Genomic DNA, 72,089 nt, shown 5'->3' with positions numbered 1-72,089 from the left:
TTCAGTAAAAAAGTAAACAAAACAAGTTTACAAAATGTATATCACTTTCCAGTTGTCTGTGATTAGTGCTGCTTTATGGGGCTTAAGGCATTACATGGCAAGGTACCAATGTGTTAATTGGTTTGCGCTAACACTATGTGTATAACTAATTGCTTCGATTATGTCCTTTTAAAAATTTGTCTTGCAAAAATATTCTGGCAACGACCCTGCAAGGTTTTAAACGGAGGTTTAGGAACGAGTCACTACTCTTTTATTCCCATTCATAAATGCCCTTTTGTTAAAAACTAAACAAAAATACAATTACAGACAATTTGAAAATAGGTATGAAATATTTTTTTCAAAAACTTTGTGAAGAGTCTGTTTCGCATGGGTTGTGCGACGCGCGCGCGCTTAAAAATAGATTACGCGCGTGCGCTTAGAAGTAGATTACGCGCTGTTACTAATAGCTATAAATTGCGTTCCGCAGGATAATCTTGCGCGCCCGACACGCGGAAGCCAGCCGGTTATAAACACTGGTCATTATCAACCGTTCAAACACCCCCACGTGACGCGCTCTCCACCAATAGGAGTAGAGAAACTGTCTGGGGTATTTATAAATACTGCTTTAACAGCAGAATGTACCTTGTTTTTCCCGAATACATCTACATTACTACATCTACATATTTGGCTCTTTTTGGGGGATGGGGGGGGGGTTCAGTTAACTCCTGTTTACCCCTTTTTGTGTTTTCCTTCCAACACATATATTACAATACTGTCAACATCTCTTCATTACAAAATTTTCATCACATGACTGATGTAATAATAATAAAAACAATAAAAAGCATTTAATGATAGCTACAAAAGATGCTCAAGGGACTTTCGAGATAAAAGACACCTTACAGATAAAAAGAATAAACAAGTAGCCAATAAAAAAAACGAATATATGAAACAACTGTAAGATACACAGGAATTCCATGACCCCCCCCCCCCCCCCACAAAAAAACCCCAAAGAAACTACAAAATAATACTTATAAATATAAATGATTTGTGCAAGTGATGCACAATCAATGCAAAGGGTTCAATTAATCGAGCCTGGAGAAGCCACCACATTTTCTACCATTTGAAAAAAGGGATCATGTCCGAGTGAGTGGCTGGGGGGCTTGGGCATCAAAGACCTTTTCACAAATACTGGGGCGTGCGCGTAAAGCTTGGAATTAGGTGCATTGTGGTCTAGCTGGTGATCAAATTTGATCCATATCTATACCAATATGCACCTTTGTGAATGAGCGTTGTCAAATAGAGCGCCCTCTGCAATAGTCGCAGCTTCAAATCGGGACATGGTTCAGAGGCCTGGAGTTTCACCATTGAAAGGGCAAGGCCATTTTTATTTTGCAAAGGGCACTTCCTTTGGAAAATCTTAAAGTCAATTGGAAACTTTTGAAGGGGCACTGCGTGTAATTCCATGCCTAGGCTCGGGTACCTAAATTGAGGCTTTGAAGAGATAGTCTGGCTTCCGCTATGTGGGACGAGAGTCAGCGCTCTTTAATGCTTGTGAATACAGGGAACATGATCGGGACAGAATCATGATAAATGTCCATTACAAAAGTAGGGGCTCGGGGCGGGAGGGGGCCACTGTATCCGCCATCCAGTGCTAGCTGTGAGCCCGTAAGTTCTTTGTGAACCCATCGATGGAAACAGGAGCAAGGGCAGGAAGAGACTAACATTCGTAGATCAGCTGAAGAAGGACGCAACAAAAGGAGCTTCGGAAGCTGATGCTGGACCGGGATGCATGGAAGACGACCATCAGAGGTTCCCGAGATGGCGTCGGTTGAAGACAACCTCTCTGACTCAACTACTACTACTGGCAGGAGTAACCTCACAACCATCTAGGTTAAAAGTGGAGAGATTTGTCATTCCACTCATCACCTCTTTCAAATACTCACCGAAGCTTTACCAATCGCTTTTGCTGATTAACAGACTTGTTACTTTCTTGAATTTGGTATTTCGTCTGCCTTGCTTTTTGTCATCAGCATTCACACGTTTCAGATAGTAGAATAACGCCCGCAGACCATCATTGCTGTAACCTTCAATCATCATGTCCTCCGAGACCAAATCCACTGAAGGTAGGTCCGCAAACTGGCCTTCAAAGTAACACTTGAGCGACAACTCCTCCTCGAACGTTGATCTTTGGCATTTCTGTATAAGGCTTAACACCTTGTTTGTGCAGAACTGATTGTCACCACAACAAAAACGCAGAAAGTACTCCAAACTTTGGGAACCATTTCTCATGACGTTTCCAACCCGGTCAAGATTTGTGTTAAACTGACCTTTATCAGTTTGAAGTAAGCGTTGGAAGAAGATGGCCGCACAGTACTCCTGGAAGGTTCGGTGGTTGAAACATACGCTGTGTCGAGTGTCAAGTCCTCTGACGACCCTTTGGCTGGTGAGAACACCTGCTTTCAATGCAGACCTTAGCGCCCCGTCTTCAAAGTCGCCTTCTTTAAATGAAAGAAACTGATGCGGTGACAGCAGATCATCCAAAGCATTCTTTCCGACTTTTGTCACAACTTGTGAGGCCTCATCTGGTGGAAGTCGGTTTCTCTTGAACATGTACCCCAAGGCATCTTTGTAAAGACGAAACATTGTGTCTGGAATTGTCGACTGCTCTCTCCATACTAAACACATTAAGAGCAAGAGCAGAGGACTAGTCGCCAAATCAAACAGGTCATCTGAGGATTTAATTGTACGGATGAGTCCCTCTGCTCGATCATGTTCCCGAGAGAAAAATTCGCCAATGTACTGCTTAATATCCTGTTCAGTAAATCCAAGTACTTGTACTTTAACAAAAGGTTTCCCGATCAGTGATTTGCCCACAAGTTTATGGAAGTGAGAGTGACGAGTTGTTACCACAACACAACTTCCTCCGAGTACCTTACGATTTAGGATTTGATAGATGTTACCAGACGACGATGATGCCTCTGAAACGTTGGTGGTCTTAAACTCATCAAAACCATCGAAGAGAATCAGCACCTTTGCAGGGTTGCCAGTAATATATGACCACAGATCGTCTTTATTTATATCTTGGTCTTCATCTATGAGCTGGTGAAAGATGGCATCAATTAGCTCGTTGGAGTCTTCTAAAGCGAACATCTTCAAGATGAGCACGAGCTTGTACTCCTGGAGTTTTTGATTACCGTTTGCCCAATCGAAAGCCATCTTGTCAACAAGAGCCGACTTCCCGATACCAGCTCTTCCTTTCAGAACGATTCTTCGTATTGAATCCCCTTCCTTGGTCTTCTCCAAGAAGATGTCCTCGTATGACTTCAGTGGTTTTCCTCTGTATTCGGTATATTGTAGCTTCAGCTTCGTGTAGATGTCGCTGATGGGTTTCGTATCATCCCCAACCAACGGAATTATCTGCACAAAGCTACCAGTGGCCATATATCGTTTTCTCAAACTCCCCTCGAACTTATCAGCAGCCTGACTGGGTCCATCTGTAGTTCTAGAAGTTTCTCCTGTAAACAAAAGTAAAGAAATAAAAGTGTCGCCAGAATTTTCTCTTGAACAAACATGCTTACATTTACATGTAGTTTTTTCAAAAACAAATATCTCTTGTCATTTACTATTCATTGTAAGATCGCGTTTGAATAAATACATTGACTGCTTGCAAACAGGAAAATATTCTTAAAAATGCTTAAAATACAAAATAAAAGCTCATACAATTTTACTTTTTATTTGGGTAATTTTGACTCTCAAACGAGTCCAGATTTTTTTAAATGGGGGGGGGGGGGGGACAGTTCTGCTGAAGTGGGTCTAATGCAAAGGCATAGCTATAAGGGGGGGGTGCAAAGACATCAAATTTGGGACATGCATTTATATAATAGAATTCTAAAGGTAGAGATACAGAGTCTGAAATTGAGGACCTTCCAAACATGATGAGGGATAAACACCTCTGGCATGACGTTGTGAATGGAATCTCGGTTGCGACCGCTAAATGATGATGATGATGAAAGGTGTTTAGAGCTGGTTAGACTTTCGAGCAGTGGACAAACTATAATAATAATATAATAACAATCATTTTGGAGGCTAATAATCTTTTCTTGCAGCTGAGAGCTGAATTGCGAAGGACGCGGCTACAACGTGTTCGAGAAGCAGGCATACAAGGGCGCCTTTGGCAGCCAGCCACATCAAACCGTTATGCAACGCCAAAGATCAAAAAGTGTTCGATGTTTCCCGAGGGAGGAAAACCCGATGGTCTGGAAAACCCTTGTGTCACAGCAGTGTACGAAGGCACAACTCAACTCACATATGGCCCTGGCCGGGAATCGAACCGGGGTCACCTAGGTGAGAGGGAAGCGCCGTTACGCACTAGCCAGCCATGCCCCCACTGTCGTGATTGCCACAGGCGACATTGGACACTACAAGTGAATTTGCTATAGTTTTTAAACTAGTGCTCATGTTATTAAACTAGAAAGCCAATGCACAAAACTTGTTAAAAAACTTACCTCTGGAGTTATCTCGAGGCTGATGTTGTTGTGAAACCCTCTTGGTTTTCATCCGAGTTTTACCACTGGAGTTTTTTGGAGGTTCTTGTGGTTGTGAAACGCTCATGGTTGTCAACTGAGTGTTACCACTGGAGTTATCTGTGGGTTCTTGTGATTGTGAAACGCTTGTGGTTGTCATCTGAGTATTACCACTGGAGTTATCTGTGGGTTCTTGTGATTGTGAAACGCTTGTGGTTGTCATCTGAGTATTACCACTGGAGTTATCTGTGGGTTCTTGTGATTGTGAAACGCTCGTGGTTGTCATCTGAGTATTACCATTGGAGTTATCTGTGGGTTCTTGTGATTGTGAAACAATCGTGGTTGTCATCTGAGTATTACCACTGGAGTTACCTCGAGGTTCTTGTGGTTGTGAAATACTCATAGATGTCATCTGAGTATTACCACTGGAGTTACCTCGAGGCTGATGTGGTTGTGAAACGCTCATAGATGTCTTTTGAGTATTACCACTGGAGTTACCTCGAGGCTGATGTGGTTGTGAAACGCTCATAGATGTCTTTTGAGTATTACCACTGGAGTTACCTCGAGGCTGATGTGGTTGTGAAACGCTCATAGATGTCTTTTGAGTATTACCACTGGAGTAACCTCGAGGCTGATGTGGTTGTGAAACCCTCGTGGTTGTCATCTGAGTATTTGAAACTGCCGATGCAATATCATTACCTGGTTAAAAAGTAAATGATTTATTTATGTTTATTTATTTTGCACAGAACTCGGGAAAATACTGATACAGTGCTAAAACACTTCTGTGTATATGGGTAAACCAAAATGAATGTTCTATACCCGATGCAAATTTAACATCTATGAAATGATTTAGTTTAGAAATTGGACAAATGTAATTGGATCTTATGTAATTGGATCTTGTTTATATTCCAATCAGTAATTTCTTAAAAAAATACTGTTGAGCACAAAATACTGCTGATCAAACAGGTATCTTAGTAAGTACAGCACCAGCTACAAGTAATTCCAAGCCCCCGAGGGTAACCCGCGAGGGGCAACGAGTACGTGGCAGGGACCCCCCGCAAAATACCCGCGGGGGTGAGGGGGCCCACGAGAAAATTAACGGGGACCACGCAAGAGATTTGCGGGGCCTCGCAAATGGCCCCCCGCAACGGTACATGTAATAGCACTACTTTCTTATCGGTTTGTCTGGTTGCTTGTTCAAACAAGAGCACTGGTTTTGTTCAACTAAACGTATGTCTCAAAGGTATAACTAATTTTTTATAAAAATAAAACAAACAAATCAACATTAACTTCTTTCACTTCGTGATTCATTTTGTATTGTGAATGATTCAATAACTTACTGGGCGATTCAAAAGCAGCTTGCTGATGAGCGGCAGCTTTCAGTAACCTAGGACGTAATTCGTCCAACTCAGGTGTGTTTGTGATCGCCAGCTCTTCAAGTTGTCCAATTGCTAAAGAGATCCCTGCAAAATATAAATAACCGTTGTCAATTTCATGTAAATGTGTCATGGGTCTGTGTTCGTTGTTTTGGGGGAAGTATTTGCAAGTAACTCCTACTGATACAAACAGCCTACGCCATTCTTTAGATTTGCTCAATGCAAATGATACTTTTTCAAACCTACTTTTTCACAACAAGGCAAAAATTTCATGCTAAGCAAATTTTTGTGCTAAGCAGCTCGATGAAATTACGCCCAGGTCAGTATAACCGAGCCAGAAAATCCAGTGACCTTTCACCGGCGTAGATCACGCGTGTGAAAGTGACATCTTTTGTACAATTCTACTGGCGTCAATTAAATCTAAGTGCAGACGGTGGGAAGATTTACCCATCAGAATAATAGGCCGTGTCCGAATTGGCGACTTCGGCTACAGCTACGACTAGGGCGCGCGCGTCTGCCTATTCTACAACACTGACAGACGTGCTGATCTAGCCGTAGCTGTAGCCAAAGTCGCCAATTCGGACACGGCCTTACCCGGCGTTGGAAGCAGTGACAGCACCATCAGTCAAGGTTTTCCAGGCAGTGGCCCTTCCGGCAGTGACAGACATAAGTCCCACCACGACCCATCAACAGCTTTAAGATGATGAGGATGTTTTTACTCGCACCTTGTAAAATACTGCACCTTCACGACCACACCACACCCCTATAGACCTTTATCTCCCTGTCACCATCTTGGTCATGTTCCCCGTTTCCAATAACAGTAATGAATGCTAACATTCATTGCGCATGGCACCAGACCATTATTTCGTCCAGCCTCAGTTTGGTTACAGTGAGTTTGAATGGAGTAAAATCAAGATGGCCACACCGTGATAAAGGTCTATACCACACCTTGGACAAGCAGTTAGCTTTCTAGGTGTGTTTACTCATCAAGCGTCATGGTAAAGTTACCCAAAACGTTTACCCAGTGCGAACATGGCTTAAGCTGTTTTAACAACCAGAGCCGATGTAAAAAAAAAACTTACCACTGGAGTTATCTTGAAGCCGATGTGTTTGTGCAACCCTCGTAGATGTCGTCTGAGTATTGGAAGCTGCCGATACAATAGCATAACCTGGTTGGAAAGTAAACGACTTAGTTTCAAAATCAGTCAAATTTATTCCGGTCCCTTTTTAAAGGCAGTAGACACTGGTAATTACTCAACATAATTATTAGCATAAAACATTACTTGGTAATGAGTAATGGGGAGCTGTTGATAGTATAAAACATTGTGAGAAACGGCTCCCTCTGAAGTAACGTACTTTTCGGGAAAGAAGTAATTTTCCACAAATTTGATTTTGAGACCTCAGAATCAGATTCCGAGGTCTCAAAATCAAGCATCTGAAAACACACAACTTCGCGTGACAAGGGTGTTTTTACTTTCATTCGGGGGATTATCTCGCAACTTCGACGACCAGTTGAGCTAAATCTTTGCAAGGTTTGATATTTGATGCATATGTTGAGATACACCAAGTGAGAAGACTGGTCTTTGACATTTACCAAAGGTCCCAGTGTCTTTGAATTGAATCTTCTCCGTAATACCATTCGGCAATTTCATTTAAAAAAAGCTGTAAATATCAAAATACTTTTGAGCACATAAAAATCTGCATAACTTATTCCAGAAAAAGGAACCAGGTCTGTGTTAGCCAAGGTAGATTGCTGGGACTACAGCGTATTTCACCAAACGCTAAGATTATTCCTTAGGAGTTAGGACGGGTAAAGGACGAGTTAATGGTCCTAACTGAGGATGGGTTCAATGCGCCCTATTGCTATGGCTACCGAACTTAAAGGAACACGTTGCCTTGGATCGGTCGAATTGGTCTTTGAAAAGCGTTTGTAACCGTTTGTTATAAAATGCATAAGGTTAGAAAGATAATTTAAAAGTAGAATATAATGATCCACACAAGTATCACTCGAAATTGCATGGTTTTCCTTTTACCTCGACGACCAACACGGTCGGCCATTTATGGGAGTCAAAAATTTGACTCCCATAAATGAACGACCGTGTTAGTTCGCAAAGTAAAAGGAAAACCATGCAATTTCGAGGCAAATTTCGGGGCGGGGGGCAAATGTTTTGAATGTGAATGGGAATGGGAAGTGCACAGGGAACTGATGTATCAGGAAAGGGTGGCCCAAGCATTTTGGCCAGGATTGTAGCATGAGGTCGCAAGCCAACCATATCCTCTACTCCTATATCACCCAATAATGATAACAATAATAACAAATCCTTATATAGCGCATTTCACAATAACCGTCTCAATGCGCTTTACATTAGTGCCCTGGTGATGGGGCCAATAACATTTCCCTAAAGGCCCGGTCACACAGGCCCCGTCACACAGGCCCCGATAGTTGAACGAAAATGAGAACTATAAAAATACACGCCCTCGATTTGTTGAATGAGCGTGGGCGTATTCTGTGTGGAGCAATTCAACCAATAGAATGTGTTTTCTTTGCAACGTTATTGTTATCGTTTACTTTATCGCTGCTGTGTGACTTGGCATTAAAGACAGTGGACACTGTTGGTAATTGTCAAAGACTAGTCTTCTCACTACGTGTATCTCAAAATATGCATTTAAAATAACAAACCTGTGAAAATTTGAGCTCAAGTGGTCGTCCAAGTTGCGAGATAATAATGAAAAAAAAAAACCATTGTCACACGAAGTTGTGTGCTTTCAGACGCTTGATTTCGAGACCTCTAATTCTAAATCTGAGGTCACAAAATCAAATTCGTGGAAAACTACTTGTTTCTCGAAAACTACATTACTTCAGAGCGAGCCATTTCTCACAATGTTTTGTACCACCAACCTCTCCCCATTACTCGTTACCAAGTAAGTTTTTATGCTCGTAACTATTTTGATTAAGTAAGTTTTTATGCTAATAACTATTTTGATTAATTACTAATAGCGTCCACTGCCTTTAATTCTTACCTTTTTCTTTCAAGTATTGTTCTGTCCGATCAATATCTGCAATAACTGCCACATAGTCAATGCTCTTCATAATTTCTCTTAGGTTTCCATAGTGGCCGACTCCTATGACTCCCTTGACCTCCAGCGCAAATAGCATGTCCCTTACATACTTTATTTTCTCAAGCTCCGCGTCTAGGAAGCCGCCAAATTCTCTTGCTCTGACTACCATCTTCATGTCCCCCAAAGCTTCATCGGTTAAAGTCCTTTTCAAAACTAGAAGTAATTCATTATGGTCTCTTGGTCTATCACCAGCCATTTTGCTTCAGGAGGGGGGGGGACCCTTTTGCAAAAGTGTAGAAAGCTGCGGACAAAAGGCCCTGTGGAGAAAATAACAAAGGAACTTATTCCATTGGTAATTACTCAAAATAATTATAAGCATAAAACCTTACTTGGTAACAAGTAATGGGGAGAGGTTGATAGTATAAAACATTGTGAGAAACGGCTCCCTCTACTAATGTAGTTTTCGAGAAAGAAATTATTTTCAGACCTCAGATTTAAAACTTGAGGTCTCAAAATCAAGCATCTGAAAGCACACAACTTCGTGTGAAAAGTGTTGTTTTTTCCTTCAATATTATCTCGCATACTCGATGACCGATTGAGCTGAAATTTTCACAGGTTTGTTATCTTATGCATATACGTTGAGATCCAGCAAGTGAGAAGACAATTTCCAATAGTGTCCAATGTCTTTAAAGGATGTGGGTACTTTTTGTAATACAAAACACAATGTCCACAGATTTACATTAAACTTACACAATTTGAAGATAATGATCGTTAGAAAGCTTGTACCTGCGGATGTGCTGTAGTTTTTGAGAAATGAGTAAATATGTCACGTAATATGTTTTACATGCTAAAATAATTTTCTTCTCCTGAGGCGATAATTAATTCACGACTTGTTTTACTAATTTCTCAAAACTACAGTATCTAATACGCTTCCAGTACAACACTTCTTAGCACCCCAGAACATGAAATGAAGTCACATCTCATTTATGTTTATGGCGAATATGTTTGTAGCCCTTTTCTGAATTTCATTACAACATTTCGTGCCATACGCCTCTCTTAATATTCATGCATGACGCCCTAATTCTTACACCAAAATGAGGCCATAGGCGCACGTCCGCCACCACATGAGTGGCTGCGCCCATAGCCTTGTTTTGGGTTAGAATTGTGACAAAACTCATGCATAAATATTAAGAGCGGCATATTGTTATTATTATTATTGTTATTACTGGTTTATTGTAAAAACATCTGCTTGTCACAGTCCAGAGACTGAATTAAAATACAGATTTACATTTTTATATAAAAATTTTAAAAAACGCAGGAAAAAATGTATACACAAGAAAAATTGAAAATTGAAAAGCGAAAGTCAAAAGAGGCGTTATGAGAAATAAAATTGGATAAAACAAAAACAAAAAATATTTCAACAAGCACACTTAACTGACAAACCCATCTGAGACCAACCAAAAAACCACAACAAACAAACATCAAACCATAGAGGAAGGACAGAGATCAAACCAAGAACGCTACATGCTTCATTGATGTACGCGTATAGACGCGCATACGGCCTGCTCTACAATATGGCCACTGTCATAGAAACTAAAGGGGTTATTCTATACAGGTTTTTTTTGTATAGTGTCACATTTCTTTTTACTCAGTGTTGTGTACTTACAGACTTAATTGATAAACCAAAGCCTGGGTTTGGGTGCGTTCTCGATGGTCGTCGTGACCATCACCAGCGATCATGTGATGCCACTCTCCTCCATCATGGTCCGCTGTTTGCCTTGTTGATGACCACGTAATAGGCTGTAATGTATAAGTAACAAAAATTGTTAAAGACACTGGACACCTTTTGGAAGTTGTCAAAGAACAGTCATCGATCTTCTCACTTGGTGCATCTCAACACATGCACAAAAAATAACAAACCTGTGAAAATGTGAACTCAATTGGTCGTCGAAGTTGCGAGATAATAATAAAAGAGAAAAACCCCCTTGTCACATGAAGTTGTGTGCTTTCAGATGCGTGATTTCGAGACCTCCAAATCTAATTCATACAATACATACAAATAATAGGCAATAAAAATATGACTACACAGAGAACAAGCCTGCGGGTAACCAAAAAGCGAAAATAATCACTATCTAAAGGCGATCCAGACAATAACAATAACAAAGGCACAAAAGTGTATGTACATGTACGTATGCATGGTGTGTATAAGCATAGAGCATAGAGGTAGGACAGCTATACCAGAAAGCCTGGTTCAATCAATCAGAGGGAATTTATAAAGCGCCAAAATCAACCAAAGTTGTTCCAAGGCGCTCAAGACAGTTGGATCAAGTTAATGCTGATACACTTGTTGGAATAGAAAACATACTTCCTGCGAATGCGATATGATGTAGACGTCAAAAATTCACAACGAATAATTTGCAGGGGTTGAGTTGTGCTCAACTCTCCTGTGAATACCGCAGCGAAAAACGGAGTTGTGACGTCAAATTCACGTCAAAATACGCATTGCATTCACAGGAAGTACGAACAAAAAAACAGAAACAAGGAAAAACTTAAACTATGCACAAAGTCCGCTACACGTTGTATCTTTTTAACTTGTTGTGAATTTTTTAAATGGTATCTTATTCATTTGAATTAATCAAAATTAAACTAAATAATTATGTGTACTACCAGCCTACAACTTGCCTAGGTTCGAGTCCTTCGTTGCAATTGCATTACAATTACAACTCCGTCTTATTTCAGAAATAATTTCATCCATGGGTTGGATATATTTGTTAGTTGGGAAGTCATCGAAAGTGTAATTAACTATACATGTACATGTGATAGGGACACCAGGAGGAAGGAAATCATTGGGACACTAAGAATATATGAACGGAGTTTCATCTTCTTAAGACAGTGGACACCTCATGGTTACTATGCCAAAGACCAGTCATCTCACTTTCCATGCACAAAATAACAAACCTGTGAAAATTTGAACTCAATTGATCATCGAAGTTGCGAGATAAAAATGGAAGAAAAAAACACCCTTGTCACACGAAGTTGTGTACGTTCACATGCTTGATTTCGGGACCTCAAAATCTAATTCTGACAATCTGAGGTCTCAAAGTCAAATTCAAATACACAAAAACACCCTTGTCACACGAAGTTATGTGCTTTCAGATGGTTGATTTCGGGACCTCAAAATCTAATTCTGAGGTCTCAAAATCAAATTCAAATATTTCAGGTGAAAATTACTTTTTTCTTGAAAACTAACTACTTCAGACTCAGACTCTGAGTCTGAGGGAGACATTTCTCACAATGTTTGTATCAGCAGCTCCGAAAGAGAGCCAATAACAGCTAAGCCTTGGTCAAGGCTGTGTAGACAATTACTCTAGCTAAAACCAATAGAGCAAGTATAAACCTAAGCCGCCCGAATGCGATATAATACAACCAGTCCCCCGACTGACTCTAAAAAGAATAGCACACCGCACTCTCTCACGCACCACACAGCGCCTGTACATTGTACATGTACGCAGCCCCCCACACACACCGCTATTCCACACACCGCTATCGCACGCAATCCTAGCCTTGACAATCTTGTAAACTGAGTGGCTTATGTGTTTCATTGTTTTTCTTCGCAAATCCGTGGAAAATGGGGGGGGGGGGGTGAGTGGATATATGCAAAGATTTATTTCATGAATAATACATCATTCCTAATAGCCAATCACACACCATTATTGTTGGTCTAGAGGAAATGGATATGAATCATTAATTTACAGCCGTCCAATCAGCTGCACAAAATTTGACCTTTATTTTGACCTTTATAACAGACCGCCCCAATGGGAATGGCGTTGTCGTCATTATATTCAAACATGACCACTTCCAATGGTCAATCAAGAGCCTTTTATTACAAGTAGAGCGCGCTCATTACAGTAACCGCAAGACCCGGAAGTGTACAAGATCGTCAATGCTGTGAGCCTGACGGCTCACGGGCTAGGATTGTGGGCGATAGCGGTGTGTGGAATAGCGGACGTGTGTGTGGGACTGTGGAAACAGAGCGGTTGCGTGCTTCCTTGGGTGAGAGCGTGGTGTGCTACCAAACACGCACGATGTTCATACAGTACATGTACATGTACATGTACATGTACATGCCTGCATGCTGCGCACTCGGTGCGGGGATCGGTGCTTACACACACAGGCGGTGAGTTTGCAAGCTGGAATGGCCGATACGCATACGACAGCCATGGCTCGTCCAGATGCGTGTTTGGTTGGGTCACGCTGATTGGTTGTTGCCAAGCAAGTGCGACGTTCAAAATCACTAGTTGGCCCCGCTATGGATTATGGATATATTCGGTCCGTCTTTTGGTAAGTTTTTGTCGTTTTTTCTGCCAAATATTTTCATGATGTTGTTTTAAGGGTTCCAGATGACGTTGTCATACAATAAAGATCAACTCCATGTGTTTAGAATGTCTGTCATGATTTTGGAAAGTGGAAAAAAAGGACGAATCTGATCACGAGTCTGGCAAAAACTGGTCAAAACTGCTAGTTACACCGATAATATCAGTCTTGTGTCGTAACCCTCCGGTCTCCGACCGTCGGGAGGATGGAGGGTTACGATTATCGCAACTAGGCACCGACCTACCCAGTTGACGGCGGATAGCGGCAAGATAATGCACTGTTCTCAAAGCCATGCACACTTGGGCTCACACTATCATTATCAATTGGTACATGATGATCCACATCGCCAGTTCAGAACTTCGACATATTTTCGGAAATAATTTCTTCCATGGATGGATATTTGTTAGCTGTAAACACGTTGAAAATATAGTGAGGGACACTATGAATATATGAACGGAATTTCAACTTCTCAAATCAGGTAAAAAATAAAGAAAATTGTAGTCAAATTTGTGTTCGCATTGTAAAGAACCTTTATACCCAGGACGTCGGTGCAGTGGCACTGACTGACGTCCTAACATAACCAGGGCTAGCCGCTAGGTGTAGCGCAACATACGCTGCTCGCTCTCGGAAACCTGACGTTTTCACTTTCGAATCAAGTAAACCAAGTACCTCAAGAAAACTGCAGTTAGCTACACAGCAGTCCGCCTGATATTTTGATTAAAAAAATGAGAGAAATCTGTTAATGTCCAAAATAATTACCTTTCTTTTCTGTGGTCAACCAAATCGTGTCTGGAGTCTATCCAGGAAGTACTAAGGCCGTGTCCGAAACGGCGACTTCGGCTACAGCTACGGCTAGATCGCGCACGTCTGCTATTCTTCAACACTAGTAGACGCGGTGATCTAGACGTAGCTGTAGCCGAAGTCGTCGTTTCGGAAGGGGGCGGACACGGCCTAACTAAGGGGAAATTCCGGAAGCGTGGAACAATGCGTAGTTACTTCATCAAGTCTCTCAACACGGTATAGCGCCCCCTGTTGTCCATAATGTATTGGAATTAATTTTGTCCCACATCGTTCTAAAACGAGTCCCATAGCAAACAGAGCAAACTGCTGTATTCAAAAATACACGAAAAAATACGAAGAAGTCTCGTGGCATTACAGTACAGGGGAAATTATTCATTGACTTTTGAACTTTCAACCCCTTCTCATAACACCAGTTTGTTTTTCAAAACGTCTCTCAACACCTCTGTGACTATAATGAGTATTATATTTCAATTTAGATCATCAAGCAGCTCTCATAATGCTTGATAATTTTCGGATGGGCGAAAAATGCCCAGGAAATTAACCAAAATATGAAAAGTTTTATTCTATTGACCTTGTATTTTGGCTGAAACAGGACCCAGTGGTCTCTCAGTCACCAAAGATTAGACTTGACTCAAATCCCAATCCCGTGTCATTCTCAGAAAACTACTGCTTTGTGTGATGCTCTGCATCCCCCTCCCGACCTATTCTCGGGACCACAACAGCAACAATTTGACGGCGGCGGGTATGCCTAGGGACCTCTCGAACGAGAACGGGACTTGAATCAAGTCTACAATTAGATAGACTACACATTCAAAATGTGAATAGCGCCCTCATAAGGCGAGGCATAAAGAAAGTGAAGGGGGCGACCATAGACTTTGGGCCTTTGCGGATAGAGACGGGCACTGATGTCTTGCAGACCGAATTCATTGGATACAATAATTTAATTGGATAAACTTGCAGTGACGTAAGCTTTCCATGTGTTATGATTGGTCCGAGGTCACGTTGGTACATGTTGTTTATGTAGCATGTGTACCTGTTTATAAGTGTGAGTTGACTGCGAATCTCTCCTCTGTGAAATGAATACCGAGGTCAACTGACAGCATCTGGTCCTCTCCTGTACTCATGTATAGCCAACCGTAGCTTATACAATAGGTACAAATAATGAGACACAAAAATTACTTTGAGAATGGGTACGTAATGACATAGGACACAAGACAATGAAGTTTCTTTCAAAATATTTACGTTTCTACAGGGGCATCGTCATTGCTTTAAAGGCAGTGGACACTATTGGTAATTGTCAAAGACTATAGCCTTCACAGTTGGTGTATCTCAACATAATATGCATAAAATAACTAACCTGTGAACATTAATTGAGCTAAATCGGTCATCGCAGTTGCGAGATAATAATGAAAAAAAAAACTCCCTTGTCACGCGAAGTTGTGTGCGTTTAGATGGTTGATTTCGAGACCTCAAGTTCTAAATCTGAGGTCTCGAAATTAAATTCGTGGAAAATTACTTCTTTCTCGAAAACTATGTCACATCAGAGGGAGCCGTTTCTCACAATGTTTTATACCATCAACCTCTCCCCATTACTCGTCACCAAGAAAGGCTTTATGCTAATAATTATTTTGAGTAATTATTAATAGTGTCCACTGCCTTTAAGATAATTACCTTCATCATCAGAATGTAGTTTTAATTAATTAAATTAATTCTAAGTAGGATTTGAAACTTTGCATGGTGGATATACGATATGGAAAGGAAAGGTTTGTGGGAAACACCATGTCACGGCTTTTTCTAAATGAGTTGGAGCCTGAGTGGTTCTGAAAAGAACCGTTGGTTTCAACTCTACGTTTCGATCAGTATGCTCTGATCGTCTTCTGGAGAAAGCTGGACTCTGATGCTGACATGCTGTGTACTGTGGATGCATTAATTAATTAATTCCTTGCAAAGAAACATACGTGTTCTGAGGTGGCTGGTTGATTCGGCGCGCGTATTCAGAGACGAACAAAGATTCAAAGTGCTTTTAAACATGCTTCGAGATTATAATAAACACTCATTACAATGTTACACAACAGCTTAGACAATTAATATTCATCACCATCCAAATTTAACACGAAACCTCGTGACAAAACAAGTCGATGTGCCAGACATTGTAAGAAATTCAACCAAACTTCTTCTTGCACCATCCATGGTCTTGGTGCAAGACGTTTCTCGTTTCCTTTCACGCAGAGTGGCACCGTGATATCCCGGAGTCGGGTCAGTGTTACGGGCGGTGCGTGAAAGAAACGAGAAACGTCTTGCACCAAGACTATAGCACCATACCAAACATCGGATTGTGTTATAGAGATGACCTTATTGTTGCAACTTAAATGCCCTTAAAGGCAGTGGACACTATTGTACTTATTGTCAAATACTAGCCTTCACAGTTGGTGTATCACAACATATGCATAAAATAACTAACCTGTGAAAATTTGAGCTCAATCGGTCATCGAAGTTGCGACATAATAATGAAAGAAAAGAAAAACCACCTGACACACGAAGTTGTGTGCGTTTAGATGGTTGATTTCGAGACCTCAAGTTCTAAATCTGAGGTCTCGAAATCACATTCGTGGAAAATTACTTCTTTCTCGAAAACTATGTCACATCAGAGGGAGCCGTTTCTCACAATGTTTTATACCATCAACCTCTCCCCACTACTCGTCACCAAGAAAGGTTTTATGCTAATAATTATTTTGAGTAATTACCGTACCAATAGTGTCCACTGCCTTTAACACGTACCGAAATCTGGTTCCCAAAACCTTGTGTTTTGTTCCGAGAGGAAGGCTATTGCCCTATGGGGCTAGATCTGATTACCAAACGGTCGAGTTGTCCTTGTTTGAAGGACTACACTAATACACAGACGATCAGTGTTCAAAGTCATTGGTGTAAAGAGAACATGATGCCGCACACAGTCGTGTACCCTGTCTGCGTTAGCGATTATGATATACCTTCTAACAATGTGGTCAGACTAGGCTCTTGCGGTTGTATGGTTGGAGCACATTATTTCATAATCATTGTGAAATGGGTGAAATCGCCCTAATGCTAAAAAAATCCAGAGCTGTTGTTCCATTGAGAAACATTGTCTCTATTGAACCAGTAAAATCTGCATTATCGTACACAAACCCCCCCAAAACATACCCCCCCCCTCCTGAAAATTTTTTTTTTTAAAAATCAAACTTTGAAAACATTCGGGTTGTATAGCTGTAGTAGTCCCAGCCAATTGTCTATACCTTCCACCCAGAAAGCAGGACTGTTCTTTTCAGAACTGAGAAGTCTCACGAATAATCCGATATGGTAAATCTATTCCGCGGTAATAGCAAGACATTTAAAGAACAAACTCTACCTGGCAAGTAGATACACACATGGTGTTACCACAAACCAATCATATTGATACCTCAACATGCAGTGCCTCGAATCACAAATTGTAAATTGCACAAAATGTATAGTTTTGAGCTCGCGATGTTTGAAAACAGGGGGAAAGTGATCTTGGTTTGACACCCTTTTCTCGTGATTTTATGTACATGATGGCTTACATAAAACGCGGATATTGGTCTTTAACAACTATTATACCACATGTTGTCATCGTGCCAAGGCAGTGGACACTATTGGTAATTGTCAAAGACCAGTCTTCTCACTTGGTGTATCTCAACATATGCATAAAATGACTAACCAGACCTGTGAACATTTGAGCTCAATCGGTCATCAAAGTTGCGAGATAATAATAACAGAAGAAAACACCCTTGTCACACGAAGTTGTGTGCGTTTAAGATGGTTGATTTCGAGACCTCAAGTTACTTAACTCTCAAAAACTATGGCACTTCAGAGGGAGCCGTTTATCACAATGTTTTGTACCATCACCCTCTCCCCATTACTCGTCACCAAGGAAGGTTTTATGCTAATTGATATTTTGAGTAATTACCAATAGTGTCCACTGCCTTTAACAGAGCATGGGTGTAACACAAATAGAGAATTTGTTGTGAATCATTTTCTTGAGAATAAAGTGAATAATTAAGGTTGACAATAATAATAATATTCACACTATTGTCTACTGTGTGTTTGGAAGACAAAGCATAATCATTATAGTCAGTCACGTCAAACTCATTTAGGATAGGGTGGGGAGGGGGAATTCCGGCCATTCAAAAGTATTACATCATGGTGAAGGGGGAAAACCCCAACTCGCTTAAAGTGAAAGTACAATTGTGTAAGTTTTTGCACTCCGTGTACTTAAAGGCACTGTATTTTGGTAATTACTGTAAATAATTGTTTGCATAGACCCTTACTTGGTAACGAGCAATGTGGAGCTGTTGGTAAATGGGGAGCTTTTGACCAGTCTTCACAGTTGGTGTATCTCAACATATTCATAAAAAATAACAAACCTGTGAAAATTTGAACTCAAACTGATCGTCGAAGTTGCGAGATAATAATGGAAGAAAAAACACACTTGTCACACGAAGTTGTGTGCTTTCAGATGCTTGATTTCAGTACCTCAAAAACAAAATTGAAAAAACGTCGAGTCCATCCATGTCACATTGTTTTACTCATTTCTCACAAACTACAGCGTTCTGCTATCATTATCTTCAAACCGTGTAAGCTTATGTAAATCTGTGGACATTGTGTTTTGTATTACAAAAAGTCCCCGACCCTTTTAAACACAATTATTGTTTTCCTCGAACCTGAACTTGAGAACGCATCGAGCAAAACAAAGAGATTATTCAAACCAAATTATGCCTGGTGGTTTTTTTTTTGTGGGTTTTTTCAAACCTGAACTTGAAAAACGCTTCATGGGATTCGCATTTCCAAAACAGGTGCCGTGACGTCAATGGACGGCCATCAAGACAGGTTGATTTATAGTTAGGATTAAAGACGTGACATTGGGCCATCAGACATACCTGCGATTATGCAAGACACCCTTGGCGTGTTCTTTACAACGCAGTGAGTTAACAGCACCTTGAAAGTTATTTGTTATTTTCAATTGAGGGACTCTAAATCCACCATGGCCACAAACAGAAATTGGCGACAGGCCAGAATGACTTCCGGCCAGCAAGGTCTCCGGACTTGAAAACAAAACCGGCCTTGATGGTGAAAGTATTGCGTGCATTGGTACGTTGCGTCTCCTTTGTCCGTAGTAATAATACAGCCACAACTGAAAAGTTATGAATGAACAGCGCGCGAAGGAAACGTGACGTAAGAATTCAAGTCATATAGAGCGTAACAATCAATAGTGTTTGCGGGTATAAAAATAGGAACCATTGAGAGAAATTCGTGAAGATGGATTTGTTCGGAATATCGGACTGACCATAAATAGGGTCATTTCTCTATGGACTTCCAGTAGGCCTACAGCTTTCAAAAGACGCGATGTGAAATTGAGCGGTTTCTGTTCCTTCATTGGAAGTACACTTACTTTATGTAAAAGAGTGAACACTTTGGTAATGGTTTATTTAACCTGAATGAAAAAAATCTTGTCTGGTGTCAGTTTCCCTCGTCAAATTGGAACGAACTTCATTCTAAACTAAATTGAAAGTACCGTCTTACACACTAAAAAGAGTGGTGTCCACTGTCCACCATAGTGGCTTTGAAAGAGTGATGGCGGACAAAAACCGAGTGGTTTTAAATTAAAGGCATGGACACTATTGGCAATTTACTAACACAAACATTGTTAGCATGGAAACTTACTTTAGTAACGAGCATTGAAGAGCTATCGATAGTTTAAGACATTGTGAGAGATGGCTCCTTCTGAAGTCACGTAGTTTTTGAGAAAGAAGTTATTTCTCACTGAAATATTTGAATTTAATTCGAGACCTCAGCTAAGGCCTCGATTTCAAGAACCTGGGTGTTTTTCTTCCATTATTCCCTCGCAACTTCGAATACCAATTGAGTTCAAATTTTCACAGGTTTGTTATTTTATGCATATGTTGAGATACACCAAATAAGAAGACTGGTATTTTGATAAAAACCAAAGGTGTCCAGTGCCTTTAACGGTTAACGTAACTTGAACGTCGCGAAACGAAAACGTAATAATATACAAAGGCCAGAGTATAGACGTTGGGGTATCCTTTTAACCTATGAGAGAATGATCACTTTGTGCTGATGCGAGCTTTAACGTTGGGACTGAATTTTACCTCCCCCAAATTATGTAAACTCACCTAAGAACGTGTTGTATAAGAGGGACACGGCTGATGGGCGTGGCTTAATGTTATTGAACAACGACCTAGACGAGGACACAGTTGCATAAATAAATTGGGACAAGTTTGTGTTAAAGGTCACCTTTGGTAAATGTCAAAGACCAGTCTTCTCGCTAGGTGTATCTCAAAACGCTTAAAATAACAAACGTGAAAAGTTAAAATCAATAATTGGTCGTCGAAGTTGCGAGAGAACAATGGACGAAAAAACACCCTTGTCGCACAAGTTGTGTGCTTTCAGATGCTTGAATTCTAGACCTCAGCCTAGTGTTTCAGTGTGAAATTACTTCTTCTTTTTTTTCTTCTTTTTCAAAAACTCCGTTGCTTCAGAGGGAGCCGTTTCTCACAGTGTTTTATATTTAGTGCTCCGTTGCTCGTTACCAAATAGGCCTAAGTTTGTATTTGCTTACAATTATTGTGAGTAATTACCAATAGTGTCCAGTGTCGTTCAGGAGAATGGACGCGAAAGTGTAGTTTCGTGGATAAAATTGTATTTTTGGAAAGACAGTCATTTTCAAGTTAAAGTATCACTTTAATCTGTACACTCAACTGTAGAGTGTAGGAACCTGCAGTGGATACGTACAAATAGTCCACACTTTCATCAATAGAGTGACGTCACAGAAATAGTTTAAAGCACTGGACACTATTGGTAATTGTCAAAGACCAGTCTTCTCACTTGGTGTATCTCAACAAATGCATAAAATAACACACCTGTGAAAATTTGACCTAAATTGGTCGTCGAAGTTGCGAGATAATAATGAAAAAAAAACACCCTTGTCACACCAAGCCATGTGTGCTTTCAGACGAGACCTCAAATTCTGAATCTGAGGTCTCGAAATCAAATTCGTTGAAAATTACTTCTTTCTCGAAATTTACATCATTTCAGGGAGCCGTTTCTCACAATGTCAACCTCCCCCATTACTTGTTACCAAGTAAGGTTTTATGCTTTTATTTTGAGTAATTACCAATAATGTCCACTGCCTTTAAAACTTATGTTACGTAATAGCTAAGCACTTAATAATTTCACAGAATACATTCTCATTGCATATCATTTCGTTGACATCTTTCGTTTTTGTATCCGCTCTTTCTTTTGTTTCACCGTATGGAAAATGCGGGGGATTCCCGGGTCCAGTAAGAATGGGAATCCCCCGGGATTTACTCCGGTGAGTTTAAAGGGAAGGAACACGTTTGGTAGTTACTCAAAACAAATATTAACTTAAAAAACTGACTTGGTAACGAGCGTTGGAGAGCTGTGGATAGTATACAACATTGTGGGAAACGGCTCCCTCTGAAGTAGCATAGAATTTTTTCAGGAAGAGGTAATTTCTCACTTAAATAATAAAAGACTTCTAGCCAGAAGTCTTTTATTCCTGTGAAAGCACACAAATTCGTCCAACAAGGGTGTTGTTTCTCTAATCATTTTCTCGCAACTTCGACGACCGATTGAGCTCAAATTTTCACAGGTTTGTTATTTTATGCTTGTGTTGGGATACACCAAGTGAGGAGACTGGTCTTTGACAAATTACCAAAGGTCTCCAGTGTCCTTGATGCAAACAGAAAAACCCAAGAGGTTTTCATCCGGTCCAAACGACCATTCATATTTTGAGATCAAAGTACATGTCGCCTGGTGAGTGTTTCATGCATTCCACTTCATTCATGGGAAGGCACTAAATACTAAACTCCACAGCGGTTCGGCCCATCGGAGAATACCCGAGCGAGAATGACCTTATGACGTCATTTTGCGTATGCTTGCATCTTTTAGACATGAAAATATTAACAACCAGGTCCCAGTGGTTAGTCCACTCTTATGTAACAACTCCCCAAACCTGCTGCGTGGGGGATCATCGCGAATCGTGCCGGAATGTTCCGAGAGCACACGAAAAGTTCCGAACCGCTGTAGAGGTTAGTTTTTAGTGCCTTCCTCATTGATGTGCGGTACAAGATAGTGTGAACTTTTGCGGATAAACACATTGTTTGCAGACATAACAACATATTTGCTTCCAAGTTCTTACAAAATCATTTCCTTGACTGAAGGTATTACTTGTTTTCCCAAGTATCCAGTGAAATAGTTTCGCCATGTGTTAATTCGTTTTAAAAGAAAATAATAATGCGATCAATTCGAAGCGATGGCCGGCCGTTTTAGGGGGCTTCGTACTTTTGGTAACGCAGCATTTTTTAACAAAGTTTAATTTCACAAGTGTTGGATCGTCTCTTCGAAATTAAACTATAACTTCATAATTCTAGCTTTTAATGACATGTAATAGGGCTGGCATTTTATATGAATATGTACAAAATATTCATGCGACGTCTGGGCCTCTGGAAAAAAGTCAGGTCCCCTGTATTACCGAACAATCAAAGTATTTTACAATTGTTCGGTGAGCCATACCACTGGCGGTATTTTAAGGGCACTAGACATTATTGGTTATTACTCAAAATAATTGTAAGCATAAAAAACTTACTTACAATGGAGAGCCGTTGATAGTTTAAAGGAACACGTTGCCTTGGATCGGACGAGTTGGTCTATAAAAAGAGTTTGTAACCGTTTGTTATAAAATGCATATGGTTGGAAAGATGTTTTAAAAGTAGAATACAATGATCCACACATATTTGCCTCGAAATTGCGTGATTTCCTTTTACTTTGCGAACTAACACGATCGACCATTTATGCATAAATGGCCGACCGTGTTTGTCGACGAGGTAAGAGGAAAACCACGCAATTTCGAGTGATACTTGGATCATTATATTCTAGTGTGGATCATTATATTCTACTTTTAAAATATCTTTCTTATGCATTTTATAACAAACGGTTACAAACGCTTTTCAAAGAACAACTCGACCGATCCAAAGGCAACGTATTTCTTTAAAACATTGTGAGAGACGGCTACCTCTAAATAAAGTAACGTAGTTTTCTTGGAAGAAGTAATTTTCCACTTAAATATTTGGATTTGATTTCGAGACCTCAGAACTAGATTTTGAGGTCTCGAGATCAAGCAACTGAAAGCACAGCAACACTGTGTGACAAGGGTGTTTTTACTCTCATTATTATCTCGCAACTCCGAAAACCGATTGAGCTCAAATTTTCCCAGGTTTCTAATTTTGTGAATATGTTGAGATACACCCCCAAGTGAGAAGACTGGTCTTTGACAATTACAAAGGAGAAGGGTTGGGGTGAGGTCATTGTTTAGACACGCCTAAATTGCGCTCGATGATTTTTACTCCCTTGACCCACTTCCAAACAAGTGCCCTCAGTCATCCAACATCATCCTCTAATATAATATCACTTCACACTATGGACTACTACTAGCCTGACACATGGACACTGTAAATATGGGGTGTTAAAGGAACATTACATAATTGGTTTTTGCTAACAAAACAGTTGCTGGCAGTGTAAACACTTTATGTAAACCACCATATATAAACTGACAAACCTGCAGATCGATCGGCCATCTTGGTCACTAGAGAATAGTGAAATACCGATTACAAATTTTGCATTGCATCGATGCCAAAATAAAAATGAATGAAACGCTCACTATGAGCGATAAACTCAAAACGTGAAATTAGATTATTTATATCTCATCAAATATGACGTTTCAGACAGAAATGTTGCAAGGGATGTTTTCAACTATCATCATCATTAGAGTGTGTAAGTTTTTATGTAAATCTGTGATCTTCACGATTTTAGTGTTTCTTACCAATTATGTAACAGAGACACCGAACACGGTATCAAAATTAACATAGGTAAGGGTGTTAAAGGTAGTGGACACTATTGGTAATTACTCAAAATATTTATTAGCATAAAACCTTTCTTGGTGACGAGTAATGGGGAGAGGTTGATGGCATAAAACATTGTGAGAAACGGCTCCCTCTGAAGTGCCATAGTTTTCGAGAAAGAAGTAATTTTCCACGAATTTGATTTCGAGACCTCAGATTTAGAACTTGAGGTCTCGAAATCAACCATCTAAACGCACACAACTTCGTGTGACAAGGGTTATTTTTCTTTCATTTTTATCTCGCAACTTTGATGACCGATTGAGCTCAAATTTTCACATGTTTGTTATTTTATGCATATGTTTAGATACACCAACTGTGAAGGCTAGTCTTTGACAAATACCAATAGTGTCCACTGTCCTTTAAAACAATACAAATTATAATTGTTGTTGCAGAAATGTGGCTTTTTTTAACACCGTTTGGTGTAAAATGATGATTCTTGTACGTGTGACACCACCGATGTTGTCAATTTACCACCCCACTTTTCAGTCAGGAAGCAATGGTGAGTACTATTCGATCCATTATTACAGGAGGATACAGCAGGATTTGGGAGGGTAGTGGGTTGTAGTAAAATGTTCACAGGTTTGATGGATCTCTACCGACGTTTACTAATTTAGAGCAGCTGAGCAGAACTGCCTCTTCCCCGAATCAACTTAATAGAGTTGTTCCAGTCTACATAAACAACTACCCGGGTTTAACTCGTGCAAAGTCATGGATGCAAAATGGAAAACACCCGGAACGACTGGTTGTTTCAAAATACTTGAATTATAATTATGAGGCAATTCGGGGAACGAATTCTTCAATCTGGTGACCTGCTTGAGTCGTCAGGAGAAGGTCCGGTTTGCATTGAACTGGTTTATCCTAAATTGCGAAATGTTCTCGTTAAAGGCACTGGATAGGCCCTACCTTTGGTAATTGTCAATGACCAGTATTCTCACTGGTGTATTCCAACATATGCATACAATAACAATGTATGGACTCAATTGGTCATCGAAGGTGCAAGAGAATAATGACAGAAAAAACAGCATTGTTGCACAAATTTGTACGCTTTTAGAAAATACCCTCTTTCTCAAAAACTACATTACTTCAAAGTGAGCCGTTTCTCACAATGTTTTAAACTATCAAACAGCTCTCCATTGCTCGCAACCAAGTAAGTTTCCACCAACAATTATTTTGAGTAATTACTAAAGTGTCCAGTGTCTTTAAAGCAACTCGTTCGACGACGTTCCGGGAGCCCGCGCGTAAAAAGAAAATCCCCGCAGCGCATCGTATGATTTCTGGACTGTTGCGATAACCTACAACACCCTCAATTAATGGTCCTTGTGTCACAGGTTATACTTATTAGCTATGAAGGCACACCTGCAACTATGTATATGTGAACTAGACTGATATTTGCTGTGGTTGGTAAAGTCAATATACAAACCCCGTACGCCCCTGACATTGATAATATTCACCGTAGTGTATACACAAGATGAGTTGAACTATTTATGGGTATTCAAACCGGAAACGTTTCCATTGATCGTAGTGGGATATAATCAGTATTACCGAAAATAGTATGTATTAGTATTATTATTCATAGTATATTAACTAAAGTAAACTATAGTTTAACTACTGAGAATATTCACCGTAGTGTATACACAGGATGAGTTGAACTATTTATGGGTATTCAAACCGGAAACGTTTCCATTGATCGTAGTGTGATATAATCAGTATTACCGAAAATAGTATGTACATGTATTAGTATTATTATTCATAGTATATTAACTAAAGTAAACTATAGTTTAACTACTGAGAATATTCACCGTAGTGTATACACAGGATGAGTTGAACTATTTATGGGTATTCAAACCGGAAACGTTTCCATTGATCGTAGTGTGATATAATCAGCATTACCGAAAATAGTATGTATTAGTATTATTATTCATAGTATATTAACTAAAGTAAACTATAGTTTAACTACTGAGAATATTCACCGTAGTGTATACACAAGATGAGTTGAACTATTTATGGGTATTCAAACCGGAAACGTTTGTAATCAGTATTACCGAAAATAGTATTCATTTGTATTATTATTAAAAGTATTATAACTATTATAGTAAACTATATAACTATAGTAAACTATATAGTTTTTATATCGCGGCCGTCGTTCTACATCTTTTGGTTTCGAATCGTCAGTTCCCATTCATATAATTGAGTGATACCATGTCCATTTGATTTGTTTCTGTTATTTGTCACGAAAAGTTTTGTGATTGGCAAAATAAATCACTTTCGGTGATACGCTTCCAGCGAGCCAAAAAACGGTTGCTCGCCACCCCCCCCCCCCCCCCCCCCACGGTGTCTGCTCTAGTAGCATAAGAAATTGATTATTTATTGTTTGGGGGCAATGTAGCGGGTTGCCTGTCTTGCACAATAATCCATGACGAAGACAGGGCAGGTCTGCATCTGTCTCTACCCCCTTAAAATGGTGAGTTTAGTCTACTCAAAAGTAGAGTAATGGAAAACCATCGCAGTTGAACTTGAAACTTGAAAGAAAAGCCCGCTCCCCATAAATAAACATAAAAGCCAATCCTTAGCATGCAATATCCACCACACACGGTCACTGACACTGAATGTATAAACTACCACCGTCTACATTTTTTTTTTTACGTGGGGCTTCAGCTGTAGACATTGACCTAATTCCAGCACACTGTTTATCTTTGCCGAAATCCAGCCTCGCTGTATGCGATGATGGCACGAGTGCATTCGGAAGTAACTCTAAAGGTAATTTAAGTGTAACTGTTAGGTGTTTTGTAACGGCTCGGCAGAAAGGAACCCCTTTGAGAGTTCTTTTCAGAACCACTCCAACTCGAGATTATCGTTACATGGTGTTACCGCAAACCTTTACTATATCGTATTTCCACCAAGCAAAGTTTCGAATCCTACTTTAATATCTCTGGGTTTTGTTGTGCTGCGCAGACGACCGAGAAGGTAGTTAACCGCATCTTCTAGAAAATTTTTTGAAAGGATGTTCTCGTGTTTTCCCGCCCATAATACGATATTCAGAGAACAATTAAACGCCTAAGGTTTCGGATTTACGTCAAAGAGCGGGAATTTCAACCTGATCGGGTACCGGTGACGACTCAAAGCAGCCTTTATCCTACTTCCCAAAAAGTACGGGATTACTCATTTCGGGTTGATGATAATTAATACGTTTTCATTCTGAAAGGCTCCATCATTTATATAAAGTTCATTACCCAGAAGTTAATTTCGTCTGAAATACCAGTGTCAAAATTGAGGACAGAATACTAGTATAACAACCTATGCTGCGACGGAAACAAAGTTTGCACAAACTCGTTGTTTCTTCAAACACCCGACCACAGAGTTGACGAAATGTTCGCCAGTTGAATGTACGGAGTAACGATTGAAAACTCGAGGATTGAAAAAAACTCACTCTTCCTTAAGGTGATGTGTGCTTTGACTCAGTTCCGAAGACCCGACTAAGTTACTAAGACCAGACTAGTGTCGAAGACCTGACTGGTTTGGAAGACCTGACTCAGTTTCGATGACCTTAAAAGTTTCGAGGACCTGACTTGAGTTCGAAGACCTGGCTCAGTTTCGAGGACAAGACTCAGTTTGGAAGACCTGACTCAATTTTAAAGACCTGGCTCAGTTTTGAAAAATCCAAAATAGTTTCGGAGACTTGACTCATTTTCGAAGACCCGACGTGTCGACGATCTGACATAGTTCAGAAGACCTGACATCGCTGTTGTCTCAAAAACCCGACCACAGAGTTGGACGAACTGTTCACCAGAGTAATGATTGTGGATTGACCAAAAGGTGTGTGATTTGACTCGGTTTCTAAAACCTTACGTGTCGAAGACCTAACATAGTTTGGAAGACCTGACTCAGTTTCGAAGACCTGACTAGTTTCGAAGACCTGCATCGTTGTTGTCTCAAAACCCCGACCACAGAATTTGACGAAATGTTCACTCATGAGTTGAATGTACGGACAATAATGATTGAACACTCGAGGATTGGAATAAATTCAACTTTGACTCAGTTTTGATGACCTGACTCAATTTCAAAGTCCTGACTTGGTTTCTAAGACCTGACGTGTCGAAGACCTGACATTCTGATCCGGGTCCATCCTGATCCGGGTTCATTCTGATCCGGGTCCATTCTGATCCGGGTCCATTCTGATCCGGGTCCATTCTGATCCGGGTCCATTCTGATCTTTGTTCATTCTGAACCGGGTCCATTCTGATCCGGGTCCATTCTGACCCGGTTCCATTCTGACCCGGAATTTTTTTGGAGCGAACAAACATAACGAGATATCAAATCTCTATTCCAATCTCGAACCAGTGTCGAAAGTCGTCAGTGTCGAAAAATCATCATCCTCATGGCAGATAACAAGCATGCAGTGATATTAAAGCAAACAACAATACACCATTTTATTATCGAATCATCTTCTTCTTCCAAGTCCACCATCTACTCTAATTTAAATGCTTGACCAGGATTTACCGCATCTCACAGCTCTCTCGATTGCTGCCGTCCGGTCTCCAAGACAGCACTGCTCCTCCGGGGTTCGGCATCGTAGAAGGTGTGGCATAGATTGGGATGCTGTGCCACACTCGCATTTGGTGTCATCATCGTCGGTGTAGGCCTACCCCCATTTCTTTGTCTTGCATCGTCCCACGTCCGTACGTAGTCTATTCAGGGACTTCCATGTTCTCCAGTCCAGGGGGGTTGTTACTGTGCTTGAGTTGGGAGGGTCATCTATTACCGAACATTAATAACACCTAATAATACATAAGGAAAGCTGATCACCGGAAAGGATAAGGAAATAATGTGATAAGCATACATTAACACCACCATGAAATATTATCAAAATGATAACAATACATGATGATAAATTGGGACACTACATTACCCTTTCAGCCTTTCACCGAATTCGTAAAGTTTATGTTTTTCATGCAAGATGCCTTGCCCAGCGTCGATGTTGAAAAGGCATGTTTACCTCTTTGCGGTCCCATTATCAGTGCATTAGATAACTGGTATTCGGTATTCCCTCCCGTAATACAGGCACGTGCTGAAGGTCGTCCAGACTTCAGTCATCCGAGCCTCAGAGAGAATAAAGGTACTGCTGCGATAAGCACACACAATACACCATTGTATTCCCCCAAAAGGTGCCGTGTCATGACGTGTACATCAAAGCCCGGGTACGCAAGCCTAAAAAGTTTTACCTTGCGCGAGAACCCGTAGGGAGATGCTTCACGGGGTAGTTTGACCAATCAGCGTGCCACGAGAATCTCGTCCGTAGAAATGAATGGGGACACTAGAGTGTGCTGTAGTACTTGCCAGTCGGTTCAGCGTGCAAACCCCACGTGTGCTTGCGACGAGTCACCATCCACACTGGGTATAAATAGCAGTTGGAGCCTACTTCTGCTGTCACTACTACTAGAAACTCGTCAACGCACCCGCTCCACACATCCCCTGCTCCTCTCTACTCTACACACAACCCACCAGAACCACGCAACGACTATTACCTGCTGCCGTATTACGACAACTCTACAAGATTACATCATCATGGCGTTACGAGAAGGCGACCCGCACATAGCAAGACTCTTCAAGTCCGTACAGAAAGAGTACCCAGAACCGGTCGAGGCAAGATTAAAAGGTAAGATTTTTCAATAAGTTGTTGTTTTGTTAAATTAGAATAATAGTTTGGGGGTAAAACGCAGGGATCTGCTAGTGGGGGTTTTGTTGGTACGATTCCAATTTTTGGCGGTAACTAGACAACACGTGTGTGGCGTTAGTTCTTGTATATATCAGACACAGCGATTGCTTCCGGTCTTCTGTTGTTAAAGCGGTTGATCGGCTCGCTGACCAAAAACCGCAAATTTGACAAAATCAACTTTGTACAAATCACCGTCTTTGTGTTTGCCAGAGGTTCGTGCCTGTGACACAATCAACTGGTTTTGTTTGTTTCTTCGAGTGTCTGCAGTTTAGTGAATGAAAAGCTTTGTGCGGTTGATTTTTGCCAAGTTGCCATTGTTTGCATTAGCATGGCCAACAATAAAGAACCCATTGAAAACTGATATCCTATATGAGTGTGAAGGTCCCCTACTGACAAAAATAGTTTAGTTGTTAAAGATGGTCTATGCTTTGTTCGGGTATCCTTTAATAACAGACAACAATCCTTTCTTATTTTAGCGCCAAAACAATATTTTCCAAAGAGAATCAGAATTGTCGTCTGCTTTCCCATTGTTTGCGGGGCAAACCTACTGGAGGTACTATTTATCTTGTCAACGGTTTATTTCTTACAAACCAAACGGCTGTCAAAACAATATTGTGCCCTCCTTTAAACTGGGAAGGGATGTTTAGGGGAAATCAACATCTTCGGCCACCCTCCCCCAATCTCCCAACCCTAACATTGAACCCATCTTTTTGGCGGAGATTGCCGGGGAAAAGTTGTCTGTAAACGACATAGTGTGAAATGGTCCTCATATCAACTTAATTTGTTTACAAGTAAGATTTCATAATAATTGCCTTCGACTGACAAACACGTCTTACAAAACATTACGTGACTGGTTAACGATTTGAAAACGTTCAATTTATGTAAGGTTGGGTTTTGGATTGGCAATGCCCGGGTTTTTTTTGTGTTTTTTTCGTTTTGTTTTTTTCGCTTTTGGGGGGGGGGGGGGGGGGGGGGGGCGGGAGCAGGGGTGGTCCTGTAATGAGATTAGGGGGGGGGGGGGGGGGTGTACGTAAGGAAGGTTACAGATTAAAGGGTTATATGCATTATGATTGTATTATACATCCACAGCTACATAATGCATCATCCGACGAGTCAGCAGCACGGAAAACCCATAACCTAAAACTAACTTACTTGTGGGGTGGTGATGACAATGCCGACATATTGCGCCTGCCTATTGCGTCTGCCTTTTTTCTTCGCCCTTGACCGCTAATAAACTTATCAGCAAATATTTAGCCCCAAGTTGCCATTGTACCAACCCCTAACAAACTGATTAACTCGCAACCTTGGCCTTCTTTGATCTTGGACTTCAGACCCGCTTTAAACAAACCTTGGGGTTGTTATTAATAGAAAGATTGGAAAGATGGTGGAATTAAAGAGATGTATAGGTCCATTTTTATACCCCCAAAAAATATAGGACTGTTTGAATTTCAAGTGCGTATGAAATTACGGGACGAAGTTGGTCAGAACAATGTTAAGTTTTATGTGTGAATGATTCTGTTTCTTAAAATACTTCAGTTTTACATTGATCATTGCTGTAAACCATCTTGTGAAAGTTTTGTAACATTAAGCCATACGGAAACGTAACATCCATAAGTTACGTTCAAGTGAAAAGTAGTTTTACAATAACGAAAACTAGAATAAAAGGTGTCGCAAAATTATATCTAATTGAAAAATCTGGAAAAAGATTTTAGCGCGGTACATCCCCTATGGCTTACGTGTGGTATTGGTGTTTTTCTCATTTTGTGTAAAACTTCGTCAAAAATGATGACAATGTATTACTTGTGACAACTGTGCCACTTTTTAGAGTATGGGTTTTTATTCAAAATTCCTGGCTCTGTTAAAAGTGTTGGGAGTTAATGTCAAGTGCGTCTTTGACATTTCATTTGGAGTTTGTTTAAGTGGGCGGGGATCTTTGATTCGTGGAAAGGGCGGCCCTTTGAAGTTCTTAAAATGGTTAAAAACAACCGTGAGTAAGTCGGCTGCATGAAAGACTTTGTTTGTCAACAATAACAGACAGGGAAAGTACTAAGGATTTTATCTTTTGTATAAAAAAAAAAACTTATTTCCTCTCCATTGTGTTATCACATCACACCATGCTCAATTTCACCACAAAGTTTCCCGTTGGCAAATCGTTCAATGCAATTAAAGGAGAAAGGTCCAGATATTTTTAGACAAAATATTCATGTTAAAATTAGCACGACGATGTCGCCCCGGGTAAAAGAAAACCCAAATTGCTGTCTGAACCACCCAGGACTCTCCGCGACCGACGGGTGGTAACCCACATTTAAAGAAAAAATCAACTCTCGTCCTGTGTGAAGCAAAAAAGAGAAAAAAGCTGTCAACATTCTTCACTTCATTAGAGGTCAAATAAAACTGACCCTCAAACTTCCAAAATGTATACCTTGAAAGGATGTTAAACCTTGCAATGATGTTATACCTTGCAAGGATGTTATACCTTGCAAGGATGTTATACCTGACAAGGATGTTAAACCTTGCAATGATGTTATACCTGCAAGGATGTGTAAATACCTTGCATGGATGTTATACCTTGCAAGCATGTTACACTCTAAAAAAAACTCCCGGGTCAAAATTGACCCGGAGTTGGGTCTCAGGGGGACAGACCCATTTCTGGCTCTGTTTGACCCGGAATCCGTGTCAATGTGACCCAGAATCCGTGTCAATGTGACCCAGAATCCGTGTCACTGTGACCAGAAACTTGGTTAAGAGCAGGGTTTTTGACTAGGATTCCGGGAGAATTGACACGGATTCCGGGTCAAACTGACCCAAAAATGGGTCTGGCCCCCTTGGACCCAAATCCGGGTAAATTCTGACCCGGGATTTTTTTTTAAGTGTATTCCTTGCAAGGATGTTGCAAGGATGTGTATATACCTTGAAGGTGATGTAAGACAAGGGACATCGGAACTTCCGCCCGATTGTAGTTCGACAACCCATTCAGAGATGAGAAATTTCACTTTTCTCTGAAATCAGACTTTTCAAAGTCTGTCTGATAAACGTTGTTTTCTTTCTCCCAAAAAATGTCTGGCTCTTTCAACTAATAATTCAGTGATGTGGATACTGTTGCCCAACTCTCCCTGGAATCGATAGCTCCAGGAGTCACTAAAAGACGGAAAATTTATCATTCCATAGTCCAACCTATAAGATCTGGACCCCAGTTTTAGACTTGTTTTCAGCAGTTACTAGTTTGAGTACATTATGGAAACTGATATTAGGACACACTGGCCCGTATGCTTCGTGTTTGAAAGGGCAATGGCACCAACAAAATTTCCTTTTTAGTAAAGGGCACCCTGTGAGGAATCGTAAATATCTACTTGAGCATTTCAAGGGCACAAAGGCAATGGCCAAGGGGCATGGAGGCAATCGCCTTCGTTGCCTCTGTGAAGAATCAGGCCTGGGCACATCACTGGTTAATGATAATTACTAGCATGTAATTATTATTTAATGAGCTTGATCCCAATGTGGCATCAAGAAGGAAGAAGTGATCACTTCGTGGTCACCTTTAACGTGACACATCTTGCTGGTGCCGCCAAAGGGGCTTTGCACGAATCACTTAGGATAGGCGCCAATAGGCTTGAGCTGTATAATATTTCACGCATTCCCCTTTAACCACAATGGGTTTTTTTTTGGATCGCGTCCAGAACTCACTTCTTCACTGAGATTGTGTAGTAAAACTGAACTTGAACCGCGCTGTCAATGGCTTTGACATGCAGTTTGCGTGTTGTACATGTAGGCATGTCCATGGTACATACGTGCTTAGGTGCAGGCACGTACATGTACATGTACATAATACATTTGCAGGCATGTTCATGCATGGTACTTTTACGTGCTATGGGTGTAGGCATGTACATGGTACATTACGTAATGTAGAAGCAGGTATGTACATGATACATCTCGCTGTTAGTGCAGGCATGTACATATACATGGTACATGCCCATGGTACATGCCCATGCTGTCCCCACTCAGTGGGTGGGTGAAGCTAGCTTGGTCAATTCTTCTAAAATTTTCTATTTGGTTTTATGCTAGGAGAACAAAAAGTATTTACAACTGTAGGCCTATACTATCAATGATGCATTCATATAAATCAATGACGTGTCGTCAGTCATTGGAAATAGCATAAGAGGTTTCGGTAAAGCATATTAGGCATATTCCTCTATAATTGTCTGGGCATGCTCTGGTTTTATGTTTCGAGAACAAATAGTATTTATAACTATATGTTATCAATAGTGCATTCATATAATACAATGACGTGTCATTAGTCATTGGAAATAGAATTAGAGGTTTTGGATGAGTGTATTGGACTCATCTGAAAGTCGATAATGTTTCATCCCTTTATTATGACAAATAAAGCGGTCATTCTCTGTGACATCATTAGAGCTAATTTTCTTCAGGTTTTTTTTTCAGCCAGACACCAAATTGAACGTCATTTTTTGTTTGATTTGGTTGATGTTTGTTTGAGGTGTTTCCCAAAATCAACAAATAAGGCTCAATCTTCATTTGGGTGGAGAAAAACAGTAGGATCACATTTTGCGATACGGTATCTCGCCGTGTATAAAAATTGGTAACCCAGATCCGTTAAAAAGGTTAGAATTAGAGGTCCACTTTATTTTGTTGGTTGGGCGTTGGGGGGTTTCGGCTTTGACATTTACAGTCTTACTACGCATGTTTATTTACCCACACCCTCACAACGTTATACGGTCATTGGGCATATGCAGTTCGGATTCCATCTCTCTTAACCGTTTATCTTTATCGATTAGACAAACTATCTCTATCGATTAGGTAAACTAATCATTGTGAAGTTTCACAGTGTGCTGTTTGCATGTTGGTTTTCCAAGGGGGTGGAGAATGACTGATCGCCCGCGCGTATCGAAAACCTCGTGGGTTTTTCTGTTTGCATCAAAGACACTGGACACCTTTGGTAATTTGTCAAAGATCAATGTTCTCACTTGGTGTATCCCAACATATGCAAAAGTTACAAACCTGTGAAATTTTGGGCTCAATTGGGCATCAAAGTTGCACTAGAATAATCAATGCAAAAACACCCTTGTTGTGCAACTTTGTGTGCTTTCTGTCAGATGCATAATAAAGGCTTCAGTTCTAAAAAATACCTCTTTCTCAAAACCTATCGTAACGTCAGATCAGAGGGAGCCGTTACTCATAATGTTTTATACTATCAACCTGTCCCCATTACTCGTCACCAAGTAAGTTTTTGCGCCAACAATTATTTTTAGTAATTACCAATAGTGTCTATAGTGCCTTTAAGCCAGCTCACAGTGGGCTTGCACTAGACAGTTAATAATTACGTTTTAATTGAACGAGACCGTATTTATACAACAGACACCGTACACTCCAGGAACACGATGACGTTTCCGTTGGTGTTTGAGTCACACGAGACCCACTTGAATCATGGACGCATTTGGCAACAGTTGATTGAACTTTCGCTGTCGAAATGTAGTACAGCAGTACAGCATGAATGAACGCGAAGATGCTCGCCAGACTATGCAACTACCCAAAGACTTATGCATGATCAACGAATTAAACAAAATGAATGGCTCTTAAACTAAAAGCCCCCCCCCCTTCAGAATCCTTACCCCCCTATATCAGAAACTTGGAATGTGTTATAATGTGTCGTTGTATTAAGCCAATGATCCCAAGCAGTGCAACGGTATGGCCTCTGTACTGCATACATAATACCATGGTATTACACACGTCAGTAATTAACAAACAGTAACAGGTGTCATTTAGACAATTGTCCACGAGTGCTACAATATTCTGTGACGTATTCCCACACGTGGTCTTTAGAGTCCCAATATGATACACCCCGTGCTCAATTTCTGGTTGGAATTTCTGCAGAGTCAAATGGAAATGTTTACTAAAAATGCTCAATTGAAAAGTAGGATTTGAAACTTTGCATGGTGTAAATACGATATGGAAAGGTTTGCGGTAACACCATGTAATGACTATCTCTGATATGAGTTGGGGTGGTTCTGAAAAGAACCGTTGGTTTCAACTCGACGTTTCGACTAGTAAGCTCAGTAAGCAGAGCATACTGATCGAAACGTCGAGTTGAAACCAACAGTTCTTTTCAGGAGCACCCCAACTCATATTAGAGATAGTCATGACATGGTGTTACTGCAAACCTTTCCATAATTCAAAGGTGCTTCAACTGGGTCGTATAAGGGACCTATAGTGTCCCTATACGTCCCTATTTTGGGGGCCAAATTTCGTAAATCGGTAAGCAGTAAGCACATACAGTTCGAGCTATAAGTAGAAATATGTTGGCAGGTACAATGCTTTCTGATATAGTTGGTACTATTCTGGCTGGTGCCCCACCTGTTTGCTTGACAACTTGACCTCGACTAATCATTATGTGTTGCCTAAACGTTTTACGAAATTGGGTCATGAGTTTTTTGAGTCCATCCCGTTTTTAAGTTGTTCTGTGGTAAAGTTGTGGTAAGCGGAAATAATAGGTTACCTGCCAAACTATACTTTGGAATTTATACTGCTCAACTATAAAGCATTATTTGTTGCCTAAAACGTTTTACGAAATTGGGCCACGAGTTTTTAAAATGCATCCCGTTTTTAAGCTGTTCTGGTAAAGTTGTGATAAGCGGAAATATAGGTTTACCAGCCAAACTACTTTGTAATGTATACTGCTACTGACTGTTTCCCTGCCAGTTTAAAGCTCGACACATATAATTGTCGAGCTTTGTGAAATTGTACCCCCCTTTTTGCCAAACTGAGGGCATTGTCCCTTTTCAGTCTGCCAGACTCGTCATTGAATTTATAGAGCAGACTATCGAGCAAACAAATTGCATGTCCTGCATAACCTGATGAACAATGTCTGGGTCTACACATATAAGAGCAAGGAATACTAGTACAGTAGTACAGTGGGAAAATTTAGAAATGCACAGTTTATTTGTGTATGGGAAGTATCTGGTTCCTGCCCCCACAATGCACCCTCGTGTGTCCGCGTTTACCCCCATTGCGTATAGTCTGGCTTCGCCCTTGGAAGAATCGTAAAAAATAAAATAAAGATGTAATTTTTTTATTTTTGTTGAGGGGGAGCGCAAACAAAAAATGACTTTGAAAATTATTTGGCTGTGGGGTGGTGGGAAGTCGTAGGCGTTTTGTACGCAGGGTTGTGTTGAATCACGGTTTACTTGAATCACGCGGTTTTTGCTAATGTCCTATTACCGAGTTATTACAGTCTTAATGCGTTGGCTAGCTATTTAAAGGTGCAGTCAGGCCGTCCGTAAACACAAACAAACACTTGCCTAAAAGAGAGGTTTTGTTTTGTTAAGCCAAATGTTGTGCAAAGGCGTCGTGCTAGCTATTTAAAGGTACAGCCTGTCGTCCTGAAAAAAACACTTGCCCAAAAGAGGTGCATCTGAATATTTTGTCCTGAGAGCTGAGTCGTGTACAAAAGCGTCGTGCTAGCTATTTAAAGGTGCAGCCTCGCATCCTCAAACAAAAACCCACTTGCCCAGAAGATGGCACATTTTAAAGGGTGCATTTGTATATTTTGTCCTGAAAGCTGAGATGTGCATACACAAGCGTCTAGCTATTTAAAGGAGCAGCTGTGCGTCCTAACAAACCAAAAACCCACTTGCCCAAAAGAGGGTACATTTTAAAGGGTACATTTTAAAAGGTACATTCGAACATTGTTTGTCCTAAAAGGTGGTGTACAATCTTAGCGAGTGTTGTAAATTATTTTATCGTACTGTTAATTCTAACGGGGAGAATTGCAACTGAGAAGGTTTGTAATAGAGCTAGAGTTTATCTATGGTTTGTCTGAGATTCCGGAGGGGGGAGTAACTTGGCAAACATCCCCTACTTGGAGATGGATTAGCCACACTAGGGACTTAAAAATGTTGGCATCCATTTGCACTGAGCGTGACGTTAACAACATGTAGCGTTTTAAGCGTCACATTTCTTGTGGGTGCTGTCCTTTTATAATTTTGACTTAGCGTGAGTATAAACTGAGAGTGCCACAACGCCCGCGAGCTACGCCAGGTCCTTCAAGTTTAATTTGACTCTAGCGTGCGAAACGAGAGCACGGAGGGGTAGGTGGGTGGAGCGGATGGGTTTAAAGGACCGGTCACACAGGCCCCGATAACGAGAACGAAAACGAGAACGATAAAAATGCACGCTCGCGATTGGTTGGATTGCTCCACGCAGAATACGCCCATGCTTATTCAACCAATCGAGGGCGTGCATTTTTATCGTTCTCGTTTTCGTTCTCGTTATCGGGGCCTGTGTGACCGGTCCTTTAAACCCAGCCGCTCCACCCACCTACCCCTCCGTGCTCTCGTTTCGCACGCTAGAGTCAAATTAAACTTGAAGAACTCGTTATCGGGGCCTGTGTGACCGGGCCTTTAGTCTTTGGCTTGCTCAGTGGAGGGTTGAAGGCAGTGGATTGGTAAAACTTACTTTGGTAACGAGCAATAGAGACCGGTATGTAGGATAACACAATGTGAGAAACGGCTCCCTCTGAAGTAAAGTAGTTTTTGAGAAAAAGGTTACTTCTAACTCAAATAATAAAAGCCCCAGTTTGAGCATTTGCTTCATTAGTAATGCAACAAGGTTGTTCTTTCAGTAATTATTCTCTTGCAAATTCGATGACCAATTGAGCTAAAATATTTCACAGGTTTGTTATTTTATGCATGTTGAGAAACACCAATTGGGAATACTGGTATTTGACAATTACCCAACGTGTCGAGTGCCTTTAAGGAAAAAATAAGTTACCGGGATGTATTTTTTGGACTGAGAAACCATTTCAAATTACAAGTTGTATGTTGTAAAAGTACAAATGAACACACTGCACTGTGTGAATTTTTTTAAAGAATAGCTCATAAAAAAGGGAAATTGGCAACTCATTTCAAGTAGCATTCAAGATTACATCTAAACCAACAATGTACATTACCCGATTGGTGTCAGTTGTATGTGATTTTACCTGGAAACAGGGTATGTGTTTCAATGTGTATTATGCACACTCGAATTGAACGCGCCACTTTTCAAGGTTTTTTTGTACAAACTCAAATGAAAACATGGAATGTGCAAAAACTGTTCAGTTTGGTTTTGTGAATGGTATTTTGTGAATGGTAATTCATTCAGTCTAGTAGTAGTAATAGCAGCCGAACATAATAGACTGACAGTGATAAATAGGGAAGTTATTTCTGCACAAGCATAAGGTTTTGTAAACATATTCAGACCAACTCTGAAAATACATTAGTGTGGTTGTTGTGTGCTTTGTGGGTAAAATGTGGTTAAAAAAATGAGCACTCAATCATTCATATTGCAAGGATCGAGGTTGTGAAAATGGGTTGGTTTACTTTCACGCACTGTGTGGTCGCAATAGCTTGGAGCTTTGAGGGGTGGGTTAGACGAGTCGACCAGACCGGGTAAGAAGTGGGCCATGCCAGGCCCCGTGCAATATGAGTCGGATAGGGATTAGAAATTGGGCCTCTGCGGTGCAACGGCTCACCCATGCATGGGACACGGTATGCCACATCTTCAAGAAAAGGGCTTGGTCTTAAGCCGGTGCTTTAAATCCCCATAGGCTCCCTGAAGGATCAAGAAGGGGGTGATATACCAGAAACCCATAGAAATCACATAGCCACTGGGGTCGGTTATTGCCCAATACCGGTTCTATATGACATCCAGTGACCCTATATTGTGTAGACCTATGTTATGCTCAAGCACAGAACGAGACCAGTGTCTCCAGAATCAGGGAAAATGGCTCCAGGATATAAACCAAAAGTGAAACGTCGGTCGACACTTCATCGAAGCATCAGTTCAATTCAATTCAATCGACATGTATTTCCATATTGGTGAAACAAGGAGAATATTAAACACACTAACTACACATATTTACGTCAAAGACAGTCAAGAACAGGTCGAGAAATTAATTAATAAAATTAAATTAAAAGTTATAATGTTATGGATACGGAGCGAACCAGTTACGGGGGGGGGGGGCATTTCCAGAAGTCAGAAATGCTTGTTTTGAAATGCCTGACCAATAAAAAACAAATGCAACAAACAACACAAATTAACAGTTAAATAACTAACTGTTAAATAATTAACATAATGATGGCCACACCATTGTGATAAACTTCCGAACTTTTTAACTATTTAGATGCATTTTCTGAATAATATTGGGATACATATTCATGTCAGGTTATGACGTGTGTTCTTATTCGTGACGTGTACAATGTAAATCTCGTGAACCAATGAGTGAACTTCATTTCACATTTGACGTCTGCAGACATGAATATATGAATATATTGGCCCCAATCCTATTGGCCTCGCCAAGGAGTGATGTCAAAAAAATGGGCTCGTCACAAAAATTGTCATTTCACGGTGAGTTTATGGGGAGAGGATGATGATAAATTTCAACGCTGAATAATTCTCCTGACTGGTGCAAGTCGAAATGCTACCACCCAGTCAGGCTTTATGAGGCGCCGGAGCTGACCCTGGTTCAGACGGTCGGGGCGTCCACGTGTTCCCGCCATTTTTGTTCCACAAAAGCCTTTCTTTTCTTCAAAAACAGAACAAGACAGAAAGAAACGTTTTTACAATCGTCCTTTGTCGAATCAAAAGTTGTTTTATCTTCGCTTTCTAACTCGATTAAGAGAACTAGCCTTTCTTTTTCAAAGAGAACAAGAAAGAAAGAAAAGTTTTACAATCGTCCTTGGTCAAATCAAAAGTTGCTTTGTCTTCGTTTCCAACTCGATTTGAACTTATAGTTTCTCAATCTATACAACGGGGAGAAATAATCAATGTTGCAGGTTTGTATCTAGAGTAAGGACCTATAAATCTAGAGGTGAATTGCCTACTTGTGGGTATAAAGTCCGTCTCGCATAAGTAAAGTCTCCAATAAACAAAAATCGACTTGAGCAGAAGTGAAGCGCGGTTTGCTCGCCAACTTTCAGCGAATTTCCTATGATAAATTATACCTGTACAGTTGAGTTCAATGTTTCAAGGTTTAATTTAATTTATTCCATTGTAAGTAAATGAAGTCTCTGGTATTTAATTTCAATTGGCTGTCCGTCGCCCCTTGTCAAACAACAAAACTCAACGACAGTTCCCAATACGTGTACACCTGGAAGGAGGGAAGCAATCAATGGTGATTCCATTGTAAGTAAATTAAGTCTCTGATATTTTATTTCAATTGGCTGTCCGTCGCCCCTTGTCAAACAACAAAACTCAACGACAGCTTCCAATACGTGTACACCTGGAAGGAGGGAAGCAATCAATGGTGATTGTCCGGAAACTCTAGGGAAGATACGCATATGCCTTGCATTCACACCTATACAGTCCCTCTCACATACCAACACACACACGCTAGTGTTCTTTAAATGCACTGGACACTATTGGTAATTACTCAAAATATTTGTTAGCATAAAAAACTTACTTGATAACTAAAAGAGCTGTTGATAAAATAAAACATTGTGAGAAACGGCTCCCCAAGAAATTACCAAAAGTAACGTAGTTTTTGAGAAGGAGGTAATTTCTCACTCGAATGTTTGCATTGATTTCGAGACCTCAGCTGAGGTCTCGAAATCAAGCACCTGAAAACACACAAATTGTGCGACAGGGTTTTTTTTCATCCATTATTCTCCCGCAACTTCGACGACCAATTGAGCTCAAATTTTCACAGGTTTGTTATTGTATGCATATGTTGAGATACAGCAAGTGAGAAGAATGGTCTTTAACAATTGCCAAAGGTGTCTAATGCCTTTAACATTTAGGGAATGTAAAGTTCACGTTTTAAAAGGTAAAGAATTCCAAAAAAACCGAGATCGAACGTGAAGTAATTGGGGCATACCTCAACTGACCCCAACGCCTTCCCAACGTCATTACCTACCCCATAATTTCGGGCACTAAAAGTGTTCGATACCATTTCCTCCATTTTGTCAGGATGGATAGAAATTGGATACAGTAACATAGATTTATGACAGTTTAAAATGTGAAGGACGCCAATTGAGGTCTGATCAAAGCAAATCAGAGGAGACTGTTTCAGGATTTTTAAAGGGCAATTCCACGGTCCCTTTTAATACACAAGTGTTCCGGATATTTGCACTTTACGAGTCCATGGTTTATTCACCGGCAATTTGTCATGGGAGTACTTTCTATGAAAACGCAATATTGTTTGCGGTTTATATGACTTTATGGATGTTAGTTTATTCACAATGGCCGAGGAACGTCACCATTCACAGAAGGTATTTGTTATTAACTTTCCCAAGTTCTAGTTCTGATTATTTGAGCGCATAAAAGTTTAGCCTTTGTCATACTTCAAAAAATCCCACGAATCAAACCGTTTACCTCAATAAGCACCACTGTCTCATCTAAAGGAAATCATATACAAAATCCAGGTGCCGGGAAAATACTGCTGATTTTTTGTTCTCCATTGGCCCGATAAGTAATGGTTGGCACCTCGCAGACTGGTGATCTCCGGGGAGCAAGAAGACGCCGTTAAATTGCAAAATGATTCGGCTTAGAATTATGTCATTTCACGCTCCGCGGGGAGGTATTACCGGAATGGGGAAAAAAATCCGCAACTGGGATACCACAATCACGTTCACATCTGAACACACGTTGACAATATGTCTAACGTAGGTTACACAGCAATCGTGTACTATTTTACAACGTTGGACCAAATGAGAGAAAGAAATCCTTCATTTTAAAGGCCATCGGAAAAATTTATGGCAAAAAATGACCTTTCCAATCACGCAGGCGATATCAACTAATGCGTATCCTTTTGTACAAGGGGACTTTTGCTCATTGTTTTGAAAGGTTATTTTACTCGTCAAAATGTTCAGTCTTTTTCATTTGGTTTTACTTCAGAGCTGCATTAGAAGTTAAGGTGGGAAGAAAGAAAGAATTTGTTCGTTCTTTCTTTTTTCCCTTTTTTTTTGGGGGGGGGGGGGGTTGAATAGGCGTGTGTTTGTCTTGTGTCTGCACACACGATCAGATCACAGGTGAGTGATGGTGATCCACTTTTATCTTTGAGTCGCTTGTGCACATTGGTAATCTCTAAATCAACCATGCAGTTATGCCAAACTGAACTGGATAAATACAGATGACAAAAGTCCACTGGGCGCCTTTTTTTTATTTGGGAAATTGTGCCTGTAAGTCATGTTGTCAAATTTATAAAAATGTTCAATACTCCAAGTCATTATTTAGTTAGAAAACTAAGCATCAGTCAATCAGATAAATAATATTTGTCATTTAGTGATTTAACGCAGACATAGTGAGTCAATTTGATTGCAATAGCCCCGAGGGAAGGACTTAAAATTAGCTTCCTGAAATACTTCAAGTTTATAAGACTTCCTGAAACATGTAACTCTGGAAGCCTGATTTCTTTTTGACAGGCTCAAACACCCTGGGCCCAATTTCATAGAGCTGCTTAAGCAGCATTTGATGCTTAACATCTTTCTGCTAAGCATCAATAAGCAGGATACCTGTCACAGATTGTGCATGTGACATGGTATTTTAGCTGGTAATATTATTTTGGTAAGCATAATTTTGGTGCTTAGGCCTAAGCAGCTCTATGAAACCCTTGAATTTGCCTTAGTTTTAAAAATCCACACGAGGGGAATCAGTGGAGAGGCACTTATAGGGTGTGGACAATACCGTCAAAGCGTGTGTTTGCACCCTAAGTTTGTCCCGCATCTTCGGTATACCGTGGTATCTCCTAAAAGATGCACAAAAGTATGGACGCGTCGTCCATACAGAAACAACACCCCACCCCTGAAAAAATTACTGAGCCTTTCAAAGTAGGCTACAACCGATGAATGGCGTGCGCACGTGCCTATTTTCAGGGGAGATTGCGTTTTCAAGGCTGCTCGTAAATTGGATGTATTTACAAAACTGTTTGTGTAAAATGTTCCTCAGTTTAGTTATTTACAGCAACTTATTCAACGTCAGTGATTGTGTACATGCATTGTATATTCGTGATAATTTGTTACAATGAAGATTAGTGCTGTATAGAGAAAAGGGCTAGGCCTACCTGTAGACATTAGTACAGTTTCTATCCTTGCCTTACAGTTTCTTTCATTGCCTTCGAAGATATTTTTTCTCCAACACACCTGACTTACTTTCCTGTTTACGTTATCTAAGAAATACTTTCTCCTCGATCGTAATAAATCCATTTTGGTAAGTTTTTCTTCTTGTTTGACGTCTGTGCCGCCATAGGTAATGTTCAAACAATCCCCACTAATCCGTCCGTGTAAACGAATTGTGTATAACTATGACAGTGGAATGAGTGAATCGAGTAGTACTCTCAACAACAGTCTGTTGTTTAGAAGGCTCTTCTAAGCCAACGAGCTTTAGTCCGTTGAAGGTCTTCCTAACGAAGGACAAAATGCGCTTTTCTGCACGTTTTTGTGACAGTGGCATTGTTCGGTTATTATTGCAGTTGTAGGTTGAAGGTATCATTATTATTATGTACATAATACCCTTGGTTACACCGATGTGTGTGAGCACTGTATCGCACTTTCCCGAGTCCTGTGGCCACCAGAGAAAAACAAAAATGCCTGTGATTCTGTTTTACATGACTCAACTTATATTATTATATAATCAAGTTGTCCAATTAAGACACTCTGTTCTCATGTTGGATTTTACTGTTGTCTTGTTATCAAATTTCAATGTGAACATCACTGAAACGGACAAATTCTGTTTCAGTAATCAAAAACTGAACTTTATCCATCCCTTTCGTACCAGAATACCTTTAAGGACACTGGGCACCTTTATATTGGTAATTGTCAAAGACAAGTATTCTCACTTTGTGTATCTCAACATATACATAAAATAACAAACCTGTGAAAATTTGAGCTCAAATCGGTCGTCGAAGTTGCGAGAAAAAACACTCTTGTCACACGAAGTTGTGTGCTTTTCACATTCTCGATTTCGAGACCTCAAATTCTAAACTTGGGGTCTCGAAATCAAATTCGTGGACAACAACTTCTTTCTCGAAAACTACGTTACTTCAGGGGGAGCCGTTTCTCACAGTGTATTATACTATCAACAGCTCCCCATTGCTGACTACCAAGTAAGGTTTTACGCTAATAATTATTTTGAGTAATTACCAATAGTGTCCACTGCTTTTAAGTGTCAGTATCCAACATCTCAAGTGAGAATGTACCCGTTTAAAGTACATGTTACAGACTGTATAGCAATTGATATGGCCACATAGTAACATTACAGTACCGTACCGGTGTCTGACCGTTCGGTCATACACCATTGACTGGTTAGAAGCAATGCATCCGTTTTATGACTGACAGCTATTGTCAACGATCTATTTTTTTATTTTTTTTTCCTCACTCTCTCTCTCTCACTCTCGTTTTTGTGCAGTCTGGTCGTGCCCCCGCAAGGTACACCCATACACAGCGCCTAACAATAGCCACAGAATGGGACCAATATGGAAGTTTGTTCAGTGTTTATTTTTTTTTTTTCACGGAGTGCCGGTGGCTGCAACAGCTCACTCGCTTTGTTTGGGAGTCTTGTTTTTTCTAGCAGTGCTAGTAGCACTGTGCTGATTTTTCTCTCTTCTCGCCACATTTAGGGATCTGATCTTAACTGGGTGGCCAATGCAGACGAGTTTTTTAGCTACCAATTTTTTTTTTCCCAGGAGGTTCACCTATAAGAATACAGCACATTTTTTTCTTTCTTTTACTTACTTGCGTCGGTCTAAGTGTCTATACTTTTGAAAGTTAACTCCAGAGTTTATTCAGGCTACGATCTGAAATCTTTCTGTGATTTTTCTCTACGTCTGGACCGCACCAAACCACGTATGACCAGAAACAAGTTTCCAAAACTGGGTCCAATTATTTTCTATAATGATGGTGACAAAAGAACGTTACAATCCCACACAATATTCCCGGACATAACGTCGTTAAAGGCACTGGACACCTTTGGTAATTGTCAAAGACCAATATTTTCTCTTGGTGTAAACCAACATCTGTGAACTGTGAACATTTTGGCTCAATTGGTCATTGAAGTTGCAAGTGAACAATGGCACAAAAACACCCTTGTTGCTTATTACTTTGTGTGCTTTCAAATGCATAATAAAAGACTGGAAGTCTTTTTATTATTTAAGTGAGAATCTTTCTCAAAGTCAAAAACTACGTTACTTCAGAGGGAGCCGTTTCTAACAATGTTTCACACCATCAACAGCTCTCCATTACTCGTTGCCAAGTAAGTTTGTATGCTAACAATTATTTTGAGTAATTATCAATAGTGTCCAGTGCCTTTAACTGTGAACTTGAGCAATGTACTTCTAGAGTAGAGTCATTTTCCTTTTACAAGCGGCAAATTGGTTCCCCATTCATCAAAATGTAGACAATAAAATACGCCTGTCTCACAGGAACACTTCAGGAGATCTAATAACCTAGACCTTATGGATTAACTCCACTGACTCACGCTGTTTCTGAGTTCGGGTGAAATCGTGTGAGTTTGGGGGTTTATCGCAGGATCTCGCGTGTTATCGCGAGATTTAAAGGCACTGGACACCATTGGTAGTTACTCAAAATAATTGTTGGCATCAAAACTGTCTTCGTAACGGTGGCGTGGTACACACGACCTGAAGGCTATGTTATATTGCACTTGTTACATGGAGAGATTCTCAACTTGGTTTCTTCTCGGCTCGGACCAACCGTGGGCCGATCCCAATGATTCCAGTTGGGACCAAACACTGCTACAGCTAGTATAGTAGTATGTTATTCAATGTAAATTGTCATTTGTAAGAGCAAGTGAACTTAATAAACCGGGCAGTTCAAATTTTAGGATCAGTGCTTTTTTCTTTTGAGGAAAACAAAAATTATTTGGCTTTGTAAATATTAAGCCTTCGATTATGTGGATGTAATAATGGCAGGGGAGTAAATTGAACTTGTATCAGACCTTTAAATAAAGTAATCACCGTAAACACTGAATTCAGAACGGGTTGTATTTTCGGATCCCCGCAGTATTAGGATGTCATGTGGTTTTTTAACCACAACCCACAACAAAAAGTATTTTTAACATTGCCATAATACTGTACAGTGAATGTCTTTCACCCTCTAACTTCCAGGCTTGATTATACGTTCATGTTGCTGAAGAAAATTATCCCATGGACTTTCTGTGTGTGATTTTGGCGCACTTTGGTTGTATAAATACGCAGGTGATTCATGTAAACCAATGTGGCAACATCAGATGCTTTTGTGGCGCACTGCAGGTAACCTAGCCAGTATTGTGCGCGTACAAACAGACCGCCCTCCGTGCATTTGTTCCGTCGGACAAAAACGTACAGCGGGACCCTACCGCTGTAGTTTCCGGCCCAGGTTTAGGGGGGTGTCTTGCGCCCATGGCCCCGGTGCCTGTAGGCTGCCGTGTACCCCGATTCGGCCTTCAAATGTGGCGTGATGCGAAATGAACTTCACGTTGAATTCCAAAATTCTGAACTGGAGACATCGCCAGTTTGGTTGACCTGAATTTATCAATCAGAAGTAAAGTATCATTGTGTCTGAAGGCTTTTGAAAATTAATTCAAAATAGTGCAATAATTGACATCTATCTGTCTGCTTCCGAAATCCCTTTTAATGTAGTGGCATGGTCAATGAACTTTTATTCAATGACCATGAATGCTAAACGCATAGAACATTTGAATACCTTACGCCACTAATTCAATACGGTTCGGCCTATTACATGAACACATCTTTTTTCGTCATCACATAACTAATGTTCAGCCCATAGAAAAACCCATACTGGACGAGGACATTTCTTTTGCTTGGGCAGTTTTGAAACCAAACTGTCTACAATCATTTTTTTTTTTGTATAATTACAAGTAGATGAATTAAACTCAGCGTAGACGCTCTTCCCTGCACGAGAGACCACACCTGTTTCTTGGCTACAGACAACAGTCCTCAGTGATTCATCTTTAACGTTGTTATACATGGGGTTTGATTTCACAAACAGTTAAGACTAGTCTTAACTTGAGTTGGACGAGTTAGCCCCTTTCACACGAGAGCACTTTAGCAAGGGTCCCTTGCTAAATTGTAGCATGGTTGTACAATTTTACAAAATGTTCCTCGTGTGAAAAGGACAACATTTGTTTCTAGTGTCCTAGAACATTGCCAATTTTTACAACCATGCTAAAATAAAGCAAGGCACCCAGTTAAATTGCTGCAGTGTGAACTGAATATTTAGGACTAGTACTGAGCTATGTAGGACTTTAGAAATAGTCCCAAGTTCTTTGTGAACTAGACCTCTGGGGTGGATTTCACAAAGGTAGTCCTAACTTAGGACTAGTCCTAGGCAATGCTAAGAGATAGGACTGGTCCTAAGTTAGGACCAGTAACTCATCCTAACTTAGGACTAGTCCTAGGCAATGCTAAGAGATATGACCAGTCCTAAGTTAGGACCAGTAACTCATCCTAACTTAGGACTGGTCCTATCTCATAGCATTGCCTAGGACCAGTCCTAAGTTAGGACCAGTAACTCATCCTAACTTAGGACTAGTCCTAGGCAATGCTAAGAGATAGGAATGGTCCTAAGTTAGGACCAGTAACTCATCCTAACTTAGGACTGGTCCTATCTCTTAAGCATTGCCTAGGACTAGTCCTAAGTTAGGACTTCCTTTGTGAAATCCACCCCAGGAGAGGTATCTGACCAGTTGGTTGTGAATTAATTTGCTTTTTTTTCATTAAAACCTGGTGTTCGTTGTCGGGAACGGGGGGGGGGGGCATTGGGCCATTGAAGGTGTGGGGGAGCAACGGAGAGCTGTTGATAATAAATAACACATTGTGAGAAACAACTCACTCTGAAGTATTACACATCGTTTTTGAGAAAGAGGTAATTTGGTATTTAAAAAATTCAGCTGAGGCCTTTTATTATGCATATGAAAGCACACAAAGTAATGCAAAAAGTGTAGTATTTCGTCTATAATTCACTTGCAACTTCGATGACCAATTGAGTCAAAATTTTCACAAGTTTGTTATTTGATTCATATGTTGGGATGCACTTAAGTTAAACTATACTGGTCTTTGACACACTGTACCATTGGTGTCCAGTGCCTTTAAGACTTGGCTTTGGGATCTTAGAAAGGCCTACTTGTGGGCGTAATGAATAAGAACGACGTTAGTGTCTGGCTTGGACATGCAAGGGTTAAGGCCCATTGACTAACTTCAGACTGATGCATCAATTATGCTTTTATGATTTGGACGTCTATAATTACACGGGAAATGGTATCTACATCAATCATATGTAAGACCCGTAGACTTGTTTAAGCCCACAGATTGCTTTCAAAATGAGTCAAGTCCACGCTCAGCGTTATACTTTTCAAGGACACAGCGGTGCCTATCCGCATTAGTAGAATCCTTTGAGGCCACTGTCTGCGTAGGGCCCAAAGACGCCAGCCCGTAATAGGTAACCAGTGAGCTAGCGAGCGCTCGCCTCGGACCCCCGGGAATCCAGTGCTATTGACCCCGACACAAGTTCCCTTTACCCTGGTTGGGCTCCAGACTTCCACGGCCACGATTAAAGGATTTGTGCTAACCCTCCAGTTTTTCCAGAAGGGGTGGGTGAGGTGCTATAAAAAATATGAATTGACATAATTTAGAGGGGTTTTTATACAATCACCTTTTTTTTTTTAGGGAATGGTCAAGGCAAATGGGAGACTGCTTCCTAACAAGGGAATCTTGGTCATTTGTCTATGGCCACACTGCGAGGGAAAGTGTTTATGATCTTATGTAACCAGTTGTGATGTGGCAAAAATTAACAGTTTCGCAGGTGTTTTTTTTTTCCAGTTGTACTTCCATATTAATTTGAGATAAGGATACATTAATGTTATTCCGATTAGTGTGAAAATGACGCCCGGGGATACTATAGACACCTGACTGTCCTCTTCCGCATGAAACTATTTTAATCGGTTTCACAGCTACTAATAATGCACCTTTAATGTTTGGGAAATCTTGAAATATGTCATTGGTAAGCGACGAGAAGGGAGTGAGAGTATAATACCAGACTAGTCTCTTATACCCCTGGATGGGCGCAACATGTGCGGTCTCCAAATTCCAACCAGAAAGAATAAAAACAGACTTGTGAAACGATTACGAGGTCACGCCGTTCGTTTTTTTTTTTTTTTTTTTTTTTTTTGATATTATGTGATAATAAAACAGGTACTTCTCAGACCCACGCGATGGGGAATTTAGTGTTTAAAGATTGGTGGGAGTTGACTAGCTACATGTCTGATTTTTTTTTTTTTTTTTTTTTAATCATTTTTTTTTTTTTACTCCTTATGTGAGTGATAACCGGGTGTTCATATACGGGCTAATGGAATTAAGGAGTCCCGCCGCTCTCAAGATATAGGTCATTGTACTGGAGCTTTCAGTTCAGTCGCCAATTTCCAGTGGCGATTTCTTATTACACATCCGAAGAAGATTCCGTCTTAAATTTCTCGCACCACGAGACTTCTTTTTTTTTGGCAATTTTTTATTTTATTTAACTTAACGGTTTTGGTGTTTAAAAGTAATTAGTTCGCTGTGCAACTCATGCTGGGTTGCATTTGTCCACCGTGTCAAATTCAGAACGGAGAGACAAGAAAACGGTGTCGGGTGGAAGTGGGAATATGAAAGTAGAGAACTGAATTTACGATTTGGTGGAAGTGGGACTATGAAAGTAGAGAACTAAAGTTACGATTTGGTGGAAGTGGGAATATGAAAGTAGAGAACTGAAGTTACGATTTGGTGGAAGTGGGAATATGAAAGTAGAGAACTAAAGTTACGATTTGGTGGAAGTGGGAATATGAAAGTAGAGAACTAAAGTTACTATTTGGTGGAAGTGGGAATATGAAAGTAGAGAACTGAATTTACGATTTGGTGGAAGTGGGAATATGAAAGTAGAGAACTAAAGTTACGATTTGGTGGAAGTGGGAATATGAAAGTAGAGAACTAAAGTTACGATTTGGTGGAAGTGGGAATATGAAAGTAGAGAACTAAAGTTACGATTTGGTGGAAGTGGGAATATGAAAGTAGAGAACTGAATTTACGATTTGGTGGAAGTGGGAATATGAAAGTAGAGAACTGAAGTTACGATTTGGTGGAAGTGGGAATATGAAAGTAGAGAACTGAATTTACGATTTGGTGGAAGTGGGAATATAAAAGTAGAGAACTAAAGTTACGATTTGGTGGAAGTGGGAATATGAAAGTAGAGAACTAAAGTTACGATTTGGTTGAAATGGGAATATGAAAGTAGAGAACTGAATTTACGATTTGGTTGAAATGGGAATATGAAAGTAGAGAACTGAATTTACGATTTGGTGGAAGTGGGAATATGAAAGTAGAGAACTAAAGTTACGATTTGGTTGAAATGGGAATATGAAAGTAGAGAACTAAAGTTACGATTTGGTGGAAGTGGGAATATGAAAGTAGAGAACTAAAGTTACGATTTGGTTGAAATGGGAATATGAAAGTAGAGAACTAAAGTTACGATTTGGTGGAAGTGGGAATATGAAAGTAGAGAACTGAATTTACGATTTGGTGGAAGTGGGAATATGAAAGTAGAGAACTAAAGTTACGATTTGGTTGAAATGGGAATATGAAAGTAGAGAACTAAAGTTACGATTTGGTGGAAGTGGGAATATGAAAGTAAAGAACTAAAGTTACGATTTGGTTGAAATGGGAATATGAAAGTAGAGAGCTAAAGTTACGATTTGGTGGAAGTGGGAATATGAAAGTAGAGAACTGAATTTACGATTTGGCCAAATCCATGACAGCTGAACCATTTCCCCAAAGCAGGCAACAACGTCTTCCGATATGTATTGATTTAAAAAAAAAAAGTGTTCTATTTGAATGAGCTTATAAAAATGACAACTTCACAGCTACTTAAAACATTACAATAACAGAAACAGACTTAACACTCCAAGTGTAAAGAAACTTCCTAAGATTTTCAAATTCTGCCCACATCTGAGATACTCATTTACAACAAATTAGTAGCCTATACGTGCAGTCTGAGACAACGGCACTGAACTGATTACAAAACGTGTATGCCTCCAGTCTTTAGCATGATATCCCTACACCATTTTGCAGTGGATAAGACTTATCTACTGCACTGTGTTTAAATTTGGACAATGTCATTAAAACGTATTTAATAAATTTTCTACATTAAAGGCAGTGGATACTATTGGTAATTTCTAAAAATAATTATTATTATAAAACCTTTCTTGATTACAAGTAATGGGGAGAGGTTGATAGTATAAAACATTGTGAGAAACGGCTCCCTCTGAAGTGCCATAGTTTTCGAGAAAGATGTAATTTTCCACGAATTTGATTTCGAGACCTCAAGTTTAGAACTTGAGGTCTCGAAATTAACCATCTAAACGCTCACAACCTCGTGTGAGAAGGGTTATTTTTCTTTCATTATTATCTCGCAATTTCGATGACCGATTGAGCTCAAATTTTCACAGGTTTGTTATTTTATGCATATGTTGAGATACACCAACTGTGAAGGCTAGTCTTTGACAATTACCAATAGTGTCCACTGCCTTTAAAACTATTACCGACACATTATATTTTTATTTAATAATAAGAAAAGGGATTAGATATATTGCGGTGCATAACCATAGAGTAAGGAGTCCCTGCCCTTACTCTGATGTGGTATATAAGACACTCCAGAAATTGCAAATACATATGTTAAACTTCACACTAATACGTTCTTATAATATGAGATCGTTTTCTTATATGAAACTGTAAACGGAACTGCTCTGATTTGAAATAATTAAATTATACCCCAAAGTAAATTGTTATGTGAAGGAAGGGCAGGGTGCACTGACACATAACTCGCTACTATACTTGAAGCCCCAGTTCCAGTTCACCAAGCGTTCTAATATAGGCCATACCCCACGGCACTGGTGGACCATCAAGTCCCTGGATCCCATCAAAAATCCCCGAACTTTATTCTTCTGACGGCCAAGCCCCCATCGGAACCATAATCTCCCTTCGTTTTTTTTCTTCTTTTCTTTCTATCATACCCGTTCAGAGGGGGGTTACCTAGTCCAGTTAGAGACACCGACTCCTTTACCTAGTTTCCAGCGGCGGCTGCCCCGCCTGTTCCAGACATTTTACCCGCGGGTTTCTAGGGGACTTAGTGGGACAATTGTCCCCACTTGCCGTCTGGGTTTTAGAAGTTTGATAGCTTTAACTCATGGTACCCCTGTCATTTATAAGTAGCCGGAAAACATTTTTTTTTTACAAATGCAGGGTGAGTGGTCGCCTTGTTGAAATGTCACAAGATGATGTTCGTCGGTTGTGAAGAAGTTCCCGCCAATTTATTTTTAGCAAATTAAATCTGACATGGTTGTAGTTTATATGTGATTTGCTTAACCCATAAATGTCTCTTTCTCTCTTGGGGTCCCTTTTTTATTTATATTTTGGATCTTGAACACCTTATACCGAAGTGATTTTAATAACTTGACCTAATTTATGTTTAATGAGACAAAACAAATCTAAAACTAACTGCCAAATCCTTTGTGCTAACGACTTGGAGTTTTTCTTCCTTTAACCACCAAATGTATTTATACTTCATAAAGGAACTGGCACAAAATTCTGTACGAATTTCTCACCGGACGTTTTCAGTTAACATTATGCCGCGCCATCTTGTCTTTCCAGCATTATACTACACGAGGACACAACACCACGTGCTGGGGGGGGGGGGGTCCTGCTTGGACATCTTTGTCTGATTCCTTGTCGAAAATAACATGTTTAAACCCGATCTTAAAAAGGAGCCAGACTATTTTTTATATATTTTTTTCTAAACGGGGGCTTTACACATCATTAAAATGTAAATCCGTATAATGGCGACATTGTCTGACACCCTATAGACAAGAGTCTTATAGGCCTTAATCTCTGACCAGTGTCCTGAATTGAATTAAAACCTGTCCTCCAGAGTTAGCCATGCTTCAGGAAGACTAAATTGGCAATCTAGCCATTACTCTTATCTCTTTGTATTCAACATGTTGAAAACTTAAAATTCATCAGACAATTTAGGGAAATGCAGATAAGAGCCACACCCTCCAGTGTCTGCAAAACAACAACAAAAACAAAGACTCATGACTAATAATAAAAGGACAGTCACCTCTTTCCCAGGGGACCGATGCATCTTGTCACAACATTGATCCCAATCATGCTTATTAACAGTCCGTGAAAACCACTTGGTAAAAGTAGGTTAACCTGCGCCCAATGTCATTAAGCAGCTAAGCACAGCATAACTATGCTGTACCAGAACAGAGTTACCAGCCAAGTTACTATGTCACATGTTCAATTTGCAACTGGTATCCTGCTCATGTCTGCTAAGCTTAAACTTGTAAAGCAATATTTTCTGCTTAATCAGCTCTATGAAATTGGGCCCAGTTCGTGACTGCTTTGTGCTAGATTGTACTCGAAAGTTTTTTTTCAAAAAAAGTCTGTTTTCCTTTTTTTAATTTAGGAAAACTTCCAGAATGGTTAGAAGGGAGCCTCATCCGGAATGGCCCTGGATTATTTGAGGTAGGCGAAACTTCCTACAAACACTGGTTCGACGGTCTGTCGCTCCTCCATCGGTTCAGCTTCGAGAAGGGCCGCGTTACGTACCACAACCGGTTCCTCCGAAGTGACGCCTACACCAAAGCCAAGAAGTACAACAAAATAATCTACGGGGAGTTTGGCACGGTCGGGATACCAGACCCTTGCAAGAACATTCTGGAGAGATTCGCCAGTCATTTCGTTCCCATTAGTACTACGGATAACAACTTGATCAACTTCTATAAGATTGGGGACGAGGTTTACACTTCGACGGAGACGAACACACCCATTCAGATCAACGTTAAAGATCTCAGCACAGGCCCAAAGGTAAGTTCCAAGTATAACAGACCTTTATCACGATGCAGCCATCTTGAACTTCTCCCATTGATATCAATGTTACCAAACCGAGGCTGGAAGCACAAGACAGTCTGGTTCCTAAAAGTAAATATATTTATAGTTACTCTTATTCCCCACACCATGCAAAGCTTGAAACGCCATTTAGTCTGGTTCCTATTTGCATAATGATTATTAGCATTCATTATTGTTATTCGATACAAGGAACATGACCAAAGATGGAGGCAGCATGAATAAAGGCCTATTGTATAGGCATTCTAGTCAGAACCCATGTTATTACTGATGAAAGTATTTTGGCCATATCAAAGAGAAAGGACCTTTCCAAACACACTGCCCTAGTTTTTATATTCATTTGTTCTTCTTCTTTTCAACACACAGATTAATATGTTTCGCGCCTTTTGGACGATGACAGCAACTGCGCATGGGCAAGTCGACCACGACGGTTATACGTATAACATAGGAACATCTTACTTCACCGGGTGCAACTACAATATCATCAAGTTCAACCATAAATGTAAAGGTAATGGTAACAGTTTGGATTGTGATTTTATTTAAAGCCATTGGACCCTTTCGGTAATCAGTATTGTCCAAGACCCACACTTCGTGTATCACAACTTCTATATCAAATAACAAACCTGTGAAAATTTAGGCTCAATCGGTCATCGGATTCGGGAGAAAATAACGGGAAAAACCCACCCTTGTATCCGCACGTTTCGCCGTGTCATGACGTGTGTTTAAAATAAATCCGTAATTCTCGATATCGAGAATTGATATTGTTTTACTGTTTTCTAAAAAAGTAAAGCATTTCATGGAATAATATTTCAAGAGAAGTCTTTCACCACTACCTTCTGTAAACCCTGTACATTATTTGTAAATCTGTGAACTTTTTTTTTCTGTACCGAAAGTGTATAATGGCTTGAACAGACCCAACGTAAGAATGTTTACTACAGACTTCAGAAATATGACAAAATAGCTGATAAGATGTTGAAATATAACGCAAACATTAGAGAGATATCAGTTAGATGTTTACAAAAAGTCAAGAGCCATGTTGTCTATTGTTAGACGGTCTAAAAATAGAACCAGTGGTGTAAAGTTCCATAATTGCACACAATCTAAACAAACAAGCAGCCAAGTTCCTTTGTTTGATTGTCTAAAAATAGACTCGGGGGTATGAAGTTCCAATATTGTACACAATCTACACAAACAAACAAGTTGCCATAATCAACCTGATTAGTCCAAAGTCAGAGTCAAACAATATTACGAGATTGTCTATCAATATGTGTACTTAATATCTCAATATACAAACAAATAACAAACTGCCAGCCTACCCTGGATGCAATTTTGTTTTCATTACATCAAAATTGGCACTGTCGTAGTGCTTTTCAATGGGGAGATGTTTTTCTTCTAAATCGATTCAGAAAAGGAAATCCTTAAAACATATTCGGAATTTTTTTTAAGGATGGCAATAGATGTTAAACTTGCGTCAGGGGTAAAGAATATTCAAGTTCTATACTACAACAAAAAATTGCAGCCTGGACACCATTCCGTTTTCTATTCTACATTATTCATGACATCTCTTTGACAACTCCTTACCACTCCTCACAGAAGACCCAACCCAATCAGCAAAGATCATCTGCACCATTCCGGCCCGTTACAAGACCCGGCCGTCCTATTACCACAGTTTCGGCATGACCGAGAACTACTTCGTCTTCCTAGAGCAGACCCTCTTCATCAGCGTTCCCAAGCTCGCCACCTCTACCATCCTCCAGATACCCGTCTGCGAGTGCCTACAGTACGACCCCAACGACACCTCCCTCTTCCACGTCATCAAGAAGACAACTGGCGAGGTACTCCCCATCAAGTTCGCGGCCGGACCGCTCTTTGGGATGCACACGATAAACTCGTACGAGCAAGACGGACAGATCGTCTTCGATATCTGTTGCTTTCCTGATGACTCGCTGATCAAGAAGTTCTACCTCGAGTACCTGAGAAATGGCGATGCGAACGGCAAGAGAAATTTCCCCAGAGCCGAGGTCCGCAGATACGTCTTACCTTTAAACATTGACCTGGTAAGTCCGGGAAGAGCGTATATTTGATAGTAAAATAAAACCTGAAATGATGTAGTTTTCGAGAAAGAAGTAATTTTCAACGAATTTGATTTCGAGACCTCAGATTCAGAATTTTAGGTCTCGTAATCAAGCATCTGAAAGTACACAACTTCGTGTGACAAGGGTTGTTGATATTTCATTATTATCTCGCAACTTCTGTAGGTCTGTTATTTTATGATGTTGAGATACACCAAGTGAGAAGACTGGTCTTTGACAAAATAATACCGTTGAGTGGTTTGGATGATTAAGAAAGTCTAAGCCGGGGTATGGCAAAGTTTGATGGTGGCTTTTGTATGGCTCAAATTGTTCGTTTACAGTCAACACCGCCAGGTCGATGAACCCTTATACAGTGCACTGTACACTGCAGTGTCTGGAGCCAAGACTCTGATACAATGACAAAAGTCTACAACTTGCTGGTTACAAGGAGCCACACTTTTTTCAAAGAAATCTACAGTTTTCAGAGACTATTTTCTAGATGGTTTATTATTTATTTTGTTAACAGACTAAAACCTCTCGCGGTGTCAATTTAGTAACACTACCGGACACTTCAGCCACTGCAGTACTTCACGAAGATGGTGTAGTTTTCCTCACCCACGATATATTTTCACCAATAGGTAAGTTGTATTGCTTTTCAATTCAGTTCAATTCAAAAATGGTTTATTAAAGCAGGTATCACAGTTAAAAACTGAAGTGCACATGCAAACAGGAAGTATGTTAAAAAATACATAAACAGGAATTAACAATAAGAAGAAAAACAACATAATTATTAATATTGAATATACATTGCTGAACATTTTCAAAGGTATAACACTGGTTTTTTTAAGGGAAACTCCTAATAAACATTGTCTAAACAACATGGTGTACAACAAAACCACAACAGTTAAGTGGTTCCGTTTTGGTGAAAGCAACGACAACGGATGTTTGTGTTGACCCAATTCCTGACGTCATCATCACAATAATTTTTAAGCGAAGTGTGGACCCGAGAACCAAAGAGATCCACACAATGTAGCGACTTGGGGATAACTATGTGGACTTACACAATGTCCACAGAGTGTTTCTTTACACAGAGTGTATGTTAAACAGAGTGTATGTTACACACAGTGTATGTTACACACAGTGTATGTTGCACTGCGATGCGTGTTACAATGGGCGTGTAGGCCTATGCATCACACCAATGATTCCGACATAAATATTTCTCTTCACGATTTACAGTGTTTTTCTTTAGTGCACATCAAATGAATGTCCACAGAGTGTATGTTAAACAGAGTGTATGTTACACACAGTGTATGTTGCACTGCGATGCGTGTTACAATGGGCGTGTAGGCCTATGGATCACACCAATGATTCCAACAAAAACATTTCTCTTCCCGATTTACAGTGTTTTTCTTTAGTGCACATCAAATGAATGTCCACAGAGTGTATGTTAAACAGAGTGTATGTTACACACAGTGTATGTTACACACAGTGTATGTTGCACTGCGATGCGTGTTACAATGGGCGTGTAGGCCTATGCATCACACCAATGATTCCAACATAAATATTTCTCTTCACGATTTACAGTGTTTTTCTTTAGTGCACATCAAATGAATGTCCACAGAGTGTATGTTAAACAGAGTGTATGTTACACACAGTGTATGTTGCACTGCGATGCGTGTTACAATGGGCGTGTAGGCCTATGGATCACACCAATGATTCCAACAAAAACATTTCTCTTCCCGATTTACAGTGTTTTTCTTTAGTGCACATCAAATGAATGTCCACAGAGTGTATGTTAAACAGAGTGTATGTTAAACAGAGTGTATGTTACACACAGTGTATGTTGCACTGCGATGCGTGTTACAATGGGCGTGTAGGCCTATGCATCACACCAATGATTCCAACATAAATATTTCTCTTCCCGATTTACAGTGTTTTTCTTTAGTGCACATCAAATGAATGTACACAGAGTGTGCTACACAGAGTGTATGTTACACTGAGATGTGGGTTACAATGGGCGCGCGTGTATGCATCACACCAATAACTCAAACATAAATATTTCTCTTCCCGAGTTATGCTTTATATAATCAATGAGCTTTCAGATCGACCGTAATATTCTTGAGATTAATTGTTCTTGAGATTAATTGTTCTTGAGATTAATTGTTCTTGAGACAACGTAATTGTTCTTGAGATGACTTTTGGCCCAAACTGCTTGCAGTCTTAATAATTGCAACCTAATCATATTATGGAACAATTCCGCTGGTTTCACTTTCATTTTTAATATTTTCCTCCTGTAGGATTTGACATGCCAAACATAAATCAGAGAGTTAACGGGCGTGCGTATAGATACGTGTACGGCAACTGCAATAAATCTCTAGGAGATTTTGTTAATACCGTAAGTTTGTTCATTTCCTTCTTCACTTCAATAAGAGCACCGAATTCAAGCTCTGGTGCTTCTGTTCATCGGAGTGTGGGTTCGAATCCCGGTCGTGACACTTGTGTCTCTCAGCAAGACACTTAACTATATTTGCTTCTCTCCACCCAGGTGTAAATGCGTACCTATGAGGGCAGAGAGTGGTTCTTGTGATTGATTTAGCCGAGTAGCGCATATTAATGTTGCACAGGCTGCATACTCCCCACCAGGGAGTTGGGATGGTTTAAGAGTGGTTTAAGGCCCAGTGACCAATGTGAATGTGAAAAGCGCTACATAAAAACGGGTTATTAATATTATTATTCAAATTTCCTTATCAACAAATTTGTGTTGGCGTTTAATTAAGTTCCAGATTCTTTAATTGTGTGTTTGAAAAGACTAGCAGTTAGTTGATTGGTTAATTATTGCGGTTAATTGGTTCAATATGCGGAACAATTGAACTGGGTTTTTTTTTCAGACTGCTTATTATATAAACCCAACTAGACTAAAATGACCGTTGGTCTAAACACAAAAAAATGCAAACTATTTGCAGATAAAATGTTAAACTGGAATTTAAAATTGACATTCATTTTTGGAGATTAAACCTTCAATTAATGGTTGTACCCGCAAGTTTACTATTATTTCTTAGCTTATTCCTATCGTTTACACCATGCAAAGCTTCAAACATTACATCACTTCAATTGGTTTTTGAAGGCAGTGGACACTATTGGTAATTGTCAAAGACTAGCCTTCACAGTTGGTGTATCTCAACATATGAATAGAATAACAAACCTGTGAAAATTTGAGCTCAATCTGTCATCGAACTTGCGAGATAATAATGAAAGAAAAAAACACCCTTGTCACACGAAGTTATGTGCATTTAGATGGTTGATTTCGAGACCTCAAGTTCTAAACTTGAGGTCTCAAAATCAAATTCGTGGAAAATTACTTCTTTCTCGAAAACTATGGCGCTTCAGAGGGAGCCGTTTCTAACAATGTTTTGTACCATCAACCTCTCCCCATTACTCGTCACCAAGAAAGGTTTTACGCTAATAATTATTTTGAGTATTTACCAATAGTGTCCACTGCCTTTAATCACCACAGTATTTCACAAGAATATATGATCCGAAAAAAATGTTCAGTTTATCCTGAAACTTCTTTGTATTCGATTTATTAACCTACCTTTCTGTATAAAATGTATCTAAGCGCATTGAGTGACTTGCGTGCGCAATAAAAGACTTCGATAATATCAATTATATTTTTTCCCAAAGATTGCCTGACAAAGGTCCCCAAAATGAGTGATAACATCAGGTCTAAAGTTCTCATTTCGTTTCTTATTTCGTCAGATTGTTAAGACGGACATCAAAACGAGAACATGCGAAGTGTGGCACGAGGACTACTGCTACCCGTCCGAGCCGGTCTTCGTCGAAGCCCCGGGGGCCGTGAAAGAAGATGACGGTAAGAATTGGTTTCGTTCAACTTGAACAAAAAACAAAAAAACTTTTGCGGTCTTCTTAAAAATGTCCGTTAGTTAACTCTTCAAAACTGAAACTAAAAATCAACAGCATTGTGCTTGAGGAGATTTGTCATCATTTGAAACTTATTCTGGCAAGGGAATGACATAAAACATTTTGTACAACATTTCCGATGTTCACTTTGCCAATCCTCGTGCATTATTTTATATTTCGTTAATAAACCATAAGGGAAACTGACCGATGGGTACATTTTTTCATGATTTTGGGCTGCACCGTTGCACATTTCTCTAAAAGTAATAGCTTAGTAATTGTCACTGCCTCTTCTTCTGTCAATAAATTTGAAAACTTTAGTATAGCATGTACACCAAATTAAATGGGGTTATTATTGTGTTGTTCTTTTATAGGTGTTATTCTGTCAAGTGTTCTCAATTCGAAAACGGGCAGAGCATTTCTACTTGTTCTCAACGCTTCGGACTTAAAGGAACTCTCCCGAGCTGAAATTCCTGCTGATGTAGAGTGTGGTTTAACATTTCATGGTCAGTTTGTTCAATGATGGATGTCGCCTTTAAAAGGCAACGTTCGTTGACGATCATTGAGGATGACGATCATTGAGAACTGTTCCGTGGAGATCACTTCGAAGGAACTGTTTATCGAAGCTCCTCTTGAAAGAACTTGATATTGTACTGCGTCACCTGAAGTAGACCCCATTTGCGATTGGGTTCCCATTCTCAATTCGGGCTCAGGTTTGCAGACCGTTCACCGAAGCTCCTCCTGAAAGAACTTGATCTAGTCGGTCTACTGCGTCACCTGAAGTAGACCCCATTTGCGATTGGGTTCCCATTCTCAATTCGGGCTCAGGTTTGCAGACCGTTCACCGAAGCTCCTCTTGAAAGAACTTGATCTAGTCGGTCTACTGCGTCACCTGAAGTAGACCCCATTTGCGATTGGGTTCCCATTCTCAATTCGGGCTCAGGTTTGCAGACCGTTCACCGAAGCTCCTCCTGAAAGAACTTGATCTAGTCGGTCTACTGCGTCACCTGAAGTGGACCCCATTTGCGATTGGGTTCTCATTCTCAATTCGGGCTCAGGTTTGCAGACCGTTCACCGAAGCTCCTCTTGAAAGAACTTGATCTAGTTGGTCTACTGCGTCACCTGAAGTAGACCCCATTTGCGATTGGGTTCCCATTCTCAATTCGGGCTCAGGTTTGCAGACCGTTCACCGAAGCTCCTCTTGAAAGAACTTGATCTAGTTGGTCTACTGCGTCACCTGAAGTAGACCCCATTTGCGATTGGGTTCCCATTCTCAATTCGGGCTCAGGTTTGCAGACCGTTCACCGAAGCTCCTCCTGAAAGAACTTGATCTAGTTGGTCTACTGCGTCACCTGAAGTAGACCCCATTTGCGATTTGGTTCCCATTCTCAATTCGGGCTCAGGTTTGCAGACCGTTCACGGCGGAATCTGACGTAGATTCGTACTTCGTCACTAGACCAAACTAGAAAAGGCGAGGTTTGGAGCAGCACGAGATGTAGCATTGCGGCTGCGCACGAGGTCCAGACGGCACATGAAAGATCAACACAGATTGAAGTGTTGAGAATAGTATAGATCTAATCCCAAAGAAAGAACAGAAAATAGAACTACTTCTATTCCAGCAGCAGCCACATGTGCGATTGTTACAAATTCCCCTTCCTCCCAAGATCTTTTGCAGAATGGTACTAACTACCACAAGATATTCGCGAAGCACCAACTATTTGTATTTTTAAGAGTAAACTTCAAGCTATGGACATGGGTAACATCATTAGGGGGGCCCAACGTAAATCTTGCTGCTCAGTCATCCTGCACGTGTACATCCCGCTATGTGGAGATTATGCAGCAATGGAAGACTTTTGGGACGTTTGGTGGCAGCAGACTTACCATGTAAAATCCATTGTTCTCGGTCATGTGCGCACGCTCAGAACTACGTAAACAATGGAAATTGACCTGGTAAGTCTGCTGCCACCTAGCGTCCCAAAGTCTCCTATTAATCGGAAACAGAACCACCCAGATATACTTGACCATCTCACGTATTCACTAAAACTGCTGCATCCAACTTGGGTTGACTTACACCACAGTCAACCATAGAGAGAGACTCTAGTGTTCAACATTCAGCACTATCTACACAACTTGCCAAATTACAGAGTTGCTGAATTTGTATGAACTGAAATGAGTGAAAGCAACATTTAATGTACTCTTCCTTCTTAAGATATGCAACTACGTCTTGACTTTTCAGAGATTATTTAAGAGGTACACATGTCGGTTGCAATGTGCTTATAGGTATACATTACTGGCCTTGCGTATTATTTACTGAATTCACTTCTAAAATGTTTGCCTATTAAAACAAAAATAATGTTTGGTAATTTGCCATGTAGTTATTATTAAATTAATAATACAGCGAAACCACATGTGCCTTAATTAATAACAGGATGGACGTTTATTATTTTGTACTCCACAACTGTAAAATGAAGTGTAACAATGTGTGAATCTAAACTATTATTATATCACAAGTGCCAACTTAACAGGTAAAGTGATACTTATTATTATTACCTACAACCTGTAATATAAACCAAGTGCAATATTAATTGGTAATGAATTATTATTTTAAATACCACTGCCGAAATAGAACAGTCGAAATTGTACGTAAATAAAAATGTGTTTTAAATAAGTTATTTTAACAGCGAAGGTATAATAGCGAATGAGTATAGACAAGTTCAGCAGGGTACCAGTATGTGTTGTGCTCACCTATCTTGTGACGTCACGGTTCATTACAGGGCAGACAATCGGGCGATAACAATTTATAAGAAAATAATAATGGAGATTGTTATCTCGCTCTTAGGCACCAGTCTATATTACAAATTGTCTCCTTACTTTTTGGTTTTGATGTAACTTTAAACATTGAACCCATGATGACCTTACAGATACTATTTCGATACAAAACCACAAATTCGGTCAAGAAACTGTTGCCATTACGAAACAGTGACCAATATTGACAATTATGTTTTATCCTTTTGTGTGAAGTGCATAGTACTAAAAACCTTTGTGTTTGAAACACAACAAGAATATGTTTATGTAATAGAATTAGTATGCGTTATAAAGGGTAAAGGTGTATACGAGTGTTTCTACTTTTAGGGTTTCTATATTATTGCGAAACATTTCGTTGAGAAACAAAAAAGGGTTGCCTGTTTCAAAGGTCATTTCCGAAACTACGGTTTTAGCTTGGGCTTTGGCTCTGTCGGTATTTAGAAAACGTGCGTTTTCCTTACGGGGATTCAATCCGCATGGCCCAAGCCCGAGCCCTATAGGCCCTGGTTTCGAAAAGACCCAAAGAGTCTCTAAAAAATATCGCATTGTGGTCACTCATCTTTACCTTGTTCCCTGTATGCTAACACAATTAAGCGTTCCCATAAATCAGGGCACCTGACCATTTTTACAGTCTGCCTCGACTTGGGTTTGCAAGATTGACAAGATGGCGTCCGAATGTTGCAAACGGATTGAACATTTTTTTATAAAAAGTTAACGTTGAACTAAACCTCGTGCTACAAATATTTATTTGAATTTTTGTTTGCATGTTTCTGTGAGGGTTCTCGCTTTCCATGTGACTGAACCACCTTTTGTCAAAAAAAAAGGTCTCAATATTTTACAAATTGTTTCAACTGCTCTTAAAGGGTATATGTACTTTTTCCTAACAGAAAACACAATGTCCACAGATTTACATTAAACTTACACAGTTGGAAGACTATGATAGTAAAAATCTTCCCTTGAAATTTTACTTACTGAGGTGCTGTAGTTTTTGAGAAATGAGTAAAAGTAATAATTTTCGTCTCAGTTTTAGCATGTAAAAACGTATTAACCAGTTATGCTATGGTTTTGGTATAATATCATAACTGGTTAAGGGGATTTTACACGCTAAAATAATTTTGGTCTCATGAGACCAACATTATTTTGTGACTTGTTTTACTCATTTCTCAAAAACTGCACAACCTTATTAGTTAGTAATAATTTGAAGAGAACCTTTCCACTAACATTATCTTCAAACCCTGTAAGTTTAATGTAAATATGTGGACATTTTGAAAAAGTACCCGAATCCTTTAAGCAAAGGATGAAAACAATCACCCGAGCTCTTTTGTCTTCCCGAAAAATGTTCACCCTAAACTGTCTGTGAAGGATGCTGCGTGTTAAGTTTGTTATTTATATAAGCTGTTTACTTTTATTATTTTTACCGCTAATGCTGCCTATAGATTATAATACATTGCCGTATAACCTTATAGTTATGTTTTAGATCAGACATAATGCTGCATACATCATGTTAATTAGGTATTGGTTTATGAATACGCATTTTTTATGCGACTTTATTTTGACTGAAATGACACTATTGTACGCACAGGCCTATTTATACGTTGGAGCGTTAAGGTAAAACAAGTTATCGTCCAATAATTAATACATTGATGTATATTTTGTTGGTGACGACTTTGTGATACACGCCATGGCCATCACAGTAACGTCTCCAAAATCTGAGCTATTTTGGGGAGAACGAAGTTTGAGTGAAGCCTTATAACTTTTTGTTCGCCTTATTGGGATTAATGGTTATGGATAATGAAACATTATATCTACCTCAGAACCACATTATTCATCTAACTAATGATGTTATAAGAAATGCGAAATAAAAAACGATATAATTATATTTATGGAAAATCTTTTCCGCAAAGTGAATTTTCAGAAAAATGTTTAGTCCATTGTTCGATCACTTAAAAAGTGTGTTGATCCCGGAATGTGCCGCGTTTATCACAAACAGGGGCCAATTTCATAGAGCTGCTTTTTTTAAGCAGAAAATATTGCTTAAAAGACTTATCTGCTTAGAAGAAATGAGCAGCAGAAATGAGCAGATACCAGTCAGAAATTGTACATGTGACATGCAGTTTAGCTGGTAGTCTTATTCTGGTGGGCACATTTTTTGTGTGCTTAGCTACTTGTTGTGCTTAACTATAAAATTGGGCCCTAGACGTTTCTGCTAAGCAGAAATGAGCAGGATACCAATCAGAAATTGTACATGTGACATAGCAGTTTAGCTGGTAATCTTGTTCTGGTAAGTGATTGGCTACTTTGTGTGCTTAAGTAGCTCTCAATCTGAGCAAGCAGAAAATAATTAATGCTTAAAATGTTTCTGCTGTAGCAGAAATGAGCAGGATACCGGTCAGGAATTGTACACGTGATATAGCAGTTTAGCTGGTAATCTTTTTCTAGCACTTTTTTGTTGTGCTTAGCTACTTGTTGTGCTTAAGCAACTCTATGAAATTGGGCACTGTCCTTGTGTTGTACCAGCCATACCAGCCACCCCCCCTCCCCCCCCCCCCCCCCCCCCCCACCACCATAATTTGTGGCGTGTCATGGCCGAGCGGTTAAGAGCACCGGATTCAAGCTCTGGTGTTTGATCAGCAGAGTGTGGATTCGAATCCCGGTCGTGACACTTGCTACATCAAATTGGGGAGGTAGTGCTTTCTGCTCTACCGGCCAGGCTTCGGACTGATGATACCCAAGTCTACATCCGTATGGACTGTAAAAGGGGTAACCCTGTTTCAGCCCTAGGAGTAGGTGACAACGGCCTCTGGTGTGTGGCGACTTGCATAAACAAATCTTTAAAAAACACAATACACCAAGTTGTATCTTGTACACGTTGTGTAAGACGACACCGATTGTCTTACGCGTTGACAATCAACGGTTCTGATTGATCGCACATTGTTGTTTTTTCGTAAATTCATGACAGTAATGAGTCGGTGCACAGATCAAGTACATGGAGTAAATAAAACTTATCAAATTACATCTGATAGATAATTTAATAATACAGTACGCTGTGATTAGGATCCTGGAAAATGTCCCTATTACGAAATACAACGATGGTACTAGATGACTTTTTTGGGAGGGTGGGTTGTGTTTGTTATTATTGTGTGACCCCCCCCCCCCCCCATGTAAGTTGCCTATCTCATTAATCAGTGAACGGGCTTTGTGGGATGTCAAGTTGAGGGGTAATTAAAGTCATTCTCATGAAGACGAGCAGAGTGTACTGCTCGAAACGTCGAGACCACACCGGATTTTTTCAGAGCCAACATTTCCAAACAAGAAATTAACACATGGTCGTACCCACAAGTTTACTATTAATTTATAGTTCTTCACATAGTTATTGCATTCAAATGTGGAAACCGGTAAGGAGTGTCAAAATTGGGGCAACTGCTAGAGACGAAAAATGTTAGAATATACCTTCTTTTTGGAGGGCAGCATTTGTAGTTTACTATTTATTTATAGTTTCTTCACATAGTTATTGCGTTTAAACGTGGGAACCGGTAAGGAGTTCCAAATTGGGGCAGCTGCTAGAAACAACAAATGTGAGAATATGCCTTCTTTTTTGGAGGGCAGCATTTGTGTGGTTAGTGTACAAACATTAAAACGTGCCGTGCAACCAAAGTTGTGGTTTGATGCAGAGCTGATGTGGCAGGGGTCATTTTAAAGCACATTGGTTAAATGGTATAAAAGGGAATGGTTCATCAGCTCAGAAGTTTAAAGGGAAGGTACACGTTTGGTACTGACTTGGTAACAAGCATTTGGAGAGCTGTTGATAGTGTAAAACACTGTGGGAAACGACTCCCTTTGAAGTATTGTAGTTTTTGAGAAAGAGGTAATTTCTCACTGAAATAATAAAAGACTTCTGGCCAGAAGTCTTTTATTGTTATCTGAAAGCACACAATTTCGTCCAACAAGGGTGTTTTTTCTTTCATCATTTACTCGCAACTTCGATGACCAATTGAGCCCAAATTTTCACAGGCTTGTTATTTTATGGTTATGATGGGATACACCAAGTGAGAAGACTGGTCTTTGACAATTACCAAACGTGTACCTTCTCTTTAAGTCCATTTCAGCCACTCGAAATTCAATTCACACCAGGCCGAACATTATCACATGTCGGGGGGAAAAAAACACAAAATGAATTCAGAGGGGGATCAAGCAAGTTGTACTTGTAGTTTTTAATGGGTTTTTTTAGATGCTGTACAATGGAAAACAAATGTTTATATGTTTTCCTATGATGATCAAATAAATTTAATTGTATTATTGATTAAAGTTGTGCCCAATGACCAACCAAAACCGTCGAGTTTGGTGTGCAAAGTGAAGGTTTTACATACGGTGAAATCACCTTTAAAGAGCTTCTCAAATTAGTTTTAAAGGCAGTGGACACTATTGGTAATTACTCAAAGTAATTATTAGCATAAAGCTTCACTTGTTAACCAGTAATGGGGAGAGGTTGGTAGTATAAAACATTGTGAGAAATGGCTCCCTCTGAAGTGACGTAGTTTTCGAGAAAGAAGTGATTTTCCCCAAATTTGATTTCGAGACCTCAAGTTTAGAATTTGAGGTCTCGAAATCAACCATCTAAATGCACACGACTTCGTGTGACAAGCGTGTTGTTTTCTTTCATTAATATCTCGCAACTTCGACGACCAATTGAGCTCAAATTTTCACAGGTTTGTTTGTTTATGCACATGATGAGATACACCAAGTGAGAAGACCGGTCTTTGACAATAACCAATAGTGTCCACTGCCTTTAAATTGATAGGAGTAAATCAATGCATTTCACATTTTAACATGACATTAGTTAATAGCTCTGCACCTTGACATCTCTTAACCATTATCTATAATAATTATATATCAGATAGTTTGTTAATCAGATTTTGTTATTATTATTATGATATTGCGTCGAGATTAATTAATAACGGTATTTATAACAGTGTTCATCTCAATTGGATATATTTATTCTGAAATATCACACACCACTGCCTTTTAAATATATTTTATTGATGTTTATGGAAAAAATTAATCGGTAGCTATGATATATCATTGATAGAAATCGAACATGTTGCATTTTTATTGTTTGTAGCTCTATGATTGACGACTCAATAAATATGCACATTGCTTTAATTTGAATGACAAAAGATGCGAATTTAAGTTGTATTTATACGTTATTTCTGACGATGTGGTTTACATTACTGAATAAAAAGATTAGAAACTGAACAACCGATCTGTGTAAATTGTTTAGTGTCGAATGGTTAGACTTAAAGGAACACGTTGCCTTGGATCGGTCGAGTTGGTCTTTGAAAAGCGTTTGTAACCGTTTGTTATCAAATGCATATGGTTAGAAAGATGTTGTAAAAGTAGAATACAATGAGCCACACAAACATGCCTCGAAAATGCTCTATTTTCGTTTTAACTCGTCAACTAACACGGTCGGCCATTTATGGGAGTCAAACGGTTACATAAAAATGTATTGACTTTGTGGATGATTCTTGGACCAAATTATGGAGCACAATATAACACGTTTTTTTTTTACTAGAACTAAAAAGAAAGTGAACATCACGAAATGTTTCGTTGCAAAAGTTTTGTAAATATGTCAACGACCCGTAGTGTATCCCAATATATGCATAAAATTCTTTGAAAATTTTGACTCAATGGGTCGTTTAGGTTGCAAGTTAGAGAATAGTGAAACAAAAACACCCTAGTAAGTTGCACAAATTGTGTGCTTTCAGATGCTTATAAATATAAGGCATCATGCCTGAAGTCTTTGAAATATATTTGAGTGGCAAGATACCTCTTTCTAAAAAACTATGTAACTTCAGAGGAGCCCGTTACTCATGGAGTGTTTTGTAATATCAACAGCTCTCTATTGCTCGTTACCAAGTGAGTTTTTATTGTAAAGATTATTTTTAATAATTACCCAAAGTGTCCAGTGCCTTTAAGAAATGAAAACGTGGGTTGGTGGGTGGGAGAATGGGGTAATGTTGACGGGCGCATACCATTCCAGATGGGTGGTGCCCCCCCCCCCCCCCACCCCCAAGTGCTCGCAAACTCTAACACACTCTTATTATCTTATATTATAGAAGTAGTCCACCCCACCCCACCCCCGGGGAAATAAACCTCTAAAGAACTCCAGGAGGGGTTTACACGATGCCACATTAGTTGTTGTGTTTGCTGCTGCAGTGATTTGACAGTATCCCTTAATGCAATTTGATTGTTTAACCTTCAGGAATTCCGTTTTCTTCTTTCTTGATCTACTTTTTTAGACCCAAATATAGAGCAAACTCTAACCCTATGATGAAAGAAACAAGTGCGATGCACCCAGTTTTTACCCCCGGATAGAAAACCACAACATTTTGTTTATAAAATTACCAAATAAACTTTTTAATGGAAAGACTCCGCCTACCGAATTCGGTACCCACGGCGTAGGTATAGGGTGACCTAGTTTCGAAATTGGTTTTACCCACCCACCCAAAATTTCGATTTTTTAAAATTGAATGGCTCCACGATATAATCTACCAGTAATCTATACACTGAAGAACAAAAAATGGCCCTACTGCCTGGAATGAACTGTATTTGTTGGTAAGATTTAAAATTGTGCATGGTGCTGGTGCTATATCAAACAGAACTGAAAGCCAATGATCTATTACATCGAAACTGATGAAGAATCTGTGCTTACGGAATACACCAGCCCCCCCCCCCCTTTTTTTTAGTACACCTAGTTTCAAAAAAATACTTTTGAGTGGAGAGTGTGAGGACTAATTCCCCACATTCAAGACCTACCAACCGAAATCACTAGACATGGACTACAAGGGACTACAATTTATATTTTAAGCAGCGCGATGAAATAGGGGCCCTCGTTAAGTTAATACATGATTTGTCTGTTCGGCAACCCACGTGTCAAAGGTCAAGTTCGAGACGTCGGAGGGCGGGGCCCTTGGTACCCATTAAGTCTCCAAGGTTGTGGGATGTGTAAATCTTACACGGTGGCAGATGGCAGGCATCTGGAGGTCTGCAATTGTCATACATCAGCCGTTTATTACGACGTAGACTTGCAACAAGGCGTTGTCGACAGAGCAACAGGGCAAAGAGCTGCTAAAGAAGAAAAAATTGCTTAACCATTTTCTGCTTGAAAGCAGTAGTGGGCAGGATACCAGTCACATATTGTACTTATGACAAGGTATTATGGTTGGTAACCCTGTTCTGGTAAGCATAATTGTGTTGTGCTTACGTTGATAGCAATTCTTTAATTAAGTCAAGTTATCAACCACCGGTTCTTTTCAGAACTAACACTCTTAAAACCTTGTTCTGTAAGTTGGTTATGTCTTAGCTTCTTTTTTTTTTGTGCTGAAGCAGCTCTATGAAACTGGGCCTTCTAATGCGTACCCACCCGAAGACGTTGGGCCGTAGCCAACCCCATCAAGAAAGTTAATGCCCACAAGTGTGGTTTGTTAATCCACTTATCATTCTCTTAAGACCTTGTCAACCTTTTAAATACTCGAAACATGAACACAGCCGTCTTGAGTGAAGCAGCGTTCCTCCTAAAGGCACTGCACACTATTGGTAGTTGTCAAAGACCAGTACTTTCACTTGGTGTATCCCAAACATAATGCATGATATAACAAAGCTATGAAAATTTGGACCCAATTTTTGCATCAAATTTGCAAGAGAATGAAAAAAAAAGAAAAAACACCTTTGTTGAATTACTTTGTGCGCTTTCAGATGCATAGTAAAAGACTTCAGATCTGAGGTCTTTTAATATTTTTGGGGGTGAGAAATTACCTCTTTCTCAAAGAAAAACTACGTTACTTCAGAGGGAGCCTCACGTCCTGAAGCAAGACACTTAACCTTCGTCCTTCGGATGGGACGTAGAGCCGTTGGTTCCGTGTGTTGTGTAACGCACGTAAAAGAACCCAGTGCACTTTTATCGAAAAGAGAACACAGCACATTGTAAACCATTAAATTGTGCTATGTAGAAGGGGTAGGTCTCATCATTCGAATGTAGTCCCACATGCAGGAAATACTGTATGTTAAAGCTATTGGACACTTTCGGTAAACAGTATTGTCCAAAGGCCCACACTTCGTGTATCACAACTTATATATAAAATAACAAACCTGTGAACATTTACGCTCAATCGGTCATCGGAGTCGGGAGAAAGCAACGGGAAAACCCACCCTTGTTTCCGCACGTTTCGCGGCGTCATGACATGTATCGAGAATTGATATTGTTTTAATGTTTTCTCAAAAAAGTAAAGCATTTCATGGAATAATATTTCAAGAGAAGTCTTTCGAAATTACCTTCTGTAAACCCTGTAAGTTATTTGTAAATACATGTAATGTGATTTTTTTTCCCATTCTGTTCCGAAAGTGTATAATTGCTTTAAAGCGCCTTGAGCGTCACTGAGTGATGATAACAATTATGCGCCCGATAGAAGCCACCATTATACTCCAACCCTATGTATAACATGAATTCTCGATTCCTTTCGACAACAAGTTGTTTCCAAAACATGACGAC

The 72,089-nt window shown here is 39.9% G+C and overlaps 2 protein-coding genes across 2 annotated transcripts; one reads left to right on the top strand and one right to left on the bottom strand.

Moving 5' to 3' along the window:
- Positions 1–1,178: 1,178 nt before the first annotated feature.
- LOC117302364 (NACHT, LRR and PYD domains-containing protein 3-like) lies at positions 1,179–14,175 on the bottom strand. Its single transcript, XM_033786286.1, has 8 exons — positions 14,072–14,175; positions 10,605–10,738; positions 8,900–9,255; positions 6,961–7,047; positions 5,843–5,965; positions 5,127–5,201; positions 4,485–4,685; positions 1,179–3,494 (listed from the first exon to the last, which is right to left on the bottom strand). Exons 3-8 carry the CDS (start codon positions 9,192–9,194, stop codon positions 1,930–1,932), a joined length of 2,346 nt encoding a protein of 781 aa, XP_033642177.1. The 5' UTR covers positions 9,195–9,255; positions 10,605–10,738; positions 14,072–14,175; the 3' UTR covers positions 1,179–1,929.
- A 15,381-nt stretch (positions 14,176–29,556) lies between these two features.
- Positions 29,557–64,420, top strand: LOC117302093 (retinoid isomerohydrolase-like). The gene is made up of 8 exons (XM_033785889.1): positions 29,557–29,755; positions 54,310–54,710; positions 55,116–55,257; positions 56,343–56,806; positions 57,348–57,459; positions 59,119–59,216; positions 60,578–60,689; positions 61,111–64,420. The coding sequence occupies exons 1-8, from the start codon at positions 29,665–29,667 to the stop codon at positions 61,257–61,259; spliced, it is 1,569 nt and encodes a 522-aa protein (XP_033641780.1). The 5' UTR covers positions 29,557–29,664; the 3' UTR covers positions 61,260–64,420.
- The last annotated feature ends 7,669 nt before the right edge of the window (positions 64,421–72,089 follow it).

This window comes from Asterias rubens, chromosome 18 (genome assembly GCF_902459465.1).
Source record: "Asterias rubens chromosome 18, eAstRub1.3, whole genome shotgun sequence".
Lineage (NCBI taxonomy): Eukaryota > Metazoa > Echinodermata > Asteroidea > Forcipulatida > Asteriidae > Asterias > Asterias rubens.
This window is presented reverse-complemented; position numbering and strand designations above follow the sequence as displayed.

Excerpts from the sequence above, each read along its gene's own strand:
- LOC117302093 (XM_033785889.1), top strand. The coding sequence starts at position 29,665 with ATGGCGTTACGAGAAGGCGACCCGCACATAGCAAGACTCTTCAAGTCC. Across the intron at positions 54,711-55,115 it reads ATCTCAGCACAGGCCCAAAG|ATTAATATGTTTCGCGCCTT; the intron begins GTAAGTTCCAAG and ends TTCAACACACAG. Across the intron at positions 59,217-60,577 it reads TAGGAGATTTTGTTAATACC|ATTGTTAAGACGGACATCAA; the intron begins GTAAGTTTGTTC and ends TTATTTCGTCAG.
- LOC117302364 (XM_033786286.1), bottom strand. The coding sequence starts at position 9,194 with ATGGCTGGTGATAGACCAAGAGACCATAATGAATTACTTCTAGTTTTG. Across the intron at positions 5,202-5,842 it reads AGCTGCTTTTGAATCGCCCA|GTAATGATATTGCATCGGCA; the intron begins GTAAGTTATTGA and ends CTTTTTAACCAG. Across the intron at positions 3,495-4,484 it reads GCCTCGAGATAACTCCAGAG|GAGAAACTTCTAGAACTACA; the intron begins GTAAGTTTTTTA and ends TTTTGTTTACAG.